The following is a 64,959-nucleotide window of genomic DNA, read 5'->3' on the forward strand; positions in this document are numbered from 1 at the left end:
GAGGCACTGGAACAGGTTGCCCAGAGAAGCTGTGGATGCCCCATCCCTGGAGGTGCTCAAGGCCAGGTTGGATGGGGCTTGGAGCAACCTGGTCTGGTGGGAAATGTCCCTGCTCATGCCGAGGGGTTGGCATTAGATGATCTTTAAGGTACCTCCCAACCCAAACCATTCTCTGACTCTGCAGAGCAGAAGGAAATGAGTAAAATAAAGCACAGGTAGAGAAACAGAATAGAAGATGTGTTACAACCATGTGTTACTTGATCTTTGATCCTGACTTTGGTACCAGAGCAGGAGCAAAACCCTCAGGTCAGCTATACAGTTGATGCATTCTGACTCTAATGCTTAGTTTATATTTCAGAAAGAAAAAAATATGCAAAACTGTATATATATAGGAAAAAAAATCATATTCAATATTTCATAGTACTGATATGTTGGCTGTGTCTGTACCTTTAAGTGACCACAAATCAGAAACTGAGGTTCTGATGAATATAGCTACGTTTTAAGCAATTGTGACCTCATAATCTCAAAATCAACATATTTCAAATCTGAAAAATTCAAGGTAGACTGCCTCTCCACTCCACTTTCATACCATGAAGTCAAGAGTTCAGTCGTCGCTTTTGACAATGTTAAAAGGAAAAATAGAAACAAAACAAGGAGCAGAAAAGTTATTAACAAAGTGAAACGTGATCCTGCAGTTGGAAGCAGCAGTTGGAGTTTTGTTTCACTTTAGTGATGCTCAATTTCTGTTCTAGCTCTTTTATATAATCAGTGCAAAGTAAAATGTGTAGCTTAAATCAGAAATAAGGAAAGGAAGTTGGGCATGAGTGATCCACCAATTGCCAAGTACTTGAATAGTCAAATAGCAAGCTCCTAGCGAGCAGATCTCAATGCGTTTTATCAAGGCCCCTTCTTCCACTGTAACTACCAGCCATCAGGACACTAATTATCATCTTTAGACTGAGAAGTAAGATCCATGTGAAAATAAAACACAGCAAATCGGTTGTCTGAACGGTTGTACCTCATACTGGTCTAAAAAAATGTAGAAAGTATATTTTATTTCACATACATATATTTACATTGGAGGAAATAACACCACTGAAAATACAACATTTACACATTCACAGATGTACAGTTTTGCACTCTCTCCCCTGTTAAGACTTGGCACTCATCTTCTCTTTGCAATAATGACAACATCAATTCTCAGTAGATCAAGCAAGTGGAAGGTGTTACGAATTGTAAGACAGTGTTCTCTGCATGTGGTGCTGATGTTCTTCAAGCTATTAGATGATGGGTTATTTCACTGGAGAAAAATGCCTCTTGCATGGCATTTACATAAGCTTCTATACATTATAAGCATATAGGTTTTCTGTTTTGGCTTTACCATGCTATCAGTGATCCTTACTCTGAAGGTCTTAGTTATCTTTGTAGTAGTTATTAAAGTTGATTCGCAGTAGAAAGTCCTCCAAATGTGGCTGGTATCCTCTATTTACAAGCTTTGTTACCACTGGAAGAAAAACAAAAAAATAAGCTTCAAAGAAGATTAATATTTTAATGTCAGTCAGTATCTCTGCATTTTTGTTTAAGGAAAACAAACAAACAAACAAAAACCAACAGCCTACTGTTGAAATCTGAGGACAACGGATACAAACGTGTAATTTTGAATAAGAAAGGTCCAGTATTTCTTTCTGGAATTATAAAAAAATCAAGTAAGATGCAAGAAGAAGATTACACGTCGGTTTTAAGTGAAACTGTATTATTCCAATAAAGAATATGCTTTCTCCGAGCTGCTTTTACAAGATGCTATGTTCTTATCATAGTATCAGCTGACCAGGAAGCATGTTTAGGTCCTGTGGTGAACTCCGGGAGAGACGTTCTGCTGAGGTTTTCTTAGGCAAAGTCCACTGTGAGAGAGGCTATCCAACAAATTCCCAGGACAAATCGCTCAAGCTCTATGAATAAACGAACTGACTGCTCTAAACATCCTTAGTAATGAAGCAAAGAAGGCAACTGGAACTTCCTGAGCTCATAAACATCCCATGCACTAACATAAAGGGCATCAGCAAGCAGCAGCAGCATGCAAGGAAGAAGGGAAGGTGTACAGTTAGAAGTTAGGGCCTGCACCAAAGCCATTGAAGTCCAGACTACTTTGTATTGGCTTTCAATGGATACTGGATCGATGCATTGTGAAAGAGAGTACTCTACAATACACAGTGATTGAAAGAACAAGTGTAGATGAACAAGCACACATTTGTTTTGTAGTGCTAAAGAGGGTGTAAAGAACTGGGTCACTCGGCAGATTTCCTTACAGAATGGTTTATTAATCTCTGTCCATGAAGCAACCATAGATCTCGTAGTATGGGCTTAGGTGGCTCCCAGAGGTGTTCTGACTTCCTGTTGAATTTGGAAGCAGCCATTCTAACTCATCCTGAAATATCTGTTTTTGGTCCTTGGACACCATTTTTGGACACCCTTAAAGAATAAGAAGGGCAGCTCATTTCCTGAAGAATATAATCTGACTAGAAAATATTCTAGAAAATAGAATAAGGAAACATTCTACTTCCTCCAGGAATTAAGGGGTTTCTAAAAGAAACCAAACCTCGTGAACTACCTTTGTACTCAGGGGAAGGAAAAGTAACATCTACTAAAAACATAAGCAAGGCCTGAAAGAGAAATGGAAAGGAAAGACACATTTCTTCATATTATAGTCTAAGCTGACAGCAAGAAGAAATTTTGTCATGGTAAAGGACAAAGCATTTGGCAAATGACGTGTGCTGTTGAAAAATACTTGCCTGGAGCATTGGATATAAGCTTCAAATACTGCCAGGAGGCTCTGTGAGCCTTAGTCTAACATGGGAGTCAGAATTTTCAGATCTCATAACAACAATAATATTCAGGTGATGCAGACAGATAAAGCTTAGAAGTAATTTTACTTACAACTATCTCTCATTGCTGCCAATAATAAAGTCCCAGAAGTCAATTCCAGAGAAAAGAGAAATGTAAGCATGTATATAGAGAGCTAAGTACTAAATCTTTATTTTGCAAATTAGAAAAGATTTATGGGCAGTTTGGGGATATCTGTTAGACTCCTTGTGTGAACATTTTAATTGATGGATATGCAGACCTTTGCAGTTAACACAGATTTCATTTGGGAACTACATTTTCTAACACACAGTAAGTACACACATGTTCCTACTATATGCACTATACTTCCAAAAGCTCTTTATAACATTTTTTTCAGTTGACTGCTTTCTTTTATCTTTGTCCCAGAAGTTATGCAATTTCTTACCTTTGAATAAGAAGTGGGAATAATACTTGAAGGTATTGTATGACTGCTGCATCAAACCAAAGTTGGGATGAACAGCCATTTGCTTCCCAGCATCAAAGCTCCACGACTGAGAGATCAGTTGGCTGCGGAACTTCAAAATGAGGCTGAAGATGCTATGTATAATGTTCATCACAGGGGCAGCCTTCTCAGTCAACAGACCTCTAACAGGACAAAAACAATGTAAAATGCAGTTGACATCATTTACTGGTCACAGGAATTAAAAAAAAAAGGGGGGGGGGGGTGACAATCCTTTACATTTCCTCTTTAGTTGCTTTAAAAAACAATAAACCCACAAGTCTGCAGCCAACTGTAACAGTGATTTTAAAAAGGGCCTAAACCTAACATAGTTTGCTTGCTCTTCCAAGGCACTGGTACTTGCACTTTTGTACCTGACTTGTAGAATGACTTGCACATTTGCAAAAGAGATGTAAATATCATCTCTTCTGATATTTGAAAATGTATGCTGTCAGTTTCTTTAAACTATAATCCCTTCTCATCCCATCACCTGGTATCCCAACAGCAACTTTAGGTAAGTTTTTCTTATTAAAATTAAAAAATATATATATGAAAGGACACAGGTTTCTTTTCTTGTCTATAATTTCTGTTCTCTACCATCTTTTTCCTTTGCCTCCCCACTATCATTCTGGTGTATATACTTTAAGAAGAAACCAAATAAGCTCTAGCTGCTCTCTTCCAACTCCCACCACCCTCCTTCCTCATGTACAGTAACCAAAGGGCTAACAGCTGAAGATTCCTAAAAGACAGAGGTCTCACACTGCTTATGAATCTGGACAGAGGCATCAAGTCACATTTGTTCCTTCACGGTCTAGTCCTGGGCACTGCACATGCATTAAAGGCTTATTAAATGTACAGAGGAAGCATTTTACAGTCCTTGAGCCAGGATTACTTGTGCCCACTGCCCATGCAGAAGGGAAATAGCATTCATCTACAGAGGCTATGATAAAGATGGGGGTGAGAAAAAACAGAATTGTGGCAAGAATGCCTTTCGTCTTCAGATTAGAGCTGTCCAACATGGGTGGACTTGAGGCTTACAGCGACAGGGTGAACAGGAGCTGGAGACAGCTCCAAGGAGTCTGGGGGACTAAGGATGGGTAGCTGAGGAAAAGCATCAATGTTTGGATCTTGTTATGTGCCACGATGTTTATTTCCCTTCATAAGAAGGCTTCTACTCTAGGCAGTTTCATGTATGAAGACTACTTCTATAAAGACTTAGTAGTCTTTGTAGTCAGGTAGAAGCCAGTTTTGCACACATACGCTAGGCCAAACAGATGGGTAGACTGGCAGCTCCATTTACTTAAATATTTGAAGTAAAAATAAGCGTGCTTGCTTGCCTGAAGATTGCTTTGTTGAGGTATTCAGCATGTGTTCTGTGAATTTCTTCCAAGTTGCCAACAGAAGACAGTTTGTTTCCAAATTCACACCACGTAACGTGAAGAATCTGATTAGCAATGTAACCTTGAATAACTTTCACAAAATGCTGCATTTCGTGTTTATACAGCTGGAGTTGTCGAAACTGAACAGAATTTGATGCGCGACTCACTAGAGCTGAAAATAAAAACAGAAATATATTATCATCAGGACCCACTGAGACTGTCTAAGCTCAAGATTTTTAAAGGAATCAACATTTCTATTAGTGGAGCCTGTTTAAAATGCCAAGGAAGTTTCTTTATTAAACTGTGACTTCTGAAGCTTGACATGACTGCTTTAAATCATGTTTATCATCAATTGTCTAGCACAGAGTGCTAAAAGCATTTTAAACAGCACTTGTTATACTTACCAGTGCGTTTTAGGTGAAACCAAACATCCTTGAGAGTCCACACCATGTGCTTCAACTGGAGCAAAAAGGAGAAGATCTTGTTGTATTTATTCATGCAGCTCTCCGTTATGACAATATTCAGAGGCCAGTCAACCTAAAAGAAATAACCGAGTGCTGATCAGACTGCATTTTTGTGCTAGAAATTATTAGAATATTTCAGATGCAAGTACTTCGGAGACATACAAATTAATACATGTATTTTAACAATGTAATGCAATGGCCAGGACAGGTAAATCCTGTAATTCCAATTACACAATTTTTGACTCCATTCTTAAAGGTATTCCATTATTAAGAACATACTCAACCACAGTACCTAAGAACCACGTATCACTGCAGTACTACTACTTTCTACACATTTTCTTACCTTGTACCTGAGCTCTAAGCAGCTCAGAGCATCGGGCGCGTTAGGCTTGAACACTTCAGGAAGGTACTTGAGGGCAAAAGAAAGATTGGAAGCAAGCTGGGTGTCACCATGAAGACTGTACTGTAATGCTTTATTCAGGATAGAATTAAGAACCAGTGGATTCAGCAGTTCACCAGGTGTTTGCCCTGATCCAAGCTATGGGAAGAAGAAATCCTAATTAGACAGTATTAATGCTGGCTGTTGGACACAGGTGAATTAAAGCAGAATGGTGAAGTGGTGACTGCCCTCCTTGCCCCACCATTCTGACTAGAAGGTTCTACGTCTGCAGTAGGGATGCACAAGCAGCTTATTGAAGAAACTTCTGAACTATTTATTGTCCACAGCATCAAGGTAATCCCATACCTGCACCGATTTCTTTTTGACATGCTGGACTGCGGTGTGCTGTGGTTTGGGAACTGCGAAGCATTCCTGCTGCAGGGAATGCAGCCTTCAGGCTTCAGTGGGGCAGCAGGCCAGGGAGAGGACTGGCGTTGCCCCTCTGACTCCAGTCTGCCCATCTCACCGACTCAGCAGCCTCAGAGGTACACCAATCAAGCTATTCAGAGTCTAAACCCCAGAGTGCTTTCCCTAGTTGGGAAAAGGATATGTGTACATACCCTGGGATACAGGCATCTATCTCTACTGGCAACCGGATAAATTAACCCCAGCCATCCCTCCTGCCTTGCTGCCTCCCCCTGAACACAGGGTTAAGTCACAAGAATTCAGCCTCAACAGAGAGCCCAGCACTCTCTTCAGATGTCCTCCCCTCTGCTCTATAGGATGTCTGGGGCAAGAGTTGGCATTTTACAACACAGGCCTTTGCACTGGATCTCAAGCAAGTTGCAACAGGCTTTTCCAGCTTTGCCTCCGGCAGATGGGAGTAGGCAGAGCAATAATGCAGCAGCTCTCACAGGAAAGAGTGAAATTTCCTTCCATAAGTGTTAATCTGTCAAAGTTAGAAATTATTACTCTCAGTGTGCCAAAATTGCTGGAGAATCGGAAACATTACTCTCTTCCTTAGGATCTGAGCAAAGACCTTTTGCCTCAGTCCTTATGAGCTTAACAGGGACAAGCTAGGGTTCTAATTCACACCATTCTCTTATTTCCATCCAAATGAATCCAGAGGAGTCAAGCTAAAATAGACAATCAAAAAAACCAAAGGTTAAGAAGACACAGCAGATACCTTCTCGAACAACAGGTCGCTGAGCGACTGAGCAAACTCCCCGTCTTCCATTAATAAAAAATGTCTCAGTGCTTCAAAATGCTTCTCTACGTTCAGTTCCACAAAGTAGTAATCAACTATTGCTTTGTTCACAAGAGAAACACTAAGAATGAAGACACAGAAAAGGTATTATTTTTACAAGGAACTCCTTCTTACTGTTAACATTCAGCTGTGGCTACTTCAGGTTAATGCTCCAGTGCTTTGATACCCACGACAGGATGACATTCACATCGGCAAAAGAGAACGAGACAAAGCTTATGCTCAAAAAGCTTCACCCAGAATATGCCGGAATTAAAAGCTAGCACTTCAGAAAACTGCGTTTGAACTTTAAATAATGTAATTTGCTTACCAGGGACAGGTTAATTCTGCCAGGACACAGCTCAGGCTTAATGTACTCTGCTTGACTGAAAAAATTCATCTGTATACACGTACCTCTTGTAGCCAATATGGATGTTCAAAACTAAGCTGGTGAATTAGACCTTTCTCTATAGAACTAATATACCATTAGAAATATACCATTAGATAGATTTATAAGATGGTCTAACACATAAGTGGTTTCCCTATATATACCAACAGCAACAAGAACAACTTCTATTATTTCAAAACAGCCTTGAGGACAATGGAGTTCCCATAGAGCCATAAAATATATCCTGCTCAATATGCATGAGCTTTTGCATAATCAAGCATTTTTCTTTTTTTTTCCTCATCCTTCACCTATCAACATAATACACAAATATAATAATACATTAAAAATACACCCGTTTAAAAGAACAAGGGAACCAGTGGTGTCAAATACACTTCTGCAAAATTCTGCAGTCTGAGAGCAAACTCTTCCCTCTAAGCCTTTGTATGTCAAAATAGACCTTCAATTTTTTAATTTACACAAAAATATATGTTTATGTTACTATTTATAATATAAACCTGAACTTTTTAGCCACTAATGGACATCCACTGGACCACTTCTGGGAGCAAAGAGAAAATTTAGGAAAACACATCTGTGTGCAACTCTAGTCTCAAAAAAGCACTAATGAAGAATACTTCAGGAAGTGTGAAGAATTAATGGGTGTAGTACGGATTCCCTATTTCTAACTAGTACTCACTGAGAGACAAGTGGAGCAGTGATAGAACGCTTCATCAGCACTGGCAGGGACAGGAGCTCACTCAGCTGAACAGCCGTTTCATCTGTTGCTGACTGTACCATAGGGTCCACAGGAAAAGTGTATGATCTTGGTATCACATGATGCAGGAGATGGGAAACTGGTAGTTCTGCTAAATTAAAATACATACAGACATTGTAAGTTGTTACACTAAAGCGATGTGATGATCTGTTTCTATTAATCTCCACAAACCCCTCTACATTAGAAAAACATAACGTGTCAACACGTATTTCTCATCTTTGTGCCTAGAAACAAATTGTTTAGCTGCTGCAGTTCATAATGTTGGTAATTTACTGGAAATTCAGCTATTTTTTTCTGGCACTCAGCTTTCTTGCTCAAGTTTACTACGTCTTTCTCTTGATCTACTATTCCACAAGTTTTACTCACACATCAAATCATAACTATCTTGGTATTTTTCAATACAATACTGATCCGATAAGGCTTTCAAATAAGCTTGTTCTTTCTTCCATGTATCTTCCTCTTCCTCCTCCTTAGTTTCGGGAGCACGAGGTTCAGAAAGTACAGTTTCTTGAGGCCCAGTATCCTGTGGAACTGCTTTTTCAGGTTCTTCTGCCTAAAAGAAAAAAATAATGGAAAAATTACTCTTAGGAGAGCTGCTGGTTTTGTCTGTTCACACTTCATGTGTTCGTAATTGACTAGTTCCATTTGAAAAGAAGAGAGCTTACTTGCCTATACTTTTTTGACGTGCAAACCCCATACAGTATTACGATGCTTAATAAATTAAGACTGACCTACTACCTTAACTACCAGACCACTTAATCCTTTGTGTGAAGAGGAAGTCTTCTGCACTAGTTTGTTTCTTACCTGTACACTCTGTGAGGAATCTGGAGAAGGGTCCTTGTAGACCCCATCTGCAATTACTGTAATTACAAATAAAGACAATAATTACTCAGACCTGCTCATAGGACTTAGCTCATACTTCAGATCTGCTCCCAAAGTTGTTCAAAATTTCTCTAATGGACATAGACTATCATAGAAACAGCCACCCCAGTAACAGCCCCTCCCCACAGTCCAACCCAGGCAGCTTTGTGCATTTTCTCTACCAAGGATCACGAGGTCCTGTTTCACAAAATTTCGGGCCCTTTTTAAAAATTATTTTTATTTCTCTGTTTCTTTTATGTAGGAGACAAGACTAAGTTAAATTCTTGCCTCCGAATTCTAATAGCATCTAGAAACATACACAAGGAATTAAGATATAAATATGCATTTTGTACATAAACATTTACTGTGACTTTTAAGACCTCTTAAATGTTGACTGAATAAACGTAATTTTATTTTACCTTCTTGTTTCTCTTCTGGTGTACATTCTTTTTTGTCATCTTCAGTATTAGCATCAGGAAAGACTGGACCACTGTCAGATGACTGTGACTGTGGTGAAATCTTTTCCTTAGCTTGTGATGTTTTTCCTTCCTTTCTACTCCCTTCAGCAGGAGATAATTCTTCGTTGTACAGAAGCATCTGAACTGTTGAGTCAGATGAGGGGCCAGAGATGGTTTTACGATGAGGTATTGGATCATCTTCTGTAGATGGAGCCCACTTCCCTATTTGGATACTTGACTGGGATGCATGACCAAACGGGCTCCAACGAGATTTCGAAGGCTCTGTATCTGAAACCAGTTCTCCAATCTTGATGTGTGACTGTGAGGCATGCCCATGGATGTTCCAACGAGGTCTGGCTGAGACAACCTCTGACATGTTTTCACCGATCTTAATATTGGCATCAGATGCATGGCCGTGTATGTTCCACCGAGGCCTTGCGGGAGCTACATTTGACACATACTCGCCAATCTTAATATTGGCTTCCGAAGCATGTCCGTGAATGCTCCACCTAGGTCTTGAGAGCTCTACCTCTGAAGCATATTCCCCAATTTTAATATGAGCTTCAGAAACATGCCCATGAATATTCCACCGGGGTCGGGTAGACTCAACTTCAGGAGTGTAGCTGCTGATTTTTATATGGGAGTCGGAAGAATGCCCGTAAGGATTTGAACGTGGCTGGTAAGTGTCCACCTGAGGCACATATTCTCCCACTCTGATGTTGGCATCAGATGCATGTCCGTGGATATTCCACCGAGGCCTTCTATACTCCACATCAAACATATTTTCTTTGACTCTAACGTGTCCCTGCCAAGCAGCAGATGGTCTGAGAACTGTGTTAAAATCATACTCATTTTGCTGACGTACTGGTGTATTGCCTTCTCCTTCCAGTGCCCCGCTCAAGACAGGCTGATTTTCATTTAACTGAGAAGTCTCAGAGAGATCCGAGTTAATATTTCGAAATGCTTCATCTAGTAAAGATCCTTGCACGCTAATGGCAAGGGGTTGTTCCTCTTGTGGTTTTGATAAGAAATCTTCTATATTCACATTGGATTCAGGTGAGGAATCAGCACCGTATAGAGGGCTGCATGCTTGCTCTGAACTTTGGAGATTGCTTTCAGATCCTGCAGCTTTAGGCTGAAAATGCTGACCAGCATTATTATTTGTCACCTGTGGCACGGTCAATGCCTTGTCAGTAGAAGTGACATATTCCAGTCCAGGCTCAGATCCTTTTCTGTCAGCTCGCTCACTAGAATGCACAGGTTTCACAGATGACACCTGAAAGAGAAATGATTATTTCACTGTATGGCTAATCACATAATCAAGCTACTTATTAGGGTACCACTTTATTACATGTAAGATTTTAAATTTTTCACATGTATTACAAATACTGTGGTAACTACTCACCCTGCTGTGAGTAGTAAACCTTCAGTTTACTGAACAGAACCAAACTATGAAATGAACTCCCCGAGGGAAACCTGGAACACCTACCTGAAGTTTATGTAAGCAAATAAACTCACTTGTGAATGTGGATCTTCCACAACGGTGTTTCTATCTAAAGCCAACTGGCACTGTTTATAAGGAATAATATCTAACTTTCTCCTGTAGTTTCCATCCGGAAGTTTTTCAAGCATTTCCTGTAAGTAAAAATGACAAAATCAAAAGTCTTACAATGTACCAAGTACTAAATTTTCTAAAGAACATTTCTTTAAATCTTTTCAGAAAATACCTCAATGCGTTTTTGGTCTTCCAATAGAAACTTAATACGGGCTGTTTCCAACTTGTGTCGCTGGATTTTCCACAAAGCTCTTTGTTCTCTACGAGCTGCATCATCAGAAAGTTTGCTATAGTGGTCAATCAATTCTTGCCTAAATGAAAGTAAAAATAAAGTTAAGTTACAGATTTCCACATACTAATTTTCCTCTTCCCTCCTGAAGAATAAGCCCTTAATGAACTTCAGAACTGAGAATTAATTTCTTAACAGTAAAAAACAGAGGCTTTGTTTACAGAGCAGTAACAAGTGGAGAAAACAGGACTGTATTCTTAGCATATCTGTGTTCCTATAACTATGCCCGTATGTCACTCACTTCTGTAAATATTTTTGGATCTAGCAGTATAAAATGAAATACGACTAGATGTATAACAAAAGCAAATGAAATGATTAATTATCAATGTAAACTCCTCTGTATGCTTTTTACGTCTGCTCTGAGACATACATGTGACCATTTTTGCTGTGGGCTTTTAATTCTAAGATGTAGCTAACATTTTTCTTCAGCCTCATAACAAAAACCAGACTGGACATGACTGGCATTAATCAGTGGGTCCCAAACTCCTGAACTGCTAAACTATACTGAATCATAAACTTGCTCATAGATCACAAAAAATCCTTGCATCCATCTTTTAACTGCAAACATTACCCTTGTAGAGCAACGTCTGGGAACTGCTAATGCCATAAATAGCAAAATAAAAGTATTTTTTTCTGAGGTCTTTATGATGGTTTCATAGTATCTAAGCTTGGGAAGAATAGTAAGATACAATTACCTTGCTTTTTTCTCCAGTTCCTCTTCTAAAGCTTTCAGTCTTCTTTCTCTCTCTCTGAGCTCTCGGGCGTAGCTGAAATCATCATCAATCTCCTCTTGTTTTATTGCAAGGCGACGCTGCATAAATATTTAAAACCTTTAAAAGCCACTCTTAATACCAGCTGTGATGTATGCATCTGCACAAAGTTCGTATTTGCACCTCATGAGCTATCCATTCAACTTCAATACTGTAATTCAAAATAACCTTTCAATCATTTGTCTAAGAAATTCACTTAACCTTTAGAAATACCTCTTGGTCTTTTGCAAATTGCTCCTTCAACTTCTGAAACTGTTCGCGTTTCTTTGCATCCAAAGCCATTCGTTCTGATATTTGTCGATCTGTATTGCAATAAAGATACTGTTATTATACATTAACAAACCCACTAGGACACATGAACACATGAAACTCCATCACAGCTTACCATTAATGGCTTTTAGTACTTTGCTAGCACTTTCTCGAGCATGAACAATTAACTCTTGTTTGGCGATTTCCATGCGCAAATCCTAAAATAAAAATAAAAATAAATCAACCAATCTGAAAAAAAAAATCAACAGGTGGAAACATTTCTATTTGAGACTTGAAAAATACACCACCACTGAGACAGAAGCACACTTTAAAATTAATCCATGATTACAGTACCCAAATATGAATCCAGCAATTAATTAAAATGAAAGTATATAATCAGTTAAAATTATTATCAAAAGCTTATTAATCTCTAGACCTTACATCAAGCCAAATCAATCCAATATACATATGTATTGATGCAATATGAAAGACGGAACTAAAAGTCTTCTGACAAAATGATTAGCCGTGCAAATTACAAAAAGAGTATTATCTGAATACTAATTAGATTCTAATTTAACAAATACAAAGCTAAGAGTCTTTTCAGTGCTTTTCAGCAGCAAGGCAAATCTGTTGCTGCAAAGAACCAAGATGGAAATCCAAGCCTTGAAAATATTAAAATGCTGAGAAATAACAACACACTGCCTCATGTTTTATAAGTTGTCTTAGAAGATTATTTGCTGCACTAACAGTTCAAACAGCAATTGGGCAATGAGAAAATTATGACCATGAATATAAATCCTTTCAAAGTTACAACATAAAATGAAGAATGAGTATTCAAGAAAAGAAATCCCAACAGTAAGGTCATTATTTTTTCATTCATTTACCTTTTCCTCCTTGCTTATGGAACTGTATCGGGCAATTCTTTCCATTCGACCTACGTACACTGCACAATCTCTCTCTATTTCTTTCAGCTCCTCAAGTGAAAAAATAACTGAAATTCGGGGAACAGGAATATCTGACCAACATATATAATGCTGAAAAATAAAGAGGAATTTACTTTTAAATACATTTTTAAAATTGTAAAATGTTACATTATAAGCTCACATTACAATTTTTCTTTTAAACTTAAGAATGCTTAAAGATACTGATACAACCTTCCACAGAAGATAAACATGCTAATAATATTTAATAACAATATCACTTGTAGTCCCCACAGATCCCCACCTAATTGGGACTGTCTGGAATGTAACTAACACCTACAGGAGTGAGCTCTGCACAATACATGATTCTTAAGAATATCACCAGTGCACATCAGAGTACCTATTCTCTAAGCTAAGTAGCATATTGTTTCTGCTCCACCTTACCCTCCCTGAATCTCTGATGCAGTTTTACTCAGTGAAGAAAACAGACTGGTAAGCATTACAAAAAGCGTGCAAGCATACTCGCACTGGATTCCCCAGTCTGTTGATAGAGACCAGAGGACAGGATGCCCAGTGTTAGCGTAAGCAAAATGAAAAGACAACTGTTCAGGGTGTTATTATAGAAAGGGATGAAATATGACTGGCATTCTTCACACAGGTGGAAGACGATTGAACCTGGGTTCCCCAAATCCTGGGGGAACGATGGATCAAAATACTGTGTTAGTATTAGTGACCAACAAAGCTGTCATTTATAAAGAAACAATGACTGAGAGTTTTATAAAGAGCCCAGCACTATTGGCACACCTGAGTCACACTTTGAGAATGTTTATCAGAGCAGATTTAGGAGAACTAGCAGAGGGGCATCTCACTTGAGATATTAGGCTTATGACTGATAGATCTCTGATACTGAGCTGCCCAGCCCTGACAAGACTGGGTTGCTCTGACCTTAAAAGAAAGAGAACACTTTTTACTTGGGAAAGAATGCCAACAGATTTCAGACACCTCTGTGGTTGTTTCACTGGTACACATGCACTGAACTGAAATATGAGAGTTATGCAGAACTGAGTCAAGACCTACTAAGTAAGGTATCTTGAGTGAAAAAAGGAAGGCACTTGCTTGGAATCCTACATCACTTCTGCTTTTACAATGGAAAACAAGAAATCTAGCCTGTGCATTGTATATGATAAATCTGATGCTGTTAAAAATGTGTATTTCTGCAGTTCAGATGTTAGCAAGCAGAGTGGGTAATCAGATCACAAATACTTGAGAACAAATACTTGACTTTCATGAATCAACCTCTTGCTTATGCAATACCAGTTACCAATAAAGGAGTAACCTTGCTAAAAACATAGCAAAAATGCAAAAAAAGAGACATGATTGTTTCAATATAATAGGAAAGAACTAAACCAATGCTTACCCTAGGACAACACAATTTCAGCAAGTTTATGGTTTTTCCACATATGTATACATCATTAGCAATATGTTTAAGAAATACTGGGACACAATCTTCTACTTCTTTTGAAATCAAGACATAACCGTGAGTCCAGTAATGTTTATCTGCATATAAAAAAAAATATATATTTAATATTTTAATTAACAGCAAAAATTGTGTACATTAGAAATGTTCTGTATGCATACCATACCTCTGAAACAAAGATAATCCTCATTCACCTGGATCATGAATTCTCCATAAACGTCGCGGAATACACCGCTGTATACCCAATCGTAGATAAATCTAAAAGAAATATAATTAAACAATATTGACAATCAATCCTCTTGCCTTCTCATCTTTATTACGACCAAATAATTAGTATATTCTTTAAAACATCTAAGCACACAAGCTATAGACAGGATAAAAACAAGCAATTAAGTGCTGTCACACTGATATTTAACGATATATACAGGACTGTGTGTGTACATTTTTCTTAAAAGAAAACAACTTGATATAGAATATTTCGCTGATAATTAGTTAAGATCAAAGAACATTGCCCTAGTTGTTCCTGTATATAAATTTATTAAGTATATATTAAAAAGCTCCAGTCACATCAGTGACACGCATTTCAGTCTCATCAAAAGTGTACAGAGAGAGCGAGAAGTAGGACAGACTTTAAAGAGATGTGGTGGGAAGGAACTGAAAGGATATAAAATAGATCCAATACCAAGCACTTTTTCTCTGGACCTAGAGACATTTTTAATATGTGAGCAATAATGAGAACACCTATTTTAGAATATTCTTGCTTCTTTTTTTATTTCCTCTGTGCAATACCAAACTTTTAAAGAAATAAAAAAGCAATTACCTGAAGCTATAGATAAAAAGGTTCAGAGCACCTTCAAGTTAATCTTCTCTTTTCTTAATAGTTCCTACACTAGCAGCATTTCCAGAAGCTGGGTCAGTTAAACAAAGAGGAAACCTTTAGTGTAGGAACCACAGTTCAATTTTAAGGTATTAAGTAAAAAGTTAAGAATTTTTCATGTATTAGAACTGACGTTTCTATTATCTACTGGGGCAACAACTTCTATCAGTTAATTTCTTTCAGACTGATAAATAAGTGAGATAATACTTTCTTCATAGGATGGATGCCTCCTTCCATGGCAGCCCTGATAGTCTATGATTAATGTTTAGATAAAGATCTGCAACAAATTTAGTAGTCAGTGCTGTACATAACTATGTATTAGTACATGTAATTTCATATTTTTCAGGTTCCTGGTGATATCATGACATCCTGCCCTTGGTATTTCAGAAACCTGACTCTATGGTATAAATTGCAGGGCAGGAGCTGTTTCAATAGGTCTCCTACTAAATGGAGGAAATCTGAAATTAAATTTCTCTGAAGAACAATTTAAGTTAAAGGAAGAAAAACCAAGGGTGGGCATGTTCTAATCTTCAGTTTAGAACGTTTTGAAAGATTTTGTTTTTCTTTTTAAAATCACTGCATCTATTAAGTATCATCGTAAAGTGATGATGGACTATGGCTGTAATCCCTGTAAATAGCTATTTAAAAAAAATCAGTAGTGTCTCTTCAAAAGTATATAAAATAACTATTTCTAAATTGATGCGCAGTGCTTAACAAATCTGTGCCAGTCCAAGGAACTCTACTTCCTACTGTTAGTTATACCTACTTAATGAAAAATGATATTTTTTATAATTATTATTTTTGTGCTCACTGAAAATCTCATAAACACAGTGGAAATAAGTATAAGCTTTCCTAGTTTGCAAAACATCAAGAGAAATGCATCATTTGCCAATTTCAGCATTTTACACAAAACCCATATGTTGTTACTGAGCTGGAAAAGAGAGGGAAAGAAGCATTCAGGAAAATGAATGGATCTGAGTATGTATTTAGCAGATAGTCATATCTTATATTTTGTCTGAAAATGTTAAAAGCAGTTGTTAGCAGTTAGAGAGTTGGTGACCATATTGCAATTCAAAATTGTTCTTAAACACAACTATGCACAGAACAGTGTGGACGCACCTTGTGTATGGTTCACAACTCGTCTTCAACAAAGACAGAAGAACCGGATAATGCTCATTGCTACAGTTGTTGAGAGCCTCTTTGTACAGATATGAAAGCAATTTCACACCCTAAAAAATGAACAAATATTATAAAATTATATGACAAATTCCACTACAACTTTAACAGCAAAAGATTGATGAATCCGTATATTTGGATACGTTTCACTAGACAGAGAAGTCTGGATTCATCTTACTTCAGATATCTGCAGTTACCATCACTTTATCTGAGCTAGTTCACTGTCACTTCAAACATATGTGTTTCATTCCAGTCACTATAGAGTTGGATTAACATGATTTTCTACAAACATCTCCTTTGGGATGAAAATAAATGCATTCTAAGGCTTATTTTGGGTCCTTTATTTACTTCAGGAATTGACAATACAGGACAAAATTCCAAGTTTTTTAAATACTGGAGAAAAGACCCCAACATTCTAACTAGAGGCCCAAGGCCATATATTTGGTAGCGTAGAGACTAAGTATTTTATGTAAAATCCTACCTATTATTGAAAAATATTGTAATTATTGTAACCAGAAGAAAACATAAAAACATCAAATCAATGATTACCGTAGGAAATGAAGCACCAGCTCCGCCACTGATCCCCAGTGTTGTTGTTCCTATGCCACAAAGTTCAGCTAAGTATCTATAAAAAACAATATCAAAGCATATGTAAGAAATTCTATCAGAAGTCTTCGAAATCACAGTGATGTGAACCTTGCTATAGTTGAATATCATACAACTACACTGCCTAATATTGTCTCTTACATTATACAAGAAAGAATAGATCGTACTTTTTCTTCTACGAAAAGCTTACATATTTAATGTTATTCTCTTACCTCAACTGACGACCTAATTTTCTGAAGAGAAAGCTGATTGTTAGAAGACTTAAAGTAGGAGGCGTTGACAGAACACAGGCTCGGTAATATTGAAGATACTTTCTCAGACCACTTGTGAAAGCCTAGTATCAATAGAAAATATTTACAAAGCCTTACTGTTAAGGTTGGTAATAGTCTACTTTCATCTCACATCAATTGTATCAGCAGGAAAACAAACCTTTAATAAAATAATTTGTGTGTGAAGGTGAGAGGGACTTATATACAAAAGAAAGAGTCCACACAACTTCAGACACTCAAACTAGCCAGATGACTCCTTTACTCTTTCTACATCCAATGCACAGATGTGCTGTACCCAGGCACAGTACAATAGAGCCTCTTGGTTCATCTTCATGGAATTGCCCTTTTGAAGAGCTTCCCATTCTCTAGCAGCTCTATGGTGAACCTGGGGAAACCTGTTTCATTACTTCCGTGCCTAGACTGGATAATGGAAAAAACTCTACAATTTCTTTCTAGCACAACTAGGAATTGAATATGATTTTTTAATTCAATTTCTGTTAGCTTAACTGCAAATCAAATATTAAGAAGGCATACATTTTCATAACTAATCCTAGATGAATTCCCTACCTTAGAAATAGATGAATTCAACTGATATCACAGTGTGCATACAGTTCAGCGTGAGGTACAGAGGGCTGACAAGGAAAATGTGCACTTAATTCTGAACTGAGAAAAAGCAGCTAAAGCCATTGAATATCATGTTTCCCTATTTCAGTTTCAAAGTATACATATAATATATATAATATATATATACATACACATACTGCATTAAGAAAGCTATTGTATTTTAAATTTATGTTTTAATGTATAAATGTTTCTAAAATGTCTAAAAAATATATCCCTTTAGATTTTAACAACATGAGTAAACAAATTATAGGTAATGAAGCTCTTTTAGCTATTGTTTCAGTGCAGGCAAACCCTAAATGCCCACAGCTCTGATTTTAACAGGGCTTCACAATGGCACTGTTCATTCCTGACCTGGGATGAATAAATAGAAATACTTGTACTGAAAATGCTTTAGAGTTTTGCAGAAAGCAGAAATTCCAGACTTACATGAAATCAAAGTTACCTTCTCAACCTAAAATAAGTGGCCCATTAAATCTAGATGATTTAAGACAATTGTGCTACCTGAAACACAAGCCCTTTGTTGTATGAAGAATCTAGGACTGGCTGAAGAGAGAAACGACTTAGCCGCGTGTAATAGGTTCCATATTCCGCAACTTCCGAGAGTAGGTTGTGCATTGTCTCCGGAGATGTTCCAGATACATAAACTCCCTCCTTTATCACAAATGTCTGGGCTGCCTAAAAGGAAACGAGGAGAAATAAAAAACAAATAGCTTCAAATATTTCCCAGCTGTATTCTGATTTAAAATAGCAAACATTTACATCACTAAATATGTATGTATGCAGACACATTTTCAGTTTAGATATTCTGGTGACTCAGAGTACGTATCTAGGACAATGTGATAAGCATATTAAATTGTAGCAAGAATTTTAAGAGCATGAATGATATTTTCAAATATACCGAATAAGACTCCTTACCCCATTCTTTAATGAAAACCCAAGCTACAAAACTGCTTATGCTCCTATTTTCAATAATTCATAAACCTATTTTCACTTAGAGAATTACAAATATTTTCTGCCTTTTGCAATAAAACATTATTGCAATATCTAAATATGACCTTATTGCAATTGGGTCACGTTCAACTTTTCAGCAGTATCCACAATTGCAAGATCTCAAAAGAAATAAATGAATTGAAGAGGAAATCCCTACAAAAAGAAATAGATGCAACTAAGAAGTGCAGTTAAAAATCTTCCATACCTGATTGAGTGAAAATGTAGCAGATACCACACCAATGAGGACATTCAGGACATCTTTAACCAACTCAGGTTCTTTCATCAGCACAAGTTGTGGAAGCTGCAGTACTGTGTTACTAAACAGCTGCAGTTCCCCTTCTCGAAGTTTGTAAAATTTGTCAAAAGCTTCTCTCCCAGCCTCAGTAAGGTACGGTTCTTCTTTTTTACCAGGTGGACTGTCAGAGTAAATGAAACATTAAGAGGTGACTACATGAGAAGAAAGAAATATATCTCCTATAAATAAATAAATAAATTAAAAAGGGCATTTCAGAAATTTATGCAGCCAGTGATGTGGACTACAGAAAAAGTTACTAGTAATATACTACATTGTCAAAGGAATGTGCGTGCAGTGAATGAAACCATAGCCTTAACTCAAAACAATGAAGAAACTGGCAGATAATTTGAACATCATTTCAGAAACAGAGACCTTGCCAGAGAATTTCTAGTTTTGTTTGTGGCTTTCCCTGCTGCAGTTTCCTTATTAGGAAAATTAGAGCAATATGCTCAGAATACTGTAATGACTTGTACTAACACATTTTATCCCAGTGAGGATTACCATTCTCTCCACAACAAATTTTCTTGCCAGTTTTTCCAAAAATTCCAAGTTCTAATAGTTTTTATTACATGAAAGCTTCAGGTATCTGGTCTATACTTGACTCTAAAATCTAAACAGTAACAAGAAAAACTGTCTTTTACTCTGAGCAAAGCCAGAGTGTGCTATAGTGCCTTTAAAAAATCAGGGAACAGAAATGAGCTTCTTGGGCTCAGAGTGGAAAAAACACAGCATGGCATTGTAACAGATGCATCACTAGACTATTACTTAAAATTTCAGAAAACATACAGAACAAATTGCTCCAAGTAGCAGGCACACTACTGTCCATCAGAAACGTAAGAAAGACGTTTGCTGTATCTATTTATTTTTTTAGGGAAGCTAGGAAGCTTTAACAGGACTACCTAGAACTTTCTTTCAGGAGATTCATCTTCTATCCAACAGTCAAAAGAACTACAGGTCTAACACCACCACCAGGACATCAGTTACCATGATTTCTTTTGGTTACAGACAAAAGAACACAATACTGGGAAATAGGGGGTTCATCTTTCTAGCACTCTACAACTAGCATTTCTCTTTAGAAATTGAAAATATGAAATCATTTGAGAATGAAATAAATTGCATAGCACATAGAGTCAGCTAAGTTAGAAAAATGCTGCCTTTCACATCATCAGGAAGCGTTCCTGTAAGCCCTTCTGCATTTTTGACAAAGATGATATATATATATCTTCCTATAAAACAGCTGAAATTTAGGAACTAGTTTGTGGAAATTGCATGACTCTTTTTGCTCTCAATCATCAATGCAATGTATTGAATTCTGTCCATTAAATATACAGTTTTCCTGTTGTGTATTTAATTCCTATACTGAGGTCACTTGGAATTAAGATGAAATGCACTTTCATACATTTGCATACGATGCACAGGAAGTTTGCCAATAACATCAGACACGTACTATCCAATTCTTTCCCAACATCTTCGTTTGCTCGGTCCGTAGGTGAGCACTGCATCCCACAAGTCTATGTCTGGAGTCATGCTTGGCTCTGACTGAGAATCCGGAGTCAGATTGGACGCTGACTGGAATCCCTCATCTTCTGACTGGTCTATGCTTTGAGGAACCTGCCAGAGAGAGTTCAAGTTTTGTATATGAAAAGATGTTACTGGAGAAATATATGCTAATAATGACGTTTTGCTATTTGTGATCAAGAGACTCAACATAGCTCAACCAGTGCCCACCCACCCCTTTGTATCTATTTTAAGTTTCTCCTGTAAGCACTCCTTTGTTTGTTATGTTTCTACAGGTACCAACACCTACATACAAAATGGCAACGACATAAAAATAATATACCAAGCTTGCTAATGTTAAAATTAAAATGTACTCCTTTGGTAAGCTTATAGTTCTACAAATTGAGAACCTGAGCTCTTGGATATTCAAAAATATGTAACATTAATTAAACAACAGTGCTCAGAATGTCTTTTAAGCAGGTTATTAAAGCCCTAATTCTTCAAATTTGTACACATTTTGCTCAACATAATGAACATAGTTTGTTCTCTTATGCTTATTCACATGCAGAAAATCTGCAAATGTTCAAACACTTATATGCCACATCCTCAACTCCCACTCAATTCAACAGTTGTATGCACAGCATAGTACCCAGTTTTAGTAAAAGATGATCACAATGACATCCACAGAAACACAGCGTGTTCTTCAGGAAATCTTAAACCCTGCAGTCTGATGGAAAGAGTACAGCATTCATTAAAAAATTTCTGCCTTCCCTCAGTGATGACTTACATCCATATGTGTACAGGGGATTTCTTTTTTAATGTGTCTGCATTTGAGTTTCAGTTAAGACCTTGACTTAAGGGAATTGCAAGAGCTATCCATACATTAGATAGAGCAAACAAAACGTGGATTAAAAAGAGAAATACTAAAAACCTTACCAGAACAGTAAAAAAAGAAAGAAGGAGAAAAAGTGTATTTATCTAGTACCTCTATGAGAATATAGAATAGCAAAAATGAATAGAATGGACAAAAAAAAGATAAAGCAGAAACTGTACACAATGAAAAGGTAAAAGGACAGCAGGACCCTGGAGGTTTTATGAAATATAGTTACTGACAAAAATGGTTTAGGATACAACAAGCCAAGAAGAAAATACAAGAAGTTAGATCACATAAGCACATACATTCAGACAGGAATGCTTAAGCAGTCAGGCTGAACAGTAATGGACAAAAGCGACAATGCACAGGAGTTCAATGTACAAAGCAGGCAAAAATGTAAGCAAAAGATTACTAGGGTGGGGAAGGCACAGATACAGCTGATGGCTTAACACCATATAGCCTACAGACACATGACTTTATGCTCCAGCTTAAATTCCAACAGTCATGTTTCCATCACACATGAAATTACTACCTGTATTTTAAAAAGACAGTTTCAATATGGCCTACTGAAAGCATGCATACTCTCTGAGTCCAAAACAAATGATCCCATACTTTAATTGCAAGTCCAGACAAATCTGCATTGTCAGGCACTGGCGGCAAATCCAACTTGATGTCCATATCATACGTACGGCTATGGACAAGAGCGCCGAAGAGTGAGACACGCGTTTCTCTCTCAAACTTGTCACCAGCAGGATAGCTGTGGGAGAACAAGCCTATGGCAGGGAGTCCAGTTCCAGGAGCAGCCTCCATTATCTGAAGCGTCTTCTGAATCGTGTCATTGAACTGACATTCTTCACTTGTTATTAGAGATTGTATATCAGCTTCAAACACGCTTACATCGTAATAATCATAACCCTGATACTTGACGTTTCTCCCAACATATTTGTTGTTTAGAAAATAGTCCTTTTTTTGTGGTACGAGCTGAGGAGGACCTGTCCCAGCAAGCTGTACGAGGAGGTCCAAGACAGAATTAACTTCAGTAAATGGTAAGCAATCCGCTGTTTCCAGCTCCTCCACCAGACTCTCCAGTCTGTCTGCCTGAGCACCTAGCCCACCAACTCTCAGGTTGAAAGACAGCATCAAAATTTTGTTTTTCACAGGAAGCCTGGAAACGTTGGATTGCAGCTTACGAGCCTCATCTTGAAAAAGGTTCATGAAGAGGGCATTATATGCAACCCTTTTCAGATTTTGCTTAGCCCTCCTCTTGCTGATCTTCCGCCTGCCCAGGTGCACCTTCCACGGCAAACCTGCCAAGTGTGCTTCACACAAGTCATTGAACAGCTGCGTAATGCTCTCCATTTCCATCCCAACTGCCAGGCTACAGCAACTACAGCCCGACACCGGCCCTCTGGTTTCATGTGAAGACCTGGAAAACATCAGGAAGGGATGGAGACGTTTGTGACATACAGACAAGAAGCAGGCGAGTATGCTTTAACTGAAACAAAATGAAAAAGAACACCGACCTAGTTCGTATTTAGGACACGAGCTATAAAATAAACACCACGAGTATTTTCAAAAACACAACGGGCCCCGGCGCGCATCTGAGGGCCTCGCCCCCCCCCCCCCCAGGCCGCTTGGCCGAGAGCAGCCCCGCAGCCCCCGCTCCCCGCCCGTACCTGGGCCGGGCCCCGCCGCGTCTCCCGGCTCCGGCTCCGGCACCGGGACGTCAAAGGCACGTCACGGGGATGCGACGGGAGGCGGTGGTGCTGAGGCGGCCGCCCTAGGGCGGGACGGGGCGGTGCTGCGGCGGCCACGAGGCGGGGGCGGCCGTGAGGCGGGAACCCTCAGCGGGCGGCCATGAGGCGGCGCCGCCGCCGCCCCGCACGGCGCCGTTTCGGGGGCTCTGCGCCGCCTTCCCCGTTCCTGCCATACACCCCGGGCGGTCACAACCCCGGGAAGAATCACAGAATCGTTTAGGTTGGAAAAGACCTCCAAGATCATCTGGTCCAACCACCCCCCCTACCGCCAGTGTCACCCACTAAGCCATGTCCCTAAGTACCGCGTTGAACACCCCCGGGGACGGTGACCCCGCCACCTCCCTGGGCAACCTGTTTCAATGCCTGACTGCTCTTTCTGAGAAGAAATGTCTCCTCGTTTCCAACCTGAACCTCCCCTGGTGCAACTTCAGGCCATTCCCTCTCGTCCTATCCCCTAGTTAACCGTGAGATGATGGGGGTTAGCTGGGGGCTGGGCCCCAGCCGCAGAACGCAATGACTCTTAAGTGCAGCTTTCTAGCAGTAGTGGCAGCCTAGCTCTATGAAAATACACGGGTTTGCCCACGTTTTATTAAATGTGATCGACATCTTAAAAATACACGTGTAACAAAATACAACACTCGTGACTGACTAGAAATGCAAGGCTTAATGATGGCAGTTGGGAAAAATGCTTTTTCCTCAGAAATGCTGAATTGTCGCAGTTTTTCTTCTCCGGGGAGAGGGTAGAAGAGAGAAGAATACACTTTCAAAGCTTCTGGTTTTTAAAATTTTTGAAGGCCAAGTTAGGCAGATACCCACCTAGCCCATTTTGACATATCATAACCCAATTCAGATTTCAATTCAGAGTAACTTCAAACTCCAAACAGAACTTCAGTTTATTTTAAAGAAATTCTGAACTGAAACAGAACGTCTTGTGTTCTTCAACTGTCGCTTGTGAAAACATTTGACATAAATTTTAGTATCTTCCAAAATAATTTCCATTTCAAAAATTTTCAAGGATTAAATGCCATTTCCCATTCAGCCTAACTGAAAAACCAGTGTGAACTAGAAGGGTGTCACTTGGAATAGTTCTAAAAACAGGACTGTGAAGAGTGACCTAATTATTCAAATGATATCTAGTTGACCCCAGTACCAACAATTGTAGGAATCCTAATTATGCATAGACAGAATTTTAAGTGCTTTGAGGCAAAAGTTTACATTACTGAAGTCATAATCACAGAAAAATGCTCCTGACAATGAGTACAAAATGTACCTGGAATGCTGGAAAACGAGACACATTATGGCTAAATAAACTTCCTGAGGCAGTAATTTTGAGTATTCACATGATATTACCCCTAGGCCACTATCAAATTGGGGGGTGGCGTGTTTCTTTTTATTTGCTATATATAGAAAAATTGCATTTGAAATGAGGGTAGAATGAAGTCCCCTATCCACAGAATATTTACAGTATGTATACAGGTTGTAAACTTTATTTTAATCTTTACACTGCTTTATAGAATTATGTATTTGTAATTTTATATGTGCAAAATATTTTTTCCACATGCCCTGTATAAGTTCAAATTTAGTCTCAACCACACAAGTATGATCTAGGAAACTATAGCTGTGTAGCTGCTTTTCTTCTAACTTCCTAACTTTTCTTTCTAACTTCCTGCAACTGACTGACCAGAGAAATTAAAGACGACTGTATTTGGTGAATCCTTTAAGTCATAGGAAAAATTCACGAATCCAAAGGACTCGTTACGTTTAAACTTCCATTCCAATGAAATGGTGTAGTGGCAGCAGTGCAAGCATTTTGATGTTGAGTAATTTTGGAATGTTTGGCTTGTACGATTGCTCATTTCAGATTCCTGTCTTCTGGACTACTTTAGCATTCATACAGTCAAGCTAGTGCATGTGCAATCAGACTTTGCAGTCATAAATGACACAGGTCCCAATTTGTAGTAATGAAGCATGGGAGTAGGTAGGCTTCAAGTGTCAGTCTTGCATAATTGGTGCCAGTACAGAATTTACAAGCACAATACTCTAGTTGAAACTATGAATTTTAAGTATTTTAAAAACAGTAGACAATTGTGAATGGTTCTTACTCTGTTTAGAGATCAACCATCTTTTTTCCCTGATGATTTAAAAGGCAAAATTAATAGTGACGCATTTTCTTCTGTTGGGTAGTACGGTTCTAAACTGAAGTCAATTACTTGAAATCCCATCCTTCACTGAAAAGAACAACAATAAGATTAAGAGTTATTAATTGAGCTCATACCACAATTCCCAAGTCTATAAGAACACTATTAGAACCAGACCTCTGCTCTTGGCCATTTCTTCTGAAAGCAAGCAGAGCTCTTTCAGAGAGAGATGCCTACCTTTACCATTGTTTAAGTTTATGAATTTTCTGCTTTAAAAACAAAGCAAAAGATTATTCAACAGAAATTTGTTTGCCTAATACCTGCCTAATCTGATTCCTATACAATTGGCATACCTGCTTTTCAACTGCTTGTGAATGTCCTTTAAGCACATCTAATCACCGAGTTAATCAAAATTATTTCCAGTTATTTAAAAATGTTACCTGATTCTACATTGTATTCAGAAAACACATTGGCAATCAGAGCCAATCTTATTAGCCATTCTTTAAACACATATTTTGGTAGATTTATGTCAGGATAAATAACAAAATTTTGGAGTAACAACATTCAGAGTTCCCAAGGGTACAGTTCCTATGCTATGAAATTCAGTGCCCTCTGTCTCAATGGGCAGAATCAAAGGCATTCCTAGTTTCATACTGCTCACATTAGATCAGTGTGCTCCCACTGACTTCAGTGTCCCACTGACTTGAGCGAAATCAGTTGTATTTTGTCATCTCTTTAAAAACATATATATTAATAAGAACTAAAGATGAGTTACCTGAGCACTGAAGCATTTTCCAGTCCTGCTGAAGCTGGTCTTTTAATATTTTTATTTTATGTGCTTTTTCTTGGGTAGGAGGTACATAAGCTCCAACATGAGGCACAGAAGCACCTGCTAGTGCTTTGGCTACATTTTGCATTAGATTTACATCTGTGTCCTGTTTAAGAAGAAAATAGAAAGTACACTTCCAATACAAACTTTTGTCATTTCAGTAATACCTGACAGAGTTTCAAACAAGCTGTTGTAACTAAGTTGCTAGTAGTAGCAACATGAATGAGCAACTTTCAATTTTCAAATAAAAAGGTGTCAAAACAAATATATTGGTTCTGAAAATGTAAATTTACGTTAATCACTTTAAAGTTTTTTTTTTTTTTTTTAAATAAAGAAAGAATCTCAGATTTACTTCTGTGACTAAGAAGAAATAATGCTAGATTAAAGGTAGAAAATGTTAAAAAGGAAGCAAAGGGAAGAATGGAGCTGCTGCATCATTTACCTTCTATCTGCAGAAAACAGTGATACACTGTGCTTCATTGAGTAATGACTTTTCTTTGAACTCCTGACACAATGACATTCCTAAATCAATGTAATTTGCTCTCAGAAGTTACGTTCTGGTGTCCCTCACACATGAAGATTATTAACATTTATTTGTAAGACTGTTTATTTTTAAAATACAAAAGTAATTGTTCAGTTATTCTAAAAAGCCAAGCACTCACTTTAGAATATCTCAGCACATTTTCTGGAGCTATCTGCAGAGCACCAGTGTAAGTGTCTCAGTCATTTCTTAAAGATGTATGTCTTCCTTTCTATTTATCTCTGAATTTACCCTTCAGTCTATCAGCTAGACTTTCCATTTCATACTCCTAATTAGCAATGCGCACGTACACTATTTCAGTATACTTTATATCAAGTTACATTGGCTTAGACAATTTACATATCAACATTGTAAATTAAAACAAATAGCATTTGAGAAGACTACAGGATAAATATGTTAAAATCCACTTAATTGGCAGCTTAATGAATGGTATGTCTTTAATTGGATAGTTACTGGGGAACAGCTTAGAATAAAATTGTGTATGTAATTTATTCACTGTTTCCCAATAAAGAACTAGAAGGCACAAAAGCAACCAGAAATTACTGTTTCACAGGACACACAGAGAAACCGTGTTACAGTCACAAGATGCTGCATAGACTGAGAGTGTAAATTGAGTTCAAGAGATTAAACAAGTTCATGGAAGACATGCTCACTGGCACCTAACATGGAAAGGGAAGCTAATCTCCAAACTGAGGCAAGCTGTCACAACAGTATCTATTGTGCACAGACATAACCACGACTTCAAGCCTTGCATTCATGTCTCAGTTTCTCAATCATGCAGGCTGCCTACACCTCGGTGTGTGTTTGTGTCTGCCTTTGTTCTCAGGCCAGAGAGAAACTTGGGCTGTTTCTGTAGTGGATTCAGAGGTACCAAGCAGCCAGTATTTTCAACAGAGGAGCTCGAAGCAGTACACAGCAGCCATGATGCTGCTTGATTTGGGTTCTGCACTGCACATTTTGAAGTACCATGGCTCAGCACCGCTTCTTACCTCAATCACTGCAAGAATTCGAGATTCTGCTAGTCCTTGTAGTAAACCAAAAAGAAGAGAAATTCCACTTATTCCAATGCTCCTGTTTGGTCCAACAGCTATTACTATCAAATCAGGTTGATAACTATATGCTACAGGAAGAATGAATCCAAGTACAGCAGAATAGAAGTCATTCTTGTCCGCATCCTTTAACAGCAATGAGAAACAGTTTAGCACAAATGTAAAGCCCCAAATTCCCAGAGAGGATAAAAAAACATAATATGCACCACAAAAAGCTTTTCATTGACCTAGGAAACAGGATACTGATCTATTTTTGCAGCAATCCTTATATTAAACACACAGCTTTGTTCAACACTGATTATTCATATTTTCCTCAGTGTCTTTGCATGGTAAATCTGCCTTCTTGAAGATAAAATACAGTAGCCAACGAACGTTTCCTCAGACCTATGCATTCTAATACACACTAAAGACCTGTTAAGGAGTAGCACCATGAAAGGTCAAAAAAGGAAGTATTTTCAAAGATGCAAATTAGAGAGAGGAGCAATTCTCAGTGCCATTTTTTAAAGTTTGTAAATATATTCTATTATTTCAGTTATAAAAAGTTTTTATCTTACGTTGTTTCCAGAAAGTGAATCTTACCTCTTTCCAGTTTAGAGAAATAAAGTATTTAGAGCCGATCTTTCCAGATTGTTCTTTCTCGCAAACATTTATCATAAGTACTTTTCTGTAATCAAAAGCCACATCTCAGTACTTCACCACCAACTTCCAGCGAGATAAAAATATCTCCCTTCTTCCATCATTCCTTAAATACTAAATCATATCTCAAGAGCAAATAACTATTTGTATCATTATGTCCATCATGTAAACACCAATTAAATTGAAATCATACCTTTTTCAAGATATTAAAAATACTTTAAATAAGTATTAAAGACTACAAGCAAATCACTTTTAAGAAGAATGGGAATTGGCAAAGAAAGATATAGAGAAGTAAAGATGACTGTCAATAAGGAACTCAGCACAAGTGCACTATACTCTGAAATTATACAGTACATATTTGAACATATACGAAGAACCAAGGTATTTTGCTTTTTTGTTCTCAGACCCTAGCTTATGCTAGTCATCAGGCACCATAACTGTGTGCTAGGTTTTTGTTGCAAAACTCATGTTTTTGCTTTCCATCTGATCTCTTTATTTGAGACCAACTGAACTTTTCCTCCTTGTGCTTTTTTTTGGGTGAAAGTGTTGCTTGTTATGTTTTTTCATCTGAAGCAGTGAGTGAAAAGTCTATGAGTGAGACAGACATGGGATTTTTAAAGAAGCAGATTACACAACATCAGAAAGAGGAAGGTTTAAGGATTGTGGCTTTGTAGCACATTTGGATATTATCTATCATGCCCTAATGCTATGCTGGGTCATAATTTAAACTGCTATATCTTAACTGCCGTTCCCTCTCATAATCTCCACATTTTCAGAAACCATAGTGCTGAAACACTAGGACAAAACAAACACATAGTTTGCAACATATACAAACTGTTTATTAGTAAGTTTTGAATATAAATGTACTAAGTTGATTCTGTAGTGTCATACACCCACTTGGTGATGTGTAGATGGCTATACAAGATTTGAGACATAGAAGAAATGGGTCTGGTTTTATTAGGGCTTCTGTAAATTAGTAAAAAAGTGAATCTAGATAATTCAGTTTTGAATTTTTTGAACTTTACTTTTGCTCTTGAGAAGGAACAGAAGCAGGCCATAAAATAATTGGATTTTTACTAGATTTATTGTAGTTGTGAAAGTTGGTTATTTTCTGTGTGATTTTATTCCTTCCTTATTTTACTTCTCTTTACAACTACTAGTCACATCCTTGTTCTCTTCTCCTAAAGAAGGTAATTTTTAAAAGATAATAAATGAAAAAAAAAAAAGAATTACATCATGATTTATATGGGTATTCCCAAACAGAAAAATGGACTGATTTAATTTGATGGTACACATTTACAGGAGTATCTCCAACAGGGACATGATACACATGTGAAATCAACGTTGCTTAGCTGAAAACTGTCAAAAGAGAATTTCACATTCTCCTTTTTGCAGAATAGATAGGGCTGTATGTTAAACTAAGAGGTTCCTGCACAGAGCTTCACTCCTGATTTAATTAATACAGACTAAGAAAATACTCTTAGAGATATGATTCATCTTGGGAGGTATTGGAGTCACTGTCCCTGGGGGTGTTTAAGGAAACGTTGGACATGGTGCTTAGGGACATGGTTTAGTGGGTAATACTGGTGGTAGGGAGATGGTTGGACCAGATGATCTTGCCGATCTTTTCCAACCTTAATGATTCTATGATTCTATTATATTCTTGCAATTGCTGCAGGGCTACAACAGATCCTGATCAATCTCACGTGTGGTTCACAAGCAGGTAGATTCAGACCACAGTCTGTATATCTGTAATAGCATATTTCATATTGGTGATTTTAGTTTGATCATACACACCTTCATTTCTATCAGTGATTTTAATATCATGTATATTTCTTTCATATATCAATTTACCATTTCAAAATTCCCTTTTAAATACTTGCAGCCTTATGACTTTGTACATTCAATATTACGTTTTCAGTAAAAATCCAAATTTTGATTGATATAGAAGGATTATACTTTAAACGTACTATTAAAATTCACATGGTGTCTTTTAGAGATACAACTTTGTCTTAGAGATATATTTTGGGATGCTTTGTATTTTGTTTCAGGTTAAACTCGAATGAAAATCTGCTCACGACTGATTCCTTAGTGCAGATTTCATCAAACATATGGACACTTATGAACATTTACAGAGCTTATGGGATTTGACTCCTTGAAGTAAAGAGAAACCTCACCCATCTTCTGTGTTTGGTATGATCTGCAGGTCTCCAACAAATATGCAAAGCACTCTGTAGAACACAAAGAAAAATCATATATACACATGTATTTACATCTCCAAGTATTTTTTTCCCAATTAGTGCAATTTGTTTAAAGAGTTTACATGTAGATTAGACATAAAACAGAACGTACATTGTTTCTGAATTTGGTTCATTCTGATGAACTATTTTGGTTCATAAATCTCTCATCAGAGAGATTTATGAGTTCAAGGGAACTCTTCCCCATCAGTCCTATGGGTGGAAAAAAAAAAGGCAAAAAAAATGTCCTCAGGGCAAAGAGAGTTGAAATCTGGCAAAAAAAAAGGCTCACACAACAGTCATCCTTAAAAATGTTTTGCCTTTAGTAACTCAAGAGGTTTGCTGGCATATACAACACTGTCTGTACAGCCTATTGAAAATGCTATGCACATGAAGAAGTTATTTGATCCAAAATTAAGCTTTTCAAAGGCAACTTTCCATGTTTCGTACACTTTTATCTTATTTTTACATTTTGCCTAGAGATACCAAATGCAAAAGATTCAAATTCACCTTTGAAATCCAAAATGAACAGAATATCTTAGTGCTACACCAACAGAAACAGAAGCTGTGAGTGAATCTGCAATTCCATTGCATACCTGCAAAATATATTTTTTATTCAGAAATAATTAATGCTGCAGTAGTTCATGTTATTTCTTATTTGTACCAACTGTAATTTTACTCATTTATATGTATCAATCAGACAAAGCTGCACCAAAGGGATCCTAAGGTTAAGAGGTTAGTAATTCATTTTCAACAAAGAGGCCACATTTGATCATTATGCCAAGAGCTGTTGTATTATTTCAGAAGCATGGTGCTATGCTGAAAGGCAACTGTAAAATAAATAAATAAATAAATAAAAAGCTGTTGTAGGGGAAGGTCATCTTTACTGTTTCTCTCAATAGTCTCTGGATTGGATGCAGTCACTTGGCCAGTAGGGAAACTGCACCAGAAAAACAGACAAGGAAAAGGAGACTGTCCCTAAACTGTGACTCTTCCTTTAACTTACACAAGCTATTCCTTTCTGGAAACACAATGACAGTATTATTCCATCAACCTTTAAGTGTTCATTTGTGTTCTGTAGTGCTTTGAACTCTACATGGAAGGTACACAAAATGATAATGCATGCTCTCCCTCTTTGTATTTGTCAACACAAAAAGCTTAGCTTAGCATCTGCAACTCATGACAAGTTCTATTTCCTTTTACCACTAATTTTTCACATCTATTTATAGGCTCTTCTAGAGGTATGTGCAGCTTATAATGTTAGAAGTTTGTCCCTGAAATTTAGTCATGACTAACAACAGCAGGAAGAAGGCTTTTAAGAAGGACACCATTCTGACAGGTAAGTCTTCCTCACTGGCTTGACACTTTAAAGAGAGTTTGTCATTCAAAAAAAGACTGCTTTATTATAACATAATACAAATCCTGTATTTCATTTTTTAACTTACAGTTTTTCTCTTTGCTTTTCAAAATTGTTATACATAAATACAAACTTGCAACCTCTAAGCCTGCCTTATCTTCATTCCTGACTCTGCAATTGGAATTACTGTTTAGAATCATAGCACACATTGGTGTTGTAAACCACTCCGTTAAATCTATCAGGGGGAAGGGGCAGGAAAACAAATGACCGAGTAAATTATTGTGTATATATAACAATAAGGGTGTACAGCTTTGTGTAGAATGGCATCTTATAATACAGGGAAATACAGAAGTAAACTCTCTTCTAAAGACTGAAGGCAAAACTCTGTGCATTCAGACAGGAAAAAAATAGAGATCTCTTGCTCTGACTTCTTGCTGCTGCTCAATGGTGCTTGATACACAGCCTTCTGCCTCCAGCAACTGGAAGAGTGAACGCTTCCAGGGCTCACCTGTATGTGTCTGAAAGCAATGGAAGTTCTTACTGCCTCATAAGCTTTGACTGCAGCAAAGCTGGACAATATCCTGGCCCAAAGATAACGAGAACGATGTTTTGGGGTTAACAACTATTCCTAAATGCTTTCTCATGTTGCATACTCACTCTTGTTATCTAGCACAATTAAGATGCGGTTAGTGGGGTTGTGAATTACATAGTAACTAATATCCAGATGACAGTGTAGAAGCAGGAATCAGAGGAATACACCCCCTCCTCCAATCCCCATGATTAAAGCACATTATCGTTACCTCCTTCTTTAGTATTTTATCTAGGACGGCCAACATACTGCCAAGAGAGTGCAAGGTTTTGTCCTCTTTCACAAGATCTGCATAAAGGTCACTGTAAAATAGATTATATGGAGAAAAACTAGGTTAGGGGCAATAATGCTTTTGAAGAGGACACTGTCTGACAGTACTTTGCAGTTGCTGCTGACAGGGTACATTTTGTACAGATGCTGCTACACCCTCACTCTCAAAGACCTAGCAGGAAGATGACAACACTCTTGCCTAACAATCTCAAGCTCCCTAAACCTGTTTCCATTCTGTACTGGAAAGAAACCAAAAAATGCCTGATGATAGTCATGAAATAGACTTACGAAGTTAAAAAGTCAAGCTTCTCAAATCAGACCAGTCTGGTGTGATATTTTTTTTCCAGCTAAAAGTGAACACAGAGCTTTAAGGCATCTTCCTAACCAAACCTCTTTCTAAATAAACACATTTGCACTGTTCTCTCTTGAACTATTTTTCTCTCAAATACTCTGATTAGTTTTGTAAAGGACTGATAACGAACACCGATTTTTTCATTTTTCAAAGTAATTCTGGTTATGACTGAAGAGACTGAGGCCAGAAAGACCATTGCAGAGACAAAACTAGATGACAGTCTGTACCAAGACCTCTCATCCTCACAACCATGCTGGGAATTAAATAAATAGGACCAACCTGGCAAGAGCTTTCACTTCATTTTTGTCCATTTCCTTCACCACACAAACAGGTGCTGGGAGCAAGAATGCTGAAGCTTTTGACTCAGTTGTTGCTGTTCTGATGGAAGGCACTGGAGATAGAATATTTCTCATGTGCAATTCCAGAAACCTTTCTATTTTGACAGCTTCATTGTTGTTAATTATCTTATCTTCATGGTCTGTAGAGGGATTTGTATTACTTGTCTTTGCTAAGTGTGATTTGGTGCTCAAATTATGCAAGAACGATGTGTCTAGAGGGGGAAAAAAAGAGGGGTTTCACATGTATTTCTTTTTGGAGCAGTAATATTTACTTACATTTATTTACAAAACAAAGTACACCTATATTCATAGTGTGCATACTTATTTCCATGCACTAACTACAATGTTTCCTGCCACAGATGTTATTTTTCAATGATGCTACATTTCTTTTTAATCTAAGGACAGGTCACAAACAATAATAATAAACCTTACCTCCATTTTCTTCTCCACACAGAAAACAGCATACACAAACAAAGATATTAAAGCACTACTTGTTGGTGTGATGTTTGACAGCTTCATCAGTTAATAAAAGGTATTTGTGTTTGTTTGTTTGTTTTTTTCAGACCAGTTGAGGGCTTGGCCCTGTATGAAGCCTCACAGTGCTTTACCAATCATTAGACAAATCACTGGTAGTTCAATTCATTTAAACCAGAGGCAATAATCAATCACATTTAATTACCTTCATACATCAACCATTTCCAGTAGGGTTTATGTGCTGCTCTCACATTCTGAATAGATTCAATAGCACTGTAAGAGAAACAGGTTTAACAGTATCAGCAGCAATGAAACTACAGGAAACACAATTTACCTCAATGAAAAACAAAACATAATTGAACAGGAACAAGCTCTGGTCTATTCCAAAAACACAGAACAGAAAAATAAAGAGAATGAGAGTCAATAGCCAGATCTCTTGGAAAGATCAGATGCAAGAGTTATAAAAGGAAAGTGAGGAAGATGTGCAGCATGTGCCTTTCAAGTAAATGCATTTACACACATTGAGTGAAATCCTGACTGCTGCTGGATGAAGCACAGCTGTCCCTGACTTCAGGAAACGCAGGATTTTATGTCTTTCTCTGCTCTGTCAGAGATTTCATCATCTCAGAGATTACAGAATGTACAGATATAGTTAAATTCACTCAAAAGCTGAACGGCCTGTTCAGAGAGATTGAAAGGGGGACAGAAAACAAGTAAATCACATTTCTTGCTATTCTTGAACTCTTTTTACTACCACTGTTAGCACTACGGGCAAATGGCCCTTTTATGCTACCTGTCATAAAAACATAATTCATATCACAGGAAATCCAGGACAAATTCTGCATATGTGGAGATTATCTGTAAGGTGTTCAGGTGCTGGACTGATATAATGGGTGAATAAGTAATCAACTCTGTATTACCTAGGATGATAGCAGCCTGATATATTACAGTTGGTAGAGGAGAAAAAAAAAGAGGTGCTCCAAGTACTATTGGATGCACTGGGAGCAAAAGAATCAGCTCTGTTGCACTGGGGTTTACTAAATCCAACTCTGCCTACCAGCCTGTGTAACCTATGCTGCTTTCCTGAATGATCTGAGCTTTACCTAACATTGTCAAGTGGTAGATGCTGGCTTCTACACACCAAAATGCATGAGCAGCATTACTGCTGAAAAAAGACATGGGACAACTATTGAAGCAGGAGAGAGACTGAAGACAGAATGTGGAGGAGATGGTACAGACAGGAAGAGATAAAACCACTGTTTAGTTGTGGGACTGATTCAGGCCCAAGGTTTGGAATGCTTCACTAGGTCAGATACACTACTGTTCAAACACAGTTTTACTGTCTCCAAAAATAAGTTAGACCCAAGTTTAAATTATCTTGGTACAGCTCCACACATTTGAGTGCTTTAGCAACCCAGGCCTCAATGCTCTGAACTCTAGAAACTCAAGGAGTCATCACAAGGGGCTCTGCACAGCATCAGCTCTCACTGATGGCAGCAAGGCCAGCTCCAGCTCTTGCAACTAAAAGGGTCCTGGAGTCTGAAAAACTAATTTCTGAAATTACATACTTTCCAAAATACTGGCTGTTACTAACTGGCATTGCCTTGATTACAGCAGGATTGTCTCAACACTGAGAAGGATCTCTGCAGGGAAACAAGGCCCAAGGATAAATAGCATAAAATTATGTATGTCATTAAGAACTTCTTGAAACTTGAAATCATTTCAGAAGCAAAAGTATGCAAAACTGCATCTTGGATGACTTTTTCAGAAAGCAAGTTATCTAAAGCAGAAAATTATGCATTATAAAGCATCATACAGAACCTTGTGTCAGCAAAGTGTTCAAAGCATGCATATCTTCAGTCTCTTTGATAAACATAATGGTTAGTCTGAAATTATTCACGTGTTTACCTTAGGCAAGGGGCCATTTCTCCAGTTACTTGAGGTATAGGATCTCTAAGCAAAGTTTTTACAGTCACGCAGACTGATTCAGACAAGGACTTCAAGTGGTATCCACCCTAGGAAAGAAGTATTTTGTGCCACATAAGGAACACGTAGTTGTGAAATTTGAAAATCATCACAGGAAATAAACTTTTGAAATATAGCTGAATTCACATAAATGAGGACGATATGCAAACACATCTATGCCATTATTTTCATATAGAAAATTATGAAGAGGCTACTTGCTGGACCACAGGCATCCCATGACTCAACTTACTTTATCATGGTTCAATTCATTTTGGAAAACAGATACCCTGAAAACCCTAAAAACCTATTTTCTTCCATCCATCTCCAAGGCATGCCACTTTCTACAATTCTTTACTTCTTAGGAGGTAAATACTATCACTGTCCTCTAAAATGTTTGCACAACGGAGATATCCCACAGCCTGACACTTCTAAGATATGCCTGTCCTGATGATTTGGTAGAAGGCAGAGAAGAACTGAAGATAGATTTAAGACTGCTGAATTAAAGACGATAGACTGCTTCCTGCATACCACCTGCAGAGCAGTCACATCATCTGTGTCATGAGGGGATGCTTATCTGCAAGTTAGCTAGCAGATAGAAGTACCTATAATAATAACCTGCTGAAGAAAAGGATGACAGAAGACAAGTCAAGCAAAGCAGAGGTCAACTTAATCAATTCCTAAACAATTCAGTCTTGGAGACCTTGTTGCCAGTAATGAATCCACAGTTATTAAACTGAAAAGTTACCATTCTTCTAACATGAAAAGGGGGAGTAAAAATACAGATTTCAGAATGAGGAATTTTTTTTTTTTTTTTTTTTTTTTTTTTTTAAAAAAAAGAGCTCTTCAAAAAGATCTCCTGCTTTTTTGATTAAAAACATCTAAGCAAGTTAGCAAGAGCTCTGTTACCAAGTAAGAGAATATTTATGTTAAAGATTTTTAAAACTCTTCGGAGCAAGACAAAGTTGGAGAAGCATTGGTAATGCAGTTTATTCACTATATACATTTTAATGTGCTGGGGACTATCCAGAGCAGCAGTCTACAGTCACTGCACACAAGAACTGAACACATCTGTTAAGGATGTGTTTTTGGAACAATGACCATATGCTCCATTTCAGTGTTTTAAGTTTAAAAAAAAAAAAATAAATCAAGTCTTAGGCATCAGAAGAAATGTGTTGTCTTAAGGACATTGTCAAATCTTTGCCATTTTTATATTTCTGATTCTCAAAGAGATGTAAAAAGAAGCAATGACTGAGTTAAGTTTAAAGTGTTTACCTCTAGGACGACACACAGCTTCCCATTAGCTAACTGCATCAGGAACTGAGTAAGGTGGGCAAAAACCTCAGGAGTGGCATTCATCTGACCCTAAATCAAAGAAAATATTTGTAAAAGATGAAACCCTGAATCAAAAACATTGGTGAAAAAAAAAAAAAGACAATCTGAAATACATGAGACTGATTTGGAATACTAGAACACTCTCCTCTGATTGCATTTAACAAACTGCCAAACCAACTGCTTTAAAGAAAGGTGCAAAAAATGATGCAGTAATTGTGCCTGGATAATTTGTCTCTACAGGTCTCATAGTATTTAATGAGCTGGGGTCAGCTTAAAGACTCGTATGTGTATTTTAGCTTGGTCAAAGTAAATTTCACCTAGCAATTACTAGACATTGAAGATGCAGGAATATTTTACAAACACCTTTATGACTGACAATACAAACCACAGCAAGTTACTTACTTCAGGGTCTCCAATTCCTGAATCATACCCAGAGGAAACAAGAACCAGTTCAGGATCAAACTGTTATAAAACAGAGAGTTGTAGCACATTCTTTAGTATTTTGCTTTGGATTTCAACCACATCACATTCAGGTATTGTTGCAGCCAGACCATAAACACAAATACTCCCCTTGAATTAAAAAGTAACTTTACCCATTTATACTGTTTTCATTCTTGATGGAAAAGTTGCAGAGCTTTGTACTAATTATTTCAACACTTATATTTTATAGACATTGTTATGTTGACAGGACACCATTCATACCAGCAGAAATTACATGTTAACTGTGCTACTGGCAGGTACTGCATTTCTACAAGATATTCAATGGCACTTATGAAATAGCCTATGGTTTTGTTATTCAAAAAAAGAGAGCAGTAAAAAGTACCTCAAAAGCCATTGGAAGCAACACATGAAAAAATGCAGCAAGGTAATCTGAATTTCCCATCCCAACCTGCAAAATGTGAGAAATGTAGGTTAGATCTTCCTGGTGGAATAACAGACTTTTCTGAGGTTCTTCAAGACTTTAGGGAAAGACAGTATCAAAAGTTAAAGATGAGGCAACCAAATGAGATAGAGTAAAACAAACTCCATGTACTTTAAGTGCATACACAGACACCATTTTTAGTCTTAAGTATGAGCTTCAGTTCTATGCTGAACAAAGATGAATGTAATCATCTTCTGAAATACTTTCTGATTTGATGGCTAGGCAGTATACCAAAGAAAAAAAATAATGTGCATGTCTGTCTCTCCCTCATTAAAAAAAAAAAAAAAAAAAAAATCACATTCTGAGCCATGTTTCTCTGCAGATATTCCACTGACAGAAATGAGGTACACCATGCTATGACATCTGCCAACCAAGCGAAGTAGTGCACTTCTCAGCAAGCGTTACCTAATGCATGAGAAATAAAGCTATTGCATTTGCTTTATTGTGCTGTAAGCAACATTTACCTTATTCCAGGGCAAATTTATATTAAAGCCTTTTCCTTTTCCCAAGCCTACAGCATCATAATCAGATTCTTTGAGTGATGGCCAGAATTCTTGATGTTCATAGCGATGCCAGGAAAAATACAAAACACTGAAAGATACAAGAAACAGATCTAACTTCACAAAAAGGTTCCACGACTGAACTTAGCAGACTTACTGAGTGAAAGCATGAAGACAAAATCAGCCTTTGCCCTTATTTCTCTAAACAGTCCTGGACTGCACAAGTTGGTACTGAAAGTCCTATATCAAAATTAACCTAGGACAATTGCTAGAATGTCTTGTATGCACTCCCTTCAAAACAAAGACAGAACATTTTCAGAAGAGCAGACTTGTTTCTAGAACCTAATTCTATGTTCTTTTTCAGAAAACATTACAAAACTCATCTGTTTTACCTAAATACTACCTGAATATTTAAACTGAGAGATTCCTGAATAGAAAGAACAGAGATATCTAAATACTCATATGGAGAGATCTTCCTACTGGCAAACTAAGATAGCCATATTGCTCATTTTGTGTTTGTTATTCTTTACAGTAGAATAGTTTTAAATATTTATTTTTGATAGATTTTTTCTTTCTACCTGATAACAAGTAAAAAACAACAGTCACTAAAATAGCGAGAACAATGTTTTGTAAGATTCTAGTTTTAGAAAGATAAGGAATCTTACTCTCTACAGAGAAGGAAGCAGTATTTAACTTGCTAACATAAAGAATAAAATATCCTTCAAACCTTGGATCCTCTTCAAATGTATACTGAGTTCCTTGCCCGTGGTGCACATCCCAGTCAACAATTAGGATTCTACAAAGATCAGTAAAATAAAACATTCAGCAGAATCAGAGCACCTAGATCCAAAGGAAATGCAGATAAATAAAGATGATTTTATAAACAAAAAGATATGTGATACCCAGAAAGGTCTAGACATTAATCTAAAATGTACCATGTCAAATAGTTATCTAAATGCCATAACTGAGTATGAGAAGCTTCTCTAGGGCCAATGCACCTACCTCTGTAGACCGTATTTCAATTTTGCATATTCTGCTGCAATAGCAACGTTGTTGAATAAACAGAACCCATTAGCTGCATTTCTCTGACTGTGGTGACCTGGAGGCCTAAAACAAAGTTTTATATCATTACTCACAAAGGAAATTTTGGTAAGAAGTGAAGACTTGCTCACTAATGCTCACTTTTACCTTACTAATGCCATTCCATTGCACGCTTTGCCTAACATCACAGAGTCCACTAGTTGCAAAGTTGCTCCCACTGCTAGTCTGGCACAGCAGTAAGTGTTCTGAAAAAGAGAATTTCACAGCTACCGTCAATCATTCATCAGCTTGTTTTAGACTAATCACAAACGACATGCTTTGCACCCCAACAGGAAATAGACGTAAGTCTACCCTACTGAAGTTGTATGCAGTTAGCTAAAAGCAGAATTTTATAACACAAGTTCCAATGTGCTCTCTAGTGGGTTTATCTGTGATTGTTGTATCCTTGTTCTTACCTCCTCCGGATGTTCTCTCTGGAGGAGGTAAGAAACATGAGATGTATATACTGAATTGACTAGTTCTACTGAATTGACATGGCATCTCTGAAAATAAGGAACAAAATCTTACAGAAGCAAACCAGAAAAGACTTCCCCTCCATTACCTGGCACAGCATTTAAGAGTGACTGTTATTAAAACGTGATTGTAGGCCACTAATGGCCGACAGTGATGTAGTTAAGTAACAAAAACAAAGAGAAAAAAAAATTGCGTGCTGCTATTCTGGTACAATACGATTACAAAATAGATGTCAGAACACTTAACCAGTTTAAATTACAGCATTACACTAAATTGGAAACAAATTATAATAACGTCATAAATACATGCAAATATATTTAGATGGCAAAAAAACTTATTGCTAATGTTCTCCTACTTAGAAAACTGCCACACAGATACGTGCAATACAAATACGTGCAACTCCCAGTAGAGGAAGTAGCTTAATTTACACACCGGATGAAAGAAAAAAGCATCATAATTCCCAGACACTCTTTTCAGTTCTTCTTCATCCATTGTCTGTGTGCTTTTTGCAACTTCCAAGTGTTCTGAACTGCAGAGGAGAGAGAGAATAACACAGCACTTAATGAAGCAAACAGACTTACAGCTTTAAACGCAAAATGTAATGAAAACAGAACATATGTTAAAAGGGGCTTGTCTGTGAGACTTCACACATCCAAAACTCTGGAATGCCAGTTGCAGGATACAGTGAAGAGAATCAGGAGCGCTATGAAAGTAAAAGTTCTTGGATGTCGTAAGAATATAGTAAAGTAGTAAAAGGGCTTAGTCTTGTTAGCACAAAAAGGCTGTTTATTCACTATGATCTGTTTTGCAATGCATGCTACATAAAGATGCCATCCCAACAAGAACTAAATTAGGATTCTGGCAGTCATCAGCATGTGAATTACAACTCTAGTCCTCCTCTGTTCATGGAAAACAGATTATCTGAATGAATCCTTTATCAGGTGTGTACTAATTCATTTTTTTCACTAGTTCAAGACTGCAATAAGTGCTAAGGCACTAGAATCAACATTCTACCTATCATTCCACTCTGTCACTGCTCTCTTGCTGTATTGTTATGTAGTGAGCTGGAAATGGAGGCTGACAGCATTGACTCTCCTGTGTGTCCTAAGCCAGGATTACAATGACCATAGATGCTTTACCCTAGGTGGAAAACCAAAGCAAGCAGAATTTCACAGCAAAGTGAGAGAGACACAGTAGTGTTGCCTAATGGAGCTAAACAATGGCTACAAAATGAAGGTGTTAACAGGAATAAACCAGCATGAACCCGAGTGTCTGTTAGTTTAATTTAAGTTAAATTATTAGTTTATTAATAATTAATTATTTAATAAAATTAATTATTATAAAATTAATATTATTTATTTTTTAATAATTGGTTTGTTATTAATTATTATTAGTTTAACTTTATCATCAGTCTCATACCTGACTCTGAATGCAAGCAAAACATTTTTGTAGGAGTTATATGCTTGTCTCAACCTTAAAGTGCTTTGAAAAGGAAAGAGGTCTATTATCTTTAGCTTACCTACAGAAACCAAGACAAGACCTTTGTGAATTTATTTGTCCCATGTAATCTAGAAGAAACAACTAAACTGGGTACAATCATCAAGTCTCTTCAGTACCCAATCAGCAACATTCATACTATGAAAATAAATTATATTGGAAAACAGCACTAACTGCATTCTAACATGTACATTCTGAGGAAAAATACTGCTCTGGAATCTGAAAATTTAAGCATGACTCAGGATCAAGCTACAGTCCTTGTCACAAGTGTCAGAGCCCCCAAGTGCAACCCTACCCTCCCTGGGGTTCTGCTGTTGGCTTCAGAACTGTTTAGAGATGGTACAGCTGGTGGACCTGAAAAAGCGAGCTAGAAGGAGCCTCCATTGAGGCAAACTTTCCAAACAACTCTCCAAACAGTCTCCAAACAGCTCTACTTAGAAGTTTCAGCAAAGGCTTCCCCTCCTTCCTTGGGAACTGCTTTTAAGGTAAGGCTCTCACTCTTGGCTATGCTGTAGTTGTGTCGTGTAGCCCTATCTGTGACCACTCATGAAACCCACTGATCCGGACCAGGACCCTGATCTCTGAAGTGACTTGCTAGCTTAACATCAGGCCTGCCATGCCACCACGGACCTGTCGAGTAATCTAAACTCTTGGCTGAATCTGGTTACCATCACGTCTTTGGGAAAAAGAGGCGCTTATCATCTTTATAAAGAAATATCATTTTTTATACTTTTTTTTTTTTTAATGTCATGTTCCAATTTTTATTAGAAGCTTACTTTTAATACTATATATAAAACAGCATTCATTGCTCAAGAATCCAGAGTGAGAATGGGTATTTAGTAGAACAGCAGATTCACACTTCAGCACCTAAACTATACGTATACATATATACGTACAACTTTAGACTGACACATTTGCCATGGAAGTTACTGGAAGTCATTGAGTTTTAGAGCAGACCTCCATTTTCAAATGGAGCAAAATATGATCTGGAGGTAGATGTGACAATTGTTATTTCATTGGATTACTCTGAACGGTGATGAAAGTAAATTTCAGACCTGTGAACTAACAGGATCTCCTCTTCTGTTCCTTCTCTGGCAGGCACATGGACACATCTTTCCACAAGATGGTAAAATTGAAGCTGCTCATAGGAGGCTGACAGTCTTTCTGGCACTTCAATATCACAAATAGGACTAAAAATAAGTGATAATCATTTTACTATAGTACAACATCAGCACAGCTTACAGGTAGTAATAATAATGCCTAACTTTTAACTTCCCATTGTGAAAAGATTCAGTATCTTCAGAGGGATGTGTACTAATTAAAAAAAAAAAAGTTAAAAAAATTCTTTAAATATTTTTCAGTTTGGAATTGTGCTAAAAAATAATATAAAATCTGTAAGCAAAAAGAAATGTATTGCTCTTATATAAAAAGAATCACAATAACATTTTTTGCTTCTTCTCTCATCACTTAAAGTAGCATTAGCTACTATAGACACAGGAACACTGAAATGAAAAGGTACTGTAAGTTACAGTGCAGGTCATCTGAGGAGAAATGGGTCTGGGAAAGAAGGTAACAGCAGACTTTTGCTTCAAGCCCTACACAGGTATTGGTCTCATTCGCATAAATATAAGCAAGCAGCACATATAAATTTCTAACAGAATTTAACTGGAGGGTTTCAGCTAAGTAAGCTAAGTATATCTGCATATTTTTTTTCCCTGAATTCAATGATATTTAGCTTTATAAGGCATTTAATTAGCTTAAAATACTTTATTTAGGGGTTTGCTCAGATGCTTAAAGCTGAAGACTTGTCTTATTAAGGCCTCCTGGACTGGATGGCTATAGCTTCTCAAATCCAACTTCAGGTTAATATAATGGCATCTGGATACAAATTAAGAATTTTAAAAAAGTTTTTCTTCAAAAGGATAGACTTTCTGTTTACTAGGAAAACAACAGGATGTCTATCACTAGACTTTTCATAATACATTTACAAAGAATTCATTCACTTGATACTTCTCTTAGAAGGCCTAATAAGAATCTATTCATAAGAAGGACAGGATGTTATTGACTTACTCATGCCAAAGTAGTTTATGACTGGTCATTTCCTCATCATAAATCAATGCTGTTCCTGAAGCCATTGCTATAGATGGAACAAAACAAAAATCCCCAGATGCATATTTTAGACTAGAAACAAACATATAATAAAACAAGCTTAATATAGTATTAGCTAGTGAGAATGTGTACACAGTGTATCTGCTTGTATGAGAATTTTGCACTTTTGACTTTGTAAGTACAAAGTGAAATCAAAGAAAAAAAAACTTTTAGGAAGAACCCTGACAAGACTGTTTAGTGAGGCAAGAGTGCAAAAACTGACAGCAGAGATCTGGATGCTGGACTCACACAGGCAGGATTCCTGATTATCTGAATGCTCAAGGCCTCAGCAGGGGTATTTCTGGTGCAGGTGAGGGATTGCACGAGCTCTCCAAGCCCCTCTAGCCTGGGCTATGGGCCTTCTGAAGGCTGCAGTGGAGCTGAGGTCAGGCCTGTGCATGCCTTCTCCCAGGCATTACATGGGGATAGTTACCTGCCAAGGCTGACATGAAATGAAACAGGCATTTGTGAAAGCTTAAGGTATAAAGCCTCAGAATAATACCACTGCATACACCACAGATCCCACAATACAGGGATTTACCGTGTTTAAAACTTCTTTCTTTCAAAAACAAACAAAAAAACATTAGAGGCATTTGTTTAAGAAGGCAAAGGATGAAGAGAAAAAGGGCTCAAAACGCAGCACCACCTCACCGCAGTCCAGGAGCAGCCGGCGGCTCTGTCAACCCAGCACCGCGGGTCCGCTGGGCCCCTCGCCGCCTTTCTTCCCTCCCTGCCGCCTCCTTCCCTCCCTGTGAGGAAGCCCGGCCACCCCGCACGGCCTCGAGCACCCCTGGGGCCTGGCAGACAGCTCCCCGACCCCCAGCAGGGCGGCCCCGGCCTCCCCGCACACACCGGCCGCAGCTCCCCGGGCACCCGCAGCTCCAGCACCCGGCGGCTCGGGGCGGGCCGAAGGCAGCCCCCGCCTCGCCGCCGGCCCCCGGCGGTGCCGGAAGATTTTCTAAGAAACGCCCCAACCTTAAAGTGAGGGGGCGCAGGGCGGCGGCCAAGGCTGCTCCGCGGGTGCCTCCCGTGGGGGCATGTGGCATCGGCTGGCAGCCGAGGGATGGAAGTTTCTCGGCCGAAATTCCTGCTTTTTGTTTTGCTGGCGCTTATGCCGCTGTACGTAGCGTTGGTGTAGAACAGTAGACCTTAAAACATGTATAAAATGACAAATTTGCCCCAAGGCTACTTTGCTTTGCAAGTGCTCCATAAAGTAGGTCTGACAGTTCGAACAGTATTTTCATGCCAAACATAGTTCAACTACATGTATTATTAAGTTTTTATTACATTAACAAGTGCAAATAAACAAACAAAGCAGGACTTCCTCTCAAGTGAAGGGAAATTAATATATAAGTAATCTTCGAGGTAACATGATTATTCCTGTTTTTACAGAGTAACAAGAGTCTACCCCTCAGTAGCTCAGACTAGAATCGCAGACTGGCCGAGGCTGGAAGGGACCTCTGAAGATCAGCGATGTTTCTCTAGCACTTTTTAAATGGGTTGCTCACCGTGGGGCCTGCACGTTGCTCTGACGTGAACCTCATCAGACACCCTTCTGGAGCAGCTGGTGTGTGTAAGCAGCGACAGAGGTCTTTAAATATTTACGATTTTTCCAGTAGAGACCATCACAGACTCAGCAGGATCAAATGAGCTGAGCTTCTAAATGACCTACATTTTTCAAAACAGTTACTTCATTATACAATATAAATTGAACATAGGTTGTTTCAACTTTTATTCCTCAGTTTCTACTAGTTTTCTAGTTCATGATAGAAAATCATGGAATCACAGAATATCCTGATTTGGAAGGATATTGATCCCACAAGGATCACTGAGTACAACTCCTGGCTCTACACAGAACTGTCCAACAATCAGACCCTGTCTGAGAGCACTGTCCAAATGCTTCTTGAACTCCAGCAGGGCTGGTGCTGTGACCACTGCCCTGGGGAGCCTGTCCCAGTGCCCAACCACCCTCTGGGTGCAGAACCTTTCCCTAACCCCCAGCCTGACCCTCCCCTGTCCCAGCTCCATGCCGTTCCCTCAGGTCCTGTCGCTGTCCCCAGAGAGCAGAGCTCAGCGCCTGCCCCTCCGCTCCCCTCGTGAGGGAGCTGCAGGCCGCCATGAGGCCTCCCCTCAGCCTGCTCTGCTCTGGGCTGAACAAACCAAGGGACCTCAGCTGCTCCTCATACGTCTTCCCCTCCAGACCCTTCACCACCTTCATAGCCCTCCTCTGACAGTTTCATGTCTTTCATATATTGTGGTGCCCAAAACTGCACACAGTACTTGAGGTGAGGCTGCACCAGCACAGAGCAGAGCAGGACAATCCCTTCCATTACCCGGCTGGTAGTGCTGGGCCTGATGCACCCCCAGCTGGACCTTTTGGCTGCCAGGACACACTGCTGGTTCATGGTCAATTTGCTGTCAACCAAAATATCCAGCTTCCTTTCTGCAGGGCTGCTCTCCAAGCTCTCATGCCCCAGTCTGTATATAACATCCAGGGTTGCCATCTCCCCCCCCCCCCCTTTTTTTTTTAATAACCTACATTTTTTGAAACAGTGACTTCATTATACAATATAAACTGAATGTAGGTTATTTATTTTTTTCCCCCCAGTTTCTACTAGATTTCTGGTTTGTCATAGAAAATGATGGACTAGATGTCATCAGGAGCATGTATACAAATCTGCACTTATTGGGGACTTATCAAGAACTCTGATCATTACAGATGGGAGTTTTCAAAAGCTACTGACCATAACTTTACCCATATTTGTTTTAAGAGAATACAACCATAGCAGATTCTGTATTACTGAAATAGCATCTATTTTATGTACTACCAATACCTGTTTTTGTGATAATTACACATATTTTCAAAATTAATCTAAAATTATGTAAAGCTGTGTCTTCATATGGTCTTTATTGTCAGTGTATTGCACCACAAGTGAAGATGCTAATCATGTGGCCACTGTAATATTTTGCATTTCTTGAATATTATCATACTATTGGTTTCCTACAGGCCACTTCTACAGCTGGTAAAGTTTCTTCATTTACATTTTTAATATGTCTGAAAATGAAAAGGGTCCTTTTAATAGGGAAGCCCTGATTTAGATTTCAGTTAAACCATGATAAATTCAAGATAGTCACACAAGAACAAAAAGATTTTAAAAATGCATTTATCCTGTGCTCTGAGATGTTACCACTGAGACATCAACTCTGTCACTGTAAAATGACACCAAATAACCAATGACACCAAATAACACTTTGTGACTGGGGCTGGCTAACCATATTGTGTTACTCTGTTTATTCTGGTTTATTCCATTTTGATTCTGGCAAAAGTGCCCAGCAGAGGGCCACCTTCTGTTAAAATACTCCAATGGCAGAGAATGAAGCATTAAACAAGAGAAAGTTACGTAACTCAAGAAAACAGCAGGGTGAATGCTACAGGAAACAAACAAACAGACAATCAAACAAATAAAAAACAACAAAAAAACACTAAGGGTACTCAGCTGGATTAAAACAGTTTCATGTCAGTTTTTATACATATTACAGATTTTTGCAATAACTCAAAAAACATTTATAAATAGTTGACCAAATTCAAACTTGAAAAATAGCTGGAATGCTACAGAAAGAAGTCTATGATAACACTGGGTTTAAGTTCAACTTATAATACAGTTTAAAAGGAAATGAAGACTTTACATTGTATTTATAGTACATTCCTATTTACAAAACAGGTTTGGCATAAGAAGAACAATAATCTTTTTACAAATATTAGGATAAATATTTACAAGCACTTATGGTATCTCCACTTCTGAGTGGCCAAAGTCAGCTGGGAGTCCCTTCTCTGCCAGCGGTAAACCTGATTCACTAAAACGATACCCTCTTCAACCTTTCCCACAAGGAGATATACCATAGGACGATGGGTTTGAGTCATCTTCTGTGTACAGTTTTCATTGATAAGCAGCCACTGTTGTATCATGTGCTGAGTTTCATAAGGCAAGAGTGAGCCCTGGGTAATGAATTCCACTTGGCATTCAATGTTATACTCTTGGTCACCAAGTAATGTTCTTTTTTTGGATAGCTTTACTTTCACTGCTAAGGAAAAAAAAAAAAAAAAAGGAAAAATATAAGTCACTACATTTATTCAAATGCAGAAATACACACTACCAGTGAAATTTTTTAATAAAGATTATGTAGCTGAGATTTTTCCACTAAATCAGACAACTAGGAAAACATATTTTCACAGAGGTGAGTAATACATTTTTCCCATCAGTATATATGATGGTGACTTCATGGATAATTAGATATTGGAAGCTGTTGGCATTGCTCTAACAGCACAAGGCTGCCCACCTTGCCCAAACAAGTCTACTGAAACTCACTTTGTCTTGGTTTTCAAACCCCTATGGAAAAATAGCCTGTAATGCTTGCTGATACCACCCTTTGAGGTACTCCCTTTTCATTATAGGCATCTACCTACCCCACATAACTCCACCAGCACTTCTTAGCATGAAATTTCTCTGCAGTGCCTGATCTAAAGCCAGCTGAATTCACTGACAGCCTCTGCATTGACTTCAAAGGACTTTGCAGGATGTTTCTAGGGCAAACTCAAAAGTATTTCCTGTCACTCCAATAAGACAACACAAAGTAAAAATTTGACTGTTACGATTTTCCGAGTCTTTTCTGAGTCTTTTCAGTAAGCTATGTGTCATGAACAACTTACACACACGGGTAACAGGACATTCACTGGTCAAACAACCAAAGCTTTACTTTGGGTTTAAATACTGATAAAAGACAAATCGGCTAATTTGAGTGCTTTTGCCAGAAATACTTTCCATAAAGCATGTTGTACTACAAGGTAGCCAGCTCAACAAGAACAGAAAAGGTATTTTTTTGTAGAGTAGATCATAAAGAAGTCTTTCATGCAAAATAAATATTTTGCTCAGAAAGAACATATTCTGAAAAATAACATAAAGTTAAGTCAGCAACCATCCTCTCAGGATGCAGACTTTGAAATCTCAGCAGAAACTGTCAGCTACTTTAATCTTAATTTTAAAGCACTTTTGAAAGAGAGCTGCTAGTTTCTTTAATATGAGCTGTATTCGCAAGGACTTACCGAAGTTATTGTCACAGAAAACTTCAAGAACTCTTTTGTGTGTAAAGAATTCCTCCACTGCTGGGCAGGTCTGGCATGCAGGCTTTGGTAGGACTGGTAAGAAATTGTAAAGTCTTATCATTACCTTTTAGAAAGTTTTGTATTAGTTTTCTACTGTGAGCCTACTGAGAGCCTACTGCTTAACTACAGGCATGGTATAGAAAATACACAGTTGTTCAGTGATAATGTGAAGTATGTGAATCCACATACTTCTCTGAAAACATGGCTAAGAAAGAAAAGGAGTTTCAGTTTCCATGCCCATTCACTCCTTGTTCAGACTGACAAGCTCAATCATTAGCATCAAATGTCAGTATCAAGTAGAGTATTATTTTTAATATGTCTGTGGTGGGTGAGGAATGTGTTGGGTGAGCAATTTTGTCAATTATCCTGGGTTCAGCTGAACTAAGACTGACCATACGAATTGGGGTGTGCCAGCAGCAACCTACTTCTACTACTTCCTGCATACATAAATAAGCCTGAGCACATTTGAACATTTGACCATTAATGTCATTCTAACTCAGGTTTCCGTAAGGAAAATTAGATAATAAATCCTCCCAACTTTCCCAAGGTGATATGAGAACCAATTTAGTGCATATGTGAGTTTCTCAGATCCCTATTAAATTTGGTAAGTCTATAAAGAGACTTCAAAATAAATCAAATACAGTGTGCTGTCATGAGTATGATACTGCCTGTAGCTATGCAGGGAGATAGCCATTTCCACCTCTAAGAGTAGACTATCCACACTTCATTTTATTGAAACTATACAAAATCCCAGACTGGGAACTGCGCTTCTTGTATCTTTTTGTTTCTCTGGAGCATAAAGTACAGCCCCCCGCCCCTCTGCCATCTTCCACCTACCTTTGTGCAAGTATTTATATTCCTTTGTAAGCGATGCCAGACACATGTCCTCATCTGCAGGGAATCGGTCGCAGTCCAGGCTGGCTGGCCAGGAGTGCCCATGGCAGGCAAGCACGGGTGCGCAGCTGTCCCGGACACCAACACACATGCTCCTACAAGGATGGATGAATCTGCATCGCAGGAAACACCGGACTGAATCAGTTAAAGTCAGTGATAACAAATTATTTCAGCAGTAATTTCAGTGCAAAGCACATACAGATATTTGACATTCTTCAGCAATAATACAGTTATAGAAGTGGTAGCTGTGCAAATTGGGCACGTGGTCTGTATACTGGACTGGGTTGTGCTTACAGAATTAAGTTACATTTTTAAAAAATGTTTTTCTTACTATCTGAGAAAAGCTTTGGGTCTGAGTCTATTCACAATGGATGTTCGGCTTCAGTGTCGCCTAGATTTAACCCTAAATTAACAAGAATAAATTTCAGCTGCAACAAACTAAAACATGACATTTTTTTGGCAACAACATTCATTTCCCCAAAGCAAACTAAAGTTTAAGTGGAACATGTTTTCATTACTTTTATTCGCATTGAGTATGAAAAAGTTAACAGAATTATTTCAGATAAAGTAGAGATCACATTTCCATTACAACAAACACACGTCTAATTTGATCCCTGTTCCAACAAAAAGGCTGTCTGTATGGAGCCATGGTACTTACGTATCTAAACAGATGGGTGCAAACAGAGAGCAGAGGAATGTCCTCACGTGAGGGTGACAGTCTGTGTGCACCAGGTGCTGCCAGGTGGTGGATTTTAGGATAACCTCTGCCATGCTTGTGTGTCCCATCAGGTTGGGAAGCCTCATTTCGGAGTACCCAATCTCGTGGCACATGTCCATCTCCTCAGGTATCTCTACACATTTGGTGGTTAATCCAATGTCGAAGCACATTGCCAGTCTTAGGAAACCACTCAGAGTGAAAACAAGTATTTTTGCTGTCAATAACATCTTCTAGTGAGTCCTGGGTTGCCAAGCAGGGAGCTGTCAAACCTCCCAAGCACAGGGGCACACTGAAAACTTTGTGGCTTATATACCCCAAGAGCTTAATGAACCCTTGGTTATCAACTGCTTATCAAATCACTTGAGACAAGACTGGGTCTTATTGCCTATTCAAGTGATTGTTGTGATAACCAGGGAGGTGGAGACGAGGTATAGAAGTATGTTCCCTAAAGACACAGATTTGCTACAGGTTTCACGTGCCCGCCAGCATCAGCTGCTGCAGCATGCTATGTGGCATATTAAATTTTGACACCTAGGAGGCTTGCTATGTGCTTTCCAAATCAAATTAAGAGATCCCCCGGAAAAGTGGTTGGGCAGACAAACTGTCTCCCAGGGCTGCTCTGTCTCCTTTGTTTTCAGACACTGCTGACTGGGCAGAAAAAACAGCCCAGATTGACTTATCAAGTGAAAATGTTTTGCTTGTGCTAATTGCTCATGTCTCTTCCACTGTTTTACAATGTAGAAGAGGTACTTTCTTTATTTGCTCAAGCACTAAAAAAAGAGACATGTGACATGCTAAATCTTCCAACTTCTATTATTTTTATTAGACATCCTAACATACAGCTGTTGTTTTTTACTGACTGGAGTGACTACAGAACTTGCTTCTTTCACTTATTCAAGTTCAGTGGTGGATTTAATCTTTCCTGACAGAAACATATTGTAGGACTACAGTGGCTATCAGTATTTCTTCAGAGGGAAAATAAATACAGAGTTTTTTTCTTATTTCAAATTAATCTGGTAACAGTTAAAATTGTTCAAATAACTCAGCATTTTACATTTTTATTATTCCACTTTTTGTGGAATTTTTTAGCTTGATGAAAATATTTTTCCAACTAGTTTGTTTTGTTTTGGTTTAATTTCCCTTTCTTATCACGTGATTTATTAGCAGAAATATTTAGATACTAACAATATGTATGTGGATCAACTGTAAAATATCACAGAATCACAGAATCATCTAGGTTGGCAGAGACCTCCAAGATCACCGAGTCTGACTAGATTATTAGACCACAGTATATTCATAACAGCGTGCCATCTAGTATTGCTGCTGCTTGACTGAAATGCAATTTTCAGAAGCAGCTTTTTGTGTTATACCTACCTGGAATACATTTAAACAATGTGCTACATGTTATTAACATGCTTATATCTAAATGTTGGAGTATTAGTCCTAGCATCTTTGAAATCAATGAGAAACCCACACTGATTCCTCTCTAGTTCTTTTATTTATTCTAAGCTACTGGCAAGTTTACAGTATCTGTTTAAATACATTGAAAAAAAAAAGATACCTGGACATCTCTGACATGAGTGTCAGTTCAACACCCAGAAGCTGGAGTGAAACTGAGCTTTATAAATAAAGTTCTCTCTTAGCCAGAAGATTTCTGCATCCATCCATGTTGCTAATGTTTTTACCAAGTCACCCCATAATTTTCTGAAATTAATCAAATTCCTCTCTGGCCCTAATATTATTTTGTTGCACTTTTCTCATCTAGTCATTACCTGAAATAAAGTGGCAAGATCTCTGGTAAAGGAAACCCTTCCGTTGTGTGTGTAGCATGGTATTACATGCACATTTCTGAGTCATATATATATTAAGGGTCTGGGAAGTGTCATCTGATGGAGGAAAAAAAAAAAAGAAAAGAAAGTAGCAAGAGTATATTCTGGGATCTCCTTGCAGAAGCGCTTGGCAGGTTCTGGTGGAAGCCAGTCTGGGCTTTGTAGGCCTGGACACACAAAAAGGAATTTCCAGAGCCAACATGCTTCGGAGGGAGCACAGTTGCATAGTTATGGCCCTCGGATATGAACTGAGGAACACGTTTACATCCAAAATAACTCTACACAGCTACTGAGATGACCTATACCCACTCATGAATAGCAGTAAGTTATTGCAGTAAGCACCCTGGTTGCAGGTGGCAGCCATTTTGGCAGCCGTGAGCTGTGCCCACATTGCTCTGCAGGAATGGCCTCCGTGGTGCCACCAAATGGGGCTCGCTCTGCCCTTCCCATCCACTGCGTGCCTTGCAAACAGCCTGGACACGTGCCCTCATGCTAGGGCTGTGCTCAATCTATGCCTGAAATCATGCTTGCTGGCTTGTGATGTAAGAGACCCGATTTTGAGAGCTCCCTGTGGGACATCATTAATGGACAGAATAGACACAGGGATAATGAGTGAGTGTGAGAGAGTGTGAGAAAAAGATGATCTAATAACAGCTAATACCTCTCCTGACAAACTTAGTCTCCATAGGAACTGTCTTAGAAATAAATAATTGTGTACCTCTGAGTCAGATTCCTACCAGGGTTTCTCAAGAGCTTGGTCATTTACGAGCCACCACAGAGCTGTACATTAAAGTTTCTTTCAGCCTTAGATATGTTACAAAGTAGGTCAGCTATCTTTGAATTCCTGCTTCTGGTGACTTGACTTTTAGTGGGTCAGAATTTCATAATGCTAAAGAAAATTGTTTTACTCTGTAAGTACAGTGGAATAGTTAGAGGCTGATGGCACGACCACTCCAAGGATGTCAGGCTCCGCATCATGCAGCTCCTTCTGTGGCTTCGCAAACATGGCACAGTGCTTTAGCTGGAACCTGGGGGACTGAAAGGTATGGAAGGGGAAGAACCTCCATGATTTTATCTGTCAGTGCAGACTACCGGAGGAGTGGCAGTCCATCTATTTTGTTTCTCTTCTTTTGAAGAAGTTCACCCAGGGAACAGGAAGACTTCATGTCTTTGTCAGAGGTGGTGAAGCATAGTGTTTTTAATGTGCTTGGCAGATGAGTAATTGTCACTAGTCCAGAGAACAAAGTAGATAGAAATGTCTTTGCTTGATACCTATTGCTGCATTTGGTTTAAGGCTGGATGTGAAGCTAGAGCATTATCCATAATCCCAGTCTGTCATTTTTGTTAGCTGCCTTCTGTCAGGAAAAAGGACCATTTGGGAGAGCTTCTGCCTCTGTTCTATTCTGACAGTCATGGGGTTCAAGATGTTAGCTGGGCCAGATTGCCTAGACTGTGTCATTTTCAGCATCGTTATTTACTATGGAATTTGACAATTTGACACTTCCTTTCCCCACACTCAAAAGTCAGTTTTAAGCAAGGGAAAGATCTTGACTATGCTTCTGTTTAGACTTAATTATTTTGATATTACTCATGAGCAGGTGTTACCTTGAAACTTGTTTTGACAGCAAGTCATTATCATTTATCATTTTTAGCAAGAGTCATGTAGCACAGTTATTACACATGGGCATGCAAAGTAAATTGCCATTGCTTGGAGAGTGTTTCAGGTCCACCAGACGTTGGATCCTTGGCAGAAGTATGAGTTGCAGCACCTGTGTTGCTGTGCCATGAATTCTCCTTTTTTTGCAAATGTTCAGCTGTTCATTGACATTGCATGGGAAAAAAATAATCATGTAAATACATGCACATCTTGCTTCTGGGAACACAGTAAACTGTGATTTAGTGTTGTCACACCAGCTAAACATTCAAATTACACAATAGCTGACAAAGGAGGGATATTTCTAATTGTAGTGATACATGTGCAGAGATTGCTTGAATAAAGGCTATAGAAAATAAAATGAAATATTTTTAGTTTTGCAAACTATCAAGAGAATTGCAGAATCCGTGTGTATTTTGACTGGGCAGCATAAAACATAGGACCTGAGGTTTAGGGAAATTTTCGTCTCTAAGTCTGCAGTCCAGCTAATTCTCTCTGAAATGTTTGAAGAAAGCTGTGCAGTCAGTCCATTAGCCATGAGCTGTATTTATTGTTCCTGGATATGAGAAATGGTCACCTGCTGATGGACCCTGATAACACAAATAGTTGCTGGAGACCCTGCCCACCTCTGTTCTGCCTCCTTTGACTGTTCCCAGGGAGACAGACAGAGATTAACCCGGAGCCACCAGTCAGACCCTAATAAGAAAAGGGACTGAATTTTTCTTCAAAGAAACTAGGAATTTGAGAGCAAAGTAGCAGATCTAGGGACTTCTGGATTTAATCTAAAGAGTGATTGTAATATTCAACTGGAATTTATCTGAAGTGTAACTGCAGAAGCACAAGACTCTTAGACAAGGACCAAAGCTTTCAACTATGCACCAAGAGTCTCAAAAGGAAGCTTCAGAGAGGCAGCTGTTGCAGTGATGGCAGCTTTGCTGGACCAACATTTATTTCATAATGTTTTCCTTTATTTTATTAAAAAAACTCTTAGGCTGTGTATGGTATCTGTAAACCAGGAGAGTGAGAGTCATGGTTATTTTTGAAAATGCCTCTTTAATTTACTCATCACAAAGGCTTTAATTTTAAAAGATTTTTAAAGAATTTTAAAGCACTACCTTAATTTTTAAAGAATAGAAATACTGGATTCCCTTACAAATCTGTAACAGGAGAGTTGGAGCCTCACTGCCCTGGCATGTTGAGCTCTGTCCTTGATCATGGTAATTGATTAACCTAGAGGAAAGTTGGTTTTAATAGTGAAAGAGAAAGTTGATGCTTGGCGTGACCCAAATTTAGTTTCTGACATCACCACAAGCTGCCTGTTTAACCTGTTAAATTTTACTGCTCTCGCCCATAGACTTAGGTGACAGCACTTCTGGGTGACAGTACTGGGGATGCTGGAAGATAAACGCATTTGAATATGAAGCATTCAGATACTGCAAGGACTGGGAGGAGGCATGTAAAGACTCACACAGATTCTGACAGCATCACCTAAAGGCACAGATATGGTGAATGCTATATAAAACCTGAGTAAGTAGCATTTCCGAAGTAGACTAGATAAATCAGGGATGGAAAAAGGGCATGGGGAGATCAGCTGTCTTGCAGCTAGATTTAGACAATATCCAGCATGCTACATGATAGAGCCTTATGGTACAAGATGTCTGAATTCAATTTTTTACATGATTGATCATGTATTAGATGAGCACCTTCCACACAAAGCCAGTGGTAATAGCCACTTGTTTGTTTGTTTCACTCACTCATTCATTTCCTTCTTTCCTTCCTTCTTTGCCTTTCTTTCTCTCTTTCTTTCCTTCCTTCCTTCCTTCTTTATTTCTTGTAAAAAAATCAAACTTCTTAGGGTTATTTTTTCCATTTTTATCGGTTTGCTGACTGTTTTTTCCTGTCACAGAAATGTGTATCAGAGCTGCGTCCCCTCTCAGGCATCTCTAACAAGCAACTACAAATAAAATAAAAATCTAGTTTAAAAGGAGAATGTGTCAAATGATTTCTAAACCTCCGTGAACACAAGACAGTAAAAGTAGGCTCAGGAGTGTTTCACAGGAGCATGGGGGATCAGTTGTCTTGCCTACATGTAAACAGCAAGTACATACCAACTATTTGTAGTCCATTGAGAAAGTAAACAGGGTTGTCTTGTCTATCCCCAATACTTTCTTTGTCTCTGGCCTGTAGCCAGCTACTGATTATCACGATAAGGCAGGAACACATTAAGTCTTGAAAATTATGTCTGGCTTCTGGCTGTTAGAGGAGATAGCTCTATCAGTTAAGCACGTAAAAGGCTGGGTGAGTGCTCAGCTGACTCCAGCAGGCCTGGAGCCGATCCCTTTTAACTCACTTGACAACATTTTGCATCTAACTTCTCCCTACTCCAGCTACCTGGAGGAAAGGCCACCAGAATCTGACATTATACCATTAAATGGCTGGCCAAACTCTCTTCTGTTTGATGCCATTGGAAACAACAGACCCGAAGCATCTGTGTAAGAGTCAGACTTCAGCGTAAGGGCTTTGCTCAAGAAGCAAGCTTGCATAGTGGCTGTCAGGCTTCACTAATAAATAAATGTGCCTAAATATATGAATTGAGACATTATGGGCAATTCTTCTCTAAGCAAAATTCCCTCTAGCAAATTTTTTTTTTCTTGAATAATGATGGCAAAATGTAATCTCTTTCCTTGGACTGAAAATGTGTTTGAATGTATATAACCAAATCAAGTGTTCCCATTGCAAGTGGTTTTGGTGAACTGAGGAGAAAACAAAGCTTTGTCAATAAATAATCAAGAGAATTTCAGGTTGTGGATTCTGTTTGTTGGATTGTTTTTAAGATATGACTCATTTTTAAGGGCATAGATTTACATTTTAAAATTTCAAAAAGAAAAAGTATTTCCTGGATAAATCTTTGCCTAATTTTTAGTTTCTATGTCAGACTAGTTTTGGGAAGAGATTTTTTTTTTTTTTTTTTTCTGAAAGCATTTGCAAAAAAAAATCATTCAAATACTTATAAGCATGGTAAACTTTGGGTGGCTTAATTAAGACAAATAGCTGTGCCCTGAACTCAGGTGCGTGCATAGTATCAGTTTTCAAAAATTGTTTGGGGATGCAGGGAAAATAATATAGATTTATAACTGTGATAATTACAAGCTACTTAAGAGAGTGACTGCTTCACAAATGAGTGTGCCCACTCAAAGGAACATAATACATAAATGTTACCTGACTGCTCTGCAGATACTTGATTGGAATAGTTACTTCTATTCTGTCATCTGAGCTCAGCAGGAGATGGGTAAGAGATACTTGCTGAAGGTTTGGATGTTCTCTACTTATTTTCAGTCTCCCCATTTTAGGCACTCTGCTGCAGACACCTTCTGGAAAAGGATGACCACAGGAGACAGCCTTTAATGCCCGTTCTTGCTCTGACAAATGACATGTTTGCTCATATGTCTGTCACTAATATACTTTTCTCCCTTATTTCTCACGGAGCTCTCAACTCAAAACATTTTCCAGCTTTCAATTAACTACAGCACAGGCCTTTTGTGTAAACCATTTTGATTACAGATGTGCAGACAAATCACACCTCTGCATACCAAGGGAAAACAGCAGGCCAGCGATGCCCATAGCTGACCCCAGGGGCACCAGCCCCTCAGTCAGGTATTTGTAGCTCCACCACCATGCATCTGATTCCAGATTTGGCATGCAGACCTCTGAAGAATACTCTGTGCTAGCTTTCCTTTTAATTTCTGTAGCTTAATGTGTACAGACTGCCTGGTCAAGTGAGCAACAGCATATTTACTGGTTTGAAGTGCAGCTCTACAGCATCCTCACCTGATCTCTGACCCTGTGCTGAGCTGTTTCATCTGAGCTGGGAAATGAATGCTCCTTTTTTTGGTTTGGTAGTACTTCCCAGCTTAGTGAAGCGAAGCAGCTCTGTATGGATGAGCTCTGGGAAGCACCAGTTACAAGTAAGAGAGAGCACCACATTGGCCTTTAGCTGGATCTTCATGGGCAGCTGTGGAAGCACAGCCCGAGATGTCAAATGTGGTAATGGCTTGACAGAAACTACTTTTCCAGTCAAACCCTTATGATTTTCTCTATGTTGTCAAACTGGGATGGGAAGGTATCCAGTTAGACAGTAAGTCTTCTTGCCCATCTGGTAAGCCATCTATTAGAACAGTCAGGTAAAAGTAAGTAGATCTGGCATCTTGTACGCTTACTAAATCTTCATATTTGCATCCTAACAGGGTTACGTAGTGCCTTCTGATAACACTGTAATTAAACAGCAACAGGCACCTAAAATCTCCAAAATCCCAGCAAATGCTCCTACATAAAGTGTTTGCTTTGCTGTAGCAATTCCAACAACAGGCTTGAGAGTCAAATCAGCTGCTCCATCCCCACTGATCCACTTTGTGGGACAGCCTCGTTTGTGTTCCTGAGAGGCTTCAAGTTCTCTGCAAAGAGGGAGAACTCACTGAAAGAAAGAAAGGAATGAAGAAATGAAGAAAAATTTTCAAATACAAAGCATAGACAAAATACTCTTTTTGAGTACTCTTTTTGAGAGAGAGAGAGAGAGAGAGAGAGAGAGAGAAGACAACAGTCTTTCTTTCCCTGGGCCTTTGGTCTCCCAGAAAGTTCGGAAGGCAGTCGGGACAGGTTCCTTCCTTTACACCATGGCTTGTGTCACACACACAGCCTCTGCTGAGATCAAAGACATTTGGTTTCTATTACCCTATCTCAAAGAGAAGTTCACTGATAAAGAAGTCTCCACCCTAATGATTAAACCCTATTTGGATTTGCATACCTGGGTGCGAGCCCTTCAGCCTGCAGGCCAGGATTAGGAGGTCCATGACTCCAGTGCCCATTTGCTAATCTGGCTGCTTTGCCTGTCTGTGCAGTGTTATGTCATTTGGCTTTCACAGCCATCCACTCCTCCCAGGGTGTTTTTCTTCTAGGGCTGCTACTGGGAAATGGAACCAAGATTAGTCCATCCTAAACAGCTGCACAAGAGCTGAGCAAACAAATAAGGAAAAAAATATACAGCAGCCATTTATTAACTGCTCAAAATTAAACAGTGCCTGAAATGATCTTTAGGACTGTGGTTTACTTAAGGTTGGTTTATGAAACTCAAGAATGGAGATCTGAGCCAGGGAAATAATTAAATTGAAGGCTAATTGGGAGAGGCTGAGTTTTTTGTTTGTTTATTTTAGGAGCCATTTTCATTCCCCAAATAATGTTAAGGGCTTCCTGCTGGTTGCAGTGACCGAGGATTGATAACTGTATCCACAGGAGGCTCTTTTCATTAGGGAAACCATGGAGGAGTAAATAGGCTCGAGGGGAAGGTATTCTGAAATTAGAGTCAAGAGCATCCAGAGACAAAAATTTGTGCGTGAGGCTCTATTTTCAGGCCTTAGAGGGAGTGTGTCTTCCTGACAGTTTTGCCTGGCAATTTTTTTCCTCAGGTATGTCTGACTGGCAAAAGCAGTCCCCACTCTCCATACATACTCTCTGCGTCTCTACTACAGCATCACTACTGCTACATGTACCAAGGCAGGAGAGCTTTTTTATTTGGTGTGAGAAATTTTAGAAAACATCTGGAATGTGTGACCTGAGCACTCAGTTGGGTGGGTGAATGCTTTTTTTTTTTTTTTTTAACTGTATAATTGTGTTGGATTTTGCCATCCTTTTACGCTGAGCTATATTTTTCTTCCTGATGTTCCATGGCAATGGAACAGAAGTACTAGATTCACAGGGTCACAGGCTGAGGTTGGCAGGGCCCTCTGGAGGCCACCTTGTCAAACCCCCTGCTCAGGCAGGGCCACCCAGAGCAGGCTGCCCAGGACCACGTCCAGGTGGTGGCTTTTGAGGATCTCCAAGGAGGAGACCCCATAGCCTGTGCCAGTCCTCAGTCACCCTCACAGAGCACAAAAATGCTTCCTGATGTACAGAGGGAACCTCCTGTGTGCCAGTTTGTGCCCAGTGCCTCTTGTCCTGTCGCTGGGCACCACTGAAAGGAGCTTGTCTCCATCCTCTCTGCTTTACTGATAGGCTGATCCTGTACCCAAGGAGGACAATGGCAGAGCCATAATCCATGATTAAATCCTTAAAGCCAAGATTCTGCCCCCTTTGCTTATGCTGCATGCTACGAAACATCCCATTGACTTCAGTGCAGTTCTCCTGGCATGCCTGGATCCTACCAAGCCTGACAAAGGTGGCCAACACAAATAGGCCACCCACTGCACTCACTGGTGAATTATCTTTTAGGGCGTTCTATAAAAATGTTTGGTTTAGGGACGTACCATCAGAAAAGGATATAGGATGGAGGGGACTTTGCCATGCCATAAGGTAGACTGAGTAAAACATCCTCATCCTAACACCTGGGCTGCAGCAAGGGATGCTGCAGGTGTGTGTGGCGAGCTGTGAAGGGGACAAGCGGCTCCTCTGAGCAAGGGCAGCCCTGAGCTCCAGGCAGGCCTGGCTCAGCACCCCCTCCCCGCAGGCAGGCAGCAGGCAGATTGGCTGGTTTTGGGGGAGAGAGGTAATAGCCTTTGATTTATTTGGCAAGAACACTATTTGAATAGAGAAACAATGGAAAACGAGGGAAATCCCTGCTCTCTTACAAGTTTTCATTTTTCTCCTTTCCAAGAATAAATATCCAAGAGGAATGGCACGTTTCTGGTTCACATTCTTTAGAATCGGTCTTAATGATTTGCCTTTTTGTTTGTTTGTTTTTAAAGGCCTAACATTCCTGGACAACATAAAATAGATTTAATCTTCTTTAAACCTACTAATTGATCGCAGAGGATGTATGGACCATGATCATATCAGAGAAGCCTTTATTAACCCTAAGGGCACCCTCAGGCATCCTCGGGTATGACTTTGGCACATCTTGGGGGCACAGCAATGCTGTCAGCTGAGCTCAGCTCTCCAGCATTTTCTCACGGGAAGCCGTGCTTATCCCACTGCTGAGGTGGGAGATTACGGTGCAAAGTGAATTTTCCACTTACATAAATAATTTATATCTCGAAGTACTTCAGCTAATGCTGCCAAACACTAGCTATGCAAAGCAGTTCAAAAGCTGGAAGACGCACAGCAAGTTCATAACATTAATCGTATCAAATCCAGGCAATCATAACCACTAATCCCGCCATAAAACATGAAAGGCTCTGAAATCCAAGGCAACTGAAAAACCTAAGGAGAAGTAGTTAATGTCCTGGTTTAGAGACTTGAAATGGCAACGCTGAGTAGCTATAGCAGTTACAGTTACAACAAGCTCTGTTAGTGGAGAAAATCCCACTCGTTTTACTCCAAAATGAGAAACTCCAGATATTTACTTGTTTACCTACGGCCGTAGCTTCACACCTGCTCTGGTAACGCAGCCACCTGAATTTAGAGCATCAAGAGAGCTCTTTGATTTAGAAGCCATTAAGTAAGTCACATTTAAAGCCTGCAATGTGACAGGGGACGGGAATTTTACCGGTATCTCTGTCCTCCCGTTCCATTGGCGTGCAACTTGACCTCAAATCCACCGTATTCTCACTCCTGTGGTACAACCTGATGGCTCCAATTATTTACTTAGGATTTTATCCAATAATGCTTTTTAAAAAATCACCTTGTATAGGTTTTTCTTTGTTTTCTGTGCTCTCTCGTGGTTTTTTTCCTTCATATCTCATCACTACCTTTTGCATAAATATGTATGAAAAGCTTTATTGGAGTGAATTTTATTGTCACGACACTTACCATGGGTGTGGGCCAAATCCTGTTAATAGAGACTTGCGATGACTTCCTGTAGGTTTCCCAAATGGCAGGGAAAATACGTATTTTCTTTTGTGCACTGTTCCTCTTGATCCCATGCCATGGGCCAACTGCTTCACAGACATCACATTTTTATTATTTCCTGGCGAGGGGACAGCAGCAGCAGGAGATTAAAGTCATAAGCATCCATCCACCTGGGGCAAACACAGTTTTCCAGGTACTGTCGGCTCTGTGTCCATGCTAGTACATTAACCGTGCCTGGAAGAGCTTGCTGGATCTAAGACCAGCTGGCAAGGAGCTGCTTGGCTCCCTGCTGTTACAGCATTTTCCCTCTGCAGCCAGCTGACTGCATCCTGTTGCTGGTCGGGAGTGCCACCTGGACACTGCCAGCTGTGCCCGTGGAGTCACTGGAAGAGTGTAAGGGGCCCAGGCCAAAGCTGCGTTAGCAATTTAACAGTGCAGGCAGTTGAAGTGCAGCACCTGGAGATGCTCCCAGCACTGGTGGGGTTATTAGTGCAGAGTGCCCACAGCTGCATCAGATGCTGAGGGCTCCAGGCTAAATATGGGGAACTGTCAGAGGAGGCTTTGGTGGAGGCAGGGGAAGATCTGCTCCTGTGGGGATCATTTTGGGTACCTAAACCATAAAACAGTTCTTTCATATCCTGCACTCTGCTTTGTCTTAGCCCACACCCGCCACCCTCTGCGAGAGCTGGGGGCAGGAGCACTAATCTTTTTCAGTAACCCCATCCTAATGTGTTCCTGGCGAAGCCTTGGCCATTTCCCCGAATGAAAGCGATGCCACATGAAGAAAAATGGCATAAAGCCTATACGACAAAGCACAGTGACAGGGAAATGGAGATCATCTTGATATACTGAATTGATGGCAGTAATGATACGGAAAGACGGAGACTACCGGAACAACAATGAAACCTCATGATGATTATTTACATTTTTGCCTGGAAATCCAGAATTAAAACCCCTAGCTAGCACACTCACTGGAGATGTATTACATTTAATGTGAACATTTAAATGCAATAAAATATTTGCCTGAATCCATCCTCTCATGCCAGCAGTTCAACATACCCTTCTGCATGATGTTTCTGGTGAGTTCCCTGTGGCCTTGTGCCTCCCTCATCAATATTTTAACCTACTCTTAAGAAAGTGCCCAGTGTCAGGACTAGCAGACACTTTGTGTATGTTCTCCTTACTGCAAGCTTACATTATGCTAACTTTCTGCATTACATAAAAAATCTCCTTGGGATTCTTTAAGAGTTCACACTAACTGAAAGGGCTCGGTTGCTCCAGCCATAGCTCAGGATTCTTTCTGGGAAGTGATTTGGATTCGCTGGAACTGAACTTTATTTCGTAACATACCCTAGATCTTGAAGGGGGGGGGGAGTGCTTCAGTGAAAACCTTCATCCATGTTTTCCTGACTCGACTTCTCAGCCGTATTTTCTCTCCTTACAGTAGCACACTGCTGTTTTAATAGAAAAAAATAAAAGATAATTCAAATTTGACTCAAAACGGTATATTTCAGGAGTTTTCTAGAACAGCGACATGGCTAGACAGATGCCAAGCTGTGCTGCTGGGAGGCAGGAACTCCTGTGTACAAATGGAGCTTTTCAAATGCCAGAAAAAAAGCTGCCTTGACCCTAGTGGAATAAAAGCCTGTGGTGTCCACGAGCTGTATAATTTTACTGCTTCAATAATCAGTGGGTTTCTCATTAATACCGGATTGAACCGACAGTGGCAGTCTTTGGTCGTGTTGGTATCACGAGCCTCACCTGATGGGAGTCCCACTGTTGTGGGCACCACCCAAACACGCTAGAGCCATTCACGGAATCACAAAGGTTGGAAAAGGCCTCCAAATCATCTGGTCCAACCATGCCCCTGCCACCGGTATCACTCCCTAAACCATGTCCCTAAGGACCTTTCCCTGCCCTGGCCAAGCACATGCCCAACGGGTGCTCTGCAGCAGCACGGCAGAGTTCTCACCCAGGACCTCAGCAATTGCTTTTACTACACGTCGTTTGGTTTGCTTCACTGGTTGCTGCATTTTGCGTCCTGAAGATAACTGTGCATTTAACATACTTCAGTGAAAGGCACAGAAGTTGCGTGCCTGGATTACCCGAACTTTGCTGGGAAATCCACCTCGTGTACTGATGAAACAAATGGTGTGAGCTAGGGAACTCTAGTACAGAAATACAGCAAGGTAACGCATAAGGGAACTCAGCTTGCAGAGTAGAACAGCAGCAGATAAAAATAATGAATCTTTAAATACTTTGCTTGTCCCCATTTACCTCCTCGCAGAGGAATGCTGTTTGTGGTGGCTCTAAAGCATGCATCATTCCTGTGCCTGCGAGCTGCATGTGGTTGCTAGATGGCAAGGCAGTCTTCAGGCCATGATGTTACCACCCCAAATCACCACAAATAAGCAGTCACAAGAGCTGCACACAAGAGCTGCTCATTAAGTGGTAGTTGTGAAGTTTCAAAGGATGTCTGCATGGTGGAAGCCCTCCTTTCTTGATCTTTCTCCAGCTCACCCTTTTGAATTCTTAAAACTACTTAGGAGAAATAAGCGCTGTAGTCCATGAAACCGCTCCTGGTATTACTTGGCTTATGCAGCCAGTTGCCCTACAATTTATTCAAGAGATGGAAAATCAGTCAGTGGACAGCAGGTGTTACGAGCCCCTGATCTTTCCCTGGGGAGTAT

General features: G+C 39.0%; 3 protein-coding genes across 5 annotated transcripts; all 3 read right to left on the reverse strand.

Annotated features, from left to right (window-relative positions):
- Positions 1–1,003: 1,003 nt before the first annotated feature.
- On the reverse strand, positions 1,004–23,544 carry TUBGCP6 (tubulin gamma complex associated protein 6). The gene is made up of 26 exons (XM_035338242.1): positions 23,429–23,544; positions 22,365–23,178; positions 20,829–20,992; positions 19,292–19,502; positions 18,598–18,771; positions 17,416–17,537; positions 17,147–17,222; positions 16,541–16,650; positions 14,711–14,802; positions 14,485–14,624; positions 13,032–13,181; positions 12,284–12,365; positions 12,112–12,200; positions 11,824–11,939; positions 11,012–11,150; positions 10,803–10,919; positions 9,246–10,560; positions 8,770–8,825; positions 8,332–8,518; positions 7,888–8,056; positions 6,749–6,890; positions 5,527–5,721; positions 5,124–5,256; positions 4,678–4,891; positions 3,287–3,486; positions 1,004–1,504 (listed from the first exon to the last, which is right to left on the reverse strand). Exons 2-26 carry the CDS (start codon positions 23,115–23,117, stop codon positions 1,413–1,415), a joined length of 5,238 nt encoding a protein of 1,745 aa, XP_035194133.1. The 5' UTR covers positions 23,118–23,178; positions 23,429–23,544; the 3' UTR covers positions 1,004–1,412.
- A 2,095-nt stretch (positions 23,545–25,639) lies between these two features.
- On the reverse strand, positions 25,640–45,213 carry HDAC10 (histone deacetylase 10). 3 transcript variants are annotated; one of them, XM_035344484.1, is made up of 22 exons: positions 45,090–45,213; positions 44,340–44,679; positions 44,160–44,270; positions 43,145–43,279; positions 41,025–41,121; positions 40,227–40,324; positions 40,041–40,145; positions 39,766–39,834; positions 39,003–39,129; positions 38,440–38,505; positions 38,019–38,078; positions 37,557–37,646; positions 36,228–36,334; positions 34,525–34,592; positions 33,787–34,057; positions 33,097–33,187; positions 31,450–31,535; positions 30,880–30,933; positions 28,646–28,730; positions 28,007–28,192; positions 26,423–26,582; positions 25,640–25,737 (listed from the first exon to the last, which is right to left on the reverse strand). In XM_035344484.1, the coding sequence occupies exons 3-22, from the start codon at positions 44,222–44,224 to the stop codon at positions 25,712–25,714; spliced, it is 2,046 nt and encodes a 681-aa protein (XP_035200375.1). In that variant the 5' UTR covers positions 44,225–44,270; positions 44,340–44,679; positions 45,090–45,213; the 3' UTR covers positions 25,640–25,711. The 3 variants fall into 3 exon arrangements, with proteins under 3 accessions (XP_035200375.1, XP_035200384.1, XP_035200391.1); XM_035344493.1 differs by lacking the exon at positions 45,090–45,213 and adding an exon at positions 44,779–44,928; XM_035344500.1 differs by lacking the exons at positions 25,640–25,737; positions 26,423–26,582; positions 28,646–28,730 and having other exon boundaries at positions 28,008–28,192.
- Positions 45,214–48,009: 2,796 nt separating this feature from the next.
- On the reverse strand, positions 48,010–51,237 carry LOC118177105 (secreted frizzled-related protein 2-like). Its single transcript, XM_035344511.1, has 4 exons — positions 50,951–51,237; positions 50,236–50,405; positions 49,339–49,431; positions 48,010–48,320 (listed from the first exon to the last, which is right to left on the reverse strand). The coding sequence occupies exons 1-4, from the start codon at positions 51,235–51,237 to the stop codon at positions 48,010–48,012; spliced, it is 861 nt and encodes a 286-aa protein (XP_035200402.1).
- Positions 51,238–64,959: the final 13,722 nt, after the last annotated feature.

The sequence above is a fragment of the Oxyura jamaicensis genome, chromosome 1, assembly GCF_011077185.1.
Source record: "Oxyura jamaicensis isolate SHBP4307 breed ruddy duck chromosome 1, BPBGC_Ojam_1.0, whole genome shotgun sequence".
Lineage (NCBI taxonomy): Eukaryota > Metazoa > Chordata > Aves > Anseriformes > Anatidae > Oxyura > Oxyura jamaicensis.

Excerpts from the sequence above, each read along its gene's own strand:
- TUBGCP6 (XM_035338242.1), bottom strand. The coding sequence starts at position 23,117 with ATGGAAATGGAGAGCATTACGCAGCTGTTCAATGACTTGTGTGAAGCA. Across the intron at positions 17,223-17,415 it reads AAATTAGGTCGTCAGTTGAG|ATACTTAGCTGAACTTTGTG; the intron begins GTAAGAGAATAA and ends TGTTTTTTATAG. Across the intron at positions 11,151-11,823 it reads GAACTGGAGAAAAAAGCAAG|GCAAGAATTGATTGACCACT; the intron begins GTAATTGTATCT and ends ACTTTCATTTAG.
- HDAC10 (XM_035344484.1), bottom strand. The coding sequence starts at position 44,224 with ATGGCTTCAGGAACAGCATTGATTTATGATGAGGAAATGACCAGTCAT. Across the intron at positions 41,122-43,144 it reads GAGATCCTGTTAGTTCACAG|TTCAGAACACTTGGAAGTTG; the intron begins GTCTGAAATTTA and ends TCTCCTCTGCAG. Across the intron at positions 34,593-36,227 it reads GAAATGGCCCCTTGCCTAAG|TGCTATTGAATCTATTCAGA; the intron begins GTAAACACGTGA and ends TTTCTCTTACAG.
- LOC118177105 (XM_035344511.1), bottom strand. The coding sequence starts at position 51,237 with ATGTTATTGACAGCAAAAATACTTGTTTTCACTCTGAGTGGTTTCCTA. Across the intron at positions 49,432-50,235 it reads ATATAAATACTTGCACAAAG|TCCTACCAAAGCCTGCATGC; the intron begins GTAGGTGGAAGA and ends ATTTCTTACCAG. Across the intron at positions 48,321-49,338 it reads TTTCTGTGACAATAACTTCG|CAGTGAAAGTAAAGCTATCC; the intron begins GTAAGTCCTTGC and ends TTTTTTCCTTAG.